We start from the raw sequence: 72,089 nt of genomic DNA on the forward strand, positions 1-72,089 counted from the left end.
AGCAACACTACCATGACTACTGAGGAATTGATAAAGGATATGGAGGACCTAAGACTCCAAGTATCAAAGTTAAAAGATGCTAAAGAGAAGTTGGCCAAGTTGGAAATAAGTTATGACAAATAAAAAATGACTGTGGCAGAAAAAACAAGGGAGGTAAAAGCATTAGAGAATAAAGTAAAGGCATTGGAAAAGGACCTCTCCTTAGACAAGCCTCTGGGAGAAATCAGGGGCATTTTGTGGTCCAACATTGGCCAATCCCTCACTGATATATGGAAATCAATACAGATAATTCATGAGCAGATTGATTTAGTGACAGCAGCTCAAGTAGAAATTCAAAAGGCCGAGGATTTATTGGGACACATGCTGGAACAGGCCAATAGGCTAATACACTTTTTGAACACCCACACCAAGGAAGAGCTGGCAGCACTAGATATAAGGGACAAGAAAAGCACCATCCTAACAGTTAAAAGAGTTCTGACCATGAGGAACTTCATACAAAATCTGGGGAGGAAGTGCCAAGACATGCAAGTGGAGATAAATGCTTTCACACATAAGTTTATAGCTTTGGAGGAAAAGGGTCTGCCCAGTTTATTAACCAGTGACTATAGACTGATGACACACGCAGACTATACTCACAGGTTGAATACATATGTGGATAATCAAGTCTCAGCATCATCAAGTTCTGTAGGAGAGAAGGCACTCCCATCTAGACAGAGCCCGTATGACAATTTAGAAAATCAGTTTTTTATTGAGCATGAAGTGAGACATCTTTTCACAGTCTAGCCTACTTTCTTCAGGTACACGGATGCTGATGAAACTCTAATAAAAATGCGTAGACACCAATTACCATATGACCAGTGGTGGTAAAGCATGTTAGAGATCCTGTAGGCATATCTCTGATTTCTTTGTATCTTTGGGAAATCAAATGTTCGTGTCACGCACCATAAAATGAAAAATAGGAAGGGACAACAATCAAGCTGGAGAGAAACAACGTATTAAAGATGGTCCAGATGCAGTCGAGAGAGTCGGCACAGTAGCACGCAATATCAGCAGAAATTTCCACCGGCCGACTCACTGAGCAAATAGTCAACGCACCTTACCAACTAAATGGCCAGCACTGCAGCATTTACTTCTGCATTCATTTCTCCCTGTTTTCAAGATCATTTACTCCTCCTGTAGAGTAGGTGGAAAAAGTTATTGCTAGATATTATCTCATTGAGATATTTTGTAAACATTTTTGATACAAATACCTCCCCAAGCTAAGTATTAGGGGTTGGTGATACATTTTTGGGACTGCGCTGTAACTCTGAGAACTCTTCTGGAATAAAAGTTGTTGGAATGCTTTGTTGCTGAACCTGTTGGATGTGGTATTGATGGTAGAGGACCATGTTACAAAATTCTAGAATTATCTTATGGATCAAAAAGTCTTTTTTAACTCATGTTTTACTATTTCTGTGTTTTATATATCATTTATATATCATATTCTAAATTATAGGGAGAAAGAATAACCCAGAACTTACTTTACTGTACTCTATGTTCAATTTCTATTATTATTTATGTTTTCTTCAAAATTAGCATAAGAAGGAATTCTTAATTGCTCCTGTTTCCCTGGTTCTTACATCTTGAATATAGCTAAGGAATTCTTAAACTGCTCCCTGGCAATATTCATTCACTTTCCCTCTGTCAACATGATGAAGGATTCTTGATTGCCCTTCACCCCCTGACTCCATTTCACCTGATTTCAGCTTACAGTTTGTTCCATGGTTAATTACCTTACTATGTAGTTCCTCCCTCTGTCAAAGAAACCATACCCAACAGTTTATCTTCATTGAATCCATTAACCCAATGGACTGAACTTCTCATATTTTGCACCCCTGTTCTATTGAATGTCACCATCCAAAAATCAAACAAACCTTTGTACTTCATAACTAGCCTAATATACCCCAAAACAAAGCTAAACTATAAAGAGAGAGCCCTCTCTGGCTACAGATTGTCTAGGATCTACATCTAAAAGATTGGTTAGTGGTTACCTCGGCTGTATTCCCTTTCCTTACAACTTCTAGGGAACAACCTGAGTGATAACAGAACCTGAGTGATCGCGTAGGGCTCGTCATCCTGAATCTGGTGCAACTCTTTTTGTGTGAAACAAACACCGTATACTCCCAGAAACATGTCTTGTTGTCTTTGTCAAACAGGAAAAAAAAAAAAAAAAAAACAACCCAGACAACAGTCCATATCTCTAAAGTGGTTCTGACTGGGCATGTTATGTGGTAGTTGACTGGTCAAAAGTTTCTCAAGTAAATCAAATCGTGCGAGGTGGCACTTTGGTATTGGTAGGAAATGGGGTGTCTTTACTGGTTGGTATAGTGGCCAACCACCGGCTGACATGTGGCCCAGTTGGAGGTTAGCACATGGCAGCCCAGGAGGCCACTAAAATTTGGTTCAACAACTGAACCGAAGGCCACAGGAATCGAAACCATCACCTCTCAACACACAACGCAGAACCTTACCACTCTACCTAACTGTTGGTTCTTAACCATATTGGGTAGGAAAACGTATTTAACATTGATATGGTTTATGCATGGGGGATGGGGACCATGGTTAACCCCCAACCCCGGTCTACGGACCATGGTTAAGGGCTAACCACGGCCCTAGACATTAATTGCCACTGATAACCAAAACATTAACTGCCCATGTGAACGAGAATGCAGGAGGTGGAGTGGGGGGCATGCTGGTGGGGGCAGGTCATTGGCCTTAGCCCCCAGGCATGTGGCCTCCCGCATGGCCAAAATTTTCGAAACTTAAGCGTTAGAGGACGTTTTAATGATCCAACAATTTAGATCACTTTTCTTCAAAACTGTTGCTCCATTAAAGCACTTGGTAGGCAAAACTGTAGGATGATGCCAGATTTTGGGGAAAATGTAGAGAAAATAGTGGGAAAACTAGGACAGGTCATAACTTCTCCAATTTTCGACCAAATTCAATGCAGAAAGAGGCTAGGTAATCGTTTTTGGATAGTCTGGACTCATTGGAGTAGGTTTCATAAGCATTCGAGCATTGTAAACACATTTGTTTACACATTTAAGCATAATAGAGAGGCACAAGCCATTGGAAGCTAGACCAAGGAGATGTAGCCCAGTAGGGGTGAACTCCTTCATCACGTTCCTATTGTTGTGTGTTTTTGGTAGTGTTCTGTACATTTTTATGTTATTGTTCAGTCTCTTATTTATGTTAAAATTGCTCCTAAAATTAATATAAAAAAACTCATTTTACACTTTCAAAACTCATGAATCCTTAAGCACATGAAAATCATTTTTTTTATAATCTGAGGAGGATCTTAGCACAAAAAACTAATATTCTTAATCATATAATTTTGGTATCAGAGCACTAGGTTTTCTTTATGTAAGAAGGATTTAACTGTTTTCAAGTTTATTTCATGCTTACAAGGTTAAAACTCAAAAGAGGAGAAGGGAAGCTGGTTGGAAGCCCTGAAGTTGGGTCAAGGGGGAAGGAGGGCAAGGTTGCCACAATCTCCAACACCAGTTCTTGCTCAAGTTGCAGTTGAAACTCTGGAGAGAATGTCTCATGAAGGAGAACCTCAAACATGACGAAAGGTGAGAAGGTCTTCAAAAAGGCTTTCCTTGATATGACAGAGATGGTGAAGGTCCTTTACGATGAGAGGAATACCAGGCTACAAGGTGAAAGTTCCAAACCTCCCAAAGGAGAAGGTTCTTCAGGAGGAGGTAATGGAAAGGGATGTAATGTAAATGGAGACAAACCTCCACCTTCTACACCATGTACTTCATCTTCTTCTTCACAAGCATCTTCACCCTCTTCCACTAACACAACCCTTACTCATACTCATCAACATACCTCAAAAGGAACTGGTAAGTCATCCTTTTTAAAACTTGATGTTAAATTTGAGCTGCCTATGTATAATGGTGAAATGAATGTAGAGAAGCTTGATAATTGGATTTGTCAATTGGAGGTCTATTGCAGAATTCCAAACCTTCAAGAGGATGACATAAAGATTCAGTTAGCTTCCTTGAGAATGGATGGTGCAACACTAGTATGGTGGGAATCAAAGACACAAGAGGAGATTAAAAAACATGGTAAGATCTCAATTTCTTGGTCTGATTTCATTGTTGTAATTAAAAGACAAATCTACCCTCTAGCTTATATGCATAAATCCATCATGAATTGGCAAAACTTTAGACAGCTTAAAGGTCAAATGTGCAAGATTACACCCAAGAACTTAGAAAAAGGTCATTAATGTTAAGTGTAGATTTGTAATCACAACACATGTTGTTGAAGTACATAGGGGTTTTACACAGTTACCTTAGGCATACTATATTAATGTTTAATGCCAATAATCTAGATGATGTGTGTGCGCAAGCCACTCATCTTGAGGCAAGAGGGGAAAACACTACAGAAGAGGGTAGTAAAAATCCATTTAAGAGTAAAGGAAAAGAAATTGGTGTCAAAGGGAAGGGAACGAAAAATTCATCTATCAAAAAAGAAGGAGAGAAATTAAGATGCAAACATTGTTCCAAAGAGGGTCATGATGAAGCTCATTATTGGAAGCTTCATCTCGAAATGAAACCAAAAAAAATCAACAAGAACCGAAAACAAAAGACAACTGCAACCACTCAACAGGATTTGGGATCCAATTCAGGTGATGAAACTAAAATTATAGCCATGGGTATAAAAGGAAAATAATCCATTACTAGCACTGGTTCTTCAAATTCAAAAAAAGAAACTCCAATTGAAAATAGGAGGATAAGACTTTCTCACATAAGGGTGATCTCAAAACATAGCAAGATTGATACACTTTTCGACAGTGGCTCTCAAGCCAATATTATCTCTGAAAACATTGTCAAAAATTTAAACTTGGAAACCATTCCACATCATGAACCATATCCACATGGATGGGTGTGTGACAATGCACAATTGTAGGTTACTAGAAAGTGTAAACTGAAATTCGCCATTACTACAAATTCCATAGATGAAGTGGAACTTGATGTTGTGCCATTAGATATATGTGGCATAGTTTTGGGAAGCCTGTACCTCTATGATAGAAAATCTATCTTCCATAGATATGTAAACAAATACCATTTGTTTAAAGATGGAGTAGAATATATTGTGAGAGCTCATAGCAAGAAACTAAATCTTTCACTTGTTAATGCAGGGTAGATGAAATGACGAGTGAATTCAAGCAAGAATTTTGTGCTTCTAATGATCAGACCCAAGAATGATGTTCATAATGAAGCTTTTAAAGATTGTGATTGAAAATTGAAATATGAATTGGTTGATGTAGTTAACCAATATGATGAGATGTTCGAATTCAATCTTTTGTGATCCATAAGTTATTAATTAATGAAGATTTTCGGAAAAAATCACATTTCCAATATTTGGTCGACGCGTTTCGAACTAGCCAATGTGGTTCATCTTTAGGACAAGATGTTTTAGGAACCAAAGAGATTACCTCCCAAGAGAGGAATCCAACATGAGATATAGTTGCAGCAAGATTGTCCTCTTCCTAGAATTGACATGTAAAGGATGTTAGTGATGGAAAGTGTAGAAATTAAGAAGCAAATTCAAGAGTTGTTGGATAAAGGGATCATCAGGCCATCTTCCTCGCCATGTGGTTCACCATTTTCTTGGTGCCAAAGAAGGATGGAACATGGTGCATGTGTGTGGACTTCCGTGCATTGAAAAAATTACAATAAAGAACTGTTACCCACTTCCTAGAATAGATGATTTACTTGATGAATTGAAATATTTAAAGTATTTTACTAAGTTGGACTTAAGGAATGGCTGCCATTAAACTAGAATAACTAAAGGAGACATTTGGAAGATAGCATTCAAAACAAAGCAAGGTTTGTTTGAATGGCTAGTTATGCCTTTTGGTTTGTGTAATTCTCCTGCTACATTCATGTGTGTGATGAATGATGTGTTGAGACCATTTCTTGATGATTTTGTTATAGTCTACTTAGATGACATCTTAATTTTCAGTAAATCTCGTGATGAACGTGTCATGCATGTAAGAAAAGTACTTGATGTCTTGAAGAAAGAACAATTGTATCTTAAGATGTCAAAGTGTGAGTTTGGAAAAACTTATTTAGTTTACTTGGGTCATATTGTTGGAGGAGGTGAGTTGAAAATAGATCCCTCCAAGATTGATGTCATTTTGAATTGGCTAAGGCCCAAGACAGTTATTGAGGTAAGAATTTTTCTGGGAGCAGCCCAATATGGAGGAAATTCATGGATAATTTTTCTTCTATATAAGCTCCTTTGCATGCATTGACAAGTGTGAAAAAGGTTTTTCAGTGGGGAGGTAAACAACAAAAGGCCTTTGATGAATTGAAGGAAAAGATCAGTTCAGCTCCAGTACTTGCACTTCCAGAATTGAGACTCTCATTTGAGATTCAGATTGATACTAGTGACTACATGATGGGTGAATTCCTCATGCAACATTGTAAGCCTATATGTTTTCATTAGGAAACTTTTAATGGTGTAGTGATTAACTATAATAAATATGACAACGAATTGTATGCATTGGTGCAAAGTGTGAAAAATTGAAACACTACTTGATGGGTAAGGAAACAATCATTCACTCTGATCATCATCCATTACAATACTTGCAATCTCAATCAAAGTTGCAACAAACAAGGCACTTATGATGGATGGGTTATCTTCAACAATTCCACTTGGTAATCAGGCATAAGAAAGGTATCTACAATAAAGTTGTTGATATGATTTCTAGGCCTATTGTTAGTGCAACTACTTTACTTAAGTATAATTCTGTTTTGCAAGAAAGTTATATTGAGCAATATGCATTAAATAATGACTTTCCAGATGTTTATGCAAGCTTGAGTCAAGGTAACCAGGTAGAGGAATTGGATTATCATTTGCATGATAAATTGTTGTACCATCTTGGAAAGCTTTGTATTCTACAAGGAGAAAGAGTTAACATCATAAGATAGGCACATACTTCTCTTATTGTTGGTCATTTCGGTGTAAGTAAGACAGTGGCACATCTACAAAGGTATTGTTATTGGCCTCATATGCTTGAAAGTGTGTCACATTTTATTAAAGGATGTTCGTTATGTGCAGTTAGTAAGCCCAACAATAGGAAGTTAAGATTTTACACACCACTTCGTGTTCTTTCATGACTGTGGGAGAGTGTTTCTATGGATATTTTAGGAGGTCGTCCATTGTCAAAAAGAGGTCATGGTTATTTGTGTGTGGTTGTGGATAGGTTCAGCAAAATGTGTATTTTGATGCCATGTAAAAAGAAATTTACAGCTGAACAGACTGCTCAGTTATTCTTTCAGAATATATGGATGCATTTTGGATAGCCCACATCCATTGTTAGTGATTCATGAACACCAAACTGAAAAAGAGTACATATTTTCATCCATAAATAGATTTTCAAACAAAGGTGGTGAACATAATAGTGATACATCTTCTTCATGGATATTGCAGCAATGATCCAAGTTCCTTCAGACACATGCAGAAGTCTAAGAGGGCTTAGAAATGGTCAAAAGAAAAGTGTTCATATTGCTCTTGAACCAAAAACAGATCGAAGTGCTCGTTGCCCTGATTCCAATGGTGTGAATGACACTCAAATACGAGCTTGTATGAGGGAGATACAGAAAGTCAAAGTTGTGGTCAAAGTTTGGTAGTGGGCCATGTTAAATGGTCCTACAAATTGCACCGGCGGTGGTCACTAAAATCCGTCCCCCAGAGCGAGCAAAATTGTTGCCTCTTTAAAATGCCCAGTGAATCTTAAAATAAACCAGATTAAAGTTTTTTATTAAAAGACAAAAAAAAATATAAAATAGGTGGCAGGCCATGAAACTTGCCAGCTCTGTCGGTCCACATTTTATTAAAATGGGGTGGTAGGTGGCCAAACCTTGCCACCCCGGGCCCAACCCAATGACACAACACATTAGTACAAAGCCCAAATGGGTTGGATGTTTCAATGGCAGAATGTATTAAGTAGGAGGTCGGCAGGTATCAAACCTACGTCAACCATGTGGGTCGGACCGCCACCATGCGGCGACCCCATCCCATATCCGAACACAAATCGAAACAAACGACAACTAAACCACATACATAAAAAAAAGTAACCATGACATACTAAGGAGGGGTGGGATTTGATCCCCGGACCTCTCCTCAACCTCTGCCTTCCTAGCTACCTATGCCACCAATGAGCGACGGGCTCAGTCCTTGGTGGCTCCACCTGAGAAACATTACTTAAACCCAACTTTCCACAGTGTGATAGGAGGCTGAGAGGATTTGAGAACCAACAAGTGTTTTGTAAACAAAACTGTGAGCCCATGGGGGAGCAGACAGGTGGAACCACAATGTTATGGAACCTTGATGCAGTTCCAAGAGGCGGAACCTTTAAACGTTTTTCGAGATGAGGAATATTCTCTTGATGTTGAAGATTCCTTGAGAGGTAATTTTTCTTAGTCTCAGAATGTAATCAAGTTAGTCATTTTTATCATATTTTCATTGAGAACGCAATGGCAAGTTTGGATTCTCCTTTTGAGCAATGGATTTGAAGATTCCTAGCATAGGAGAATATTTGAGAATCTTGACGAAATCTTCTAGATTCCTTGGAGGCTAAAATTTCCTAGACCCAGAATGTAGCCAAATTTATACTCATTCTTCTCATGATTTCGCAAGGATCTCAATGACGAGATCAGTTTTCTTATTTGAGTTGCAAATCTCCAATCAACCCAGAGGATGAAATCTTTGGAGAATCACGGGGGAATCTAAAAGATTCCTACATGCCTATATTTTTCTGATGTCAAAATTCGTCAAACGGACAGTCGATTTTGCACTTCTCGACCACAAAAATTTAGTGGTGTAGTTAGGTTTTGCAGCTGAAACATCTATGTTTCAGCCATTTTCCATATTAGAGAAACGATGTCAGATTTCAAAGCATGGAAAGTTGATTCTATGCCATTCGACGCCACAATTTCGATGGTGCATTCAGATCCAGCAGCTAAGTATTCTAGTATTCAACCAACATCATATTTTAGGTATATGAAGTGTTGTTTTCATGTACTTCTTTGATCATTTGTTGTGAGATGTATTATGTTGTTTTGATTCCTGCTTGATGTATGATGCAGAATCTTTATGTCTATTTCATGTGAGATATATTCATCATGGATTGTTATGTATGTTTTGATTGAGATCCCTTTGTTGCAATGATGGTGGGATACTCATTGTCAGCATGGGTGTTTTGGTTGAGATCCCTTTGATGCCATGATGGCAGGATACTCATTGTCACTATGTGTAAGATTATGTCATACTGATAGGAGGTCTATTGTGAGTGATAGTTCTTGTAGCGTAACGTCTTGTGGAGATACTTTTCCACTCATGTAGAGGGAACATGTTCTTGTATAACAAAAAACATAGTCCATGCACATCTTCACCATTTCCAGCACTGAATGAAGCGGCCAACACAATCTTGACACTGGGCCTGGAGACGTAGTCCACCCTGGATGATCTTCATTATCAATGTCTCATGTCTATGATTTTCTAATTGTCATTATGTCTCCATTTTCTTAAGCATGCATATATGCTCATTTATGCTCTGTTAAAAGGAAATTCGAACCACATCATGAGAGTAAAATATACTGGTTAAATCTGAAATTTGAATCAACTCGGATCAAATTTGGTATTAGAGTGGTCTTTGCATGGATGTGAATTGCGAGTGTGAACAATGGAACCTGCAATAATGGAGGATGACAAAGAGATGTGCGAGGCCATGCTCAGAGTGTCCAAAAAGATGGACATAACATATGAAGCTCTAGAAGAAGAGACAGACAAAAAGAAGTGATTGGAGCTTTAGTTGTGAGTCATAGAAGAGGCCCTGGAAGAACTAAAGCAGAGAAATGAGAGTCTTCAAGCAGATAATGCTGAATTGAAGATGCTTCTACGAGAAGAGAAATAGAGGTTGCTACAATAGCCAAAATAAGGATGAGGCCTTGGAAAAGCTGCAGCGTGACCCCTTGAGGTAAAAAGTAATTCTATGACTTCATATACGTTCAGTGATTATGATTTCACTACTTTTGAAAATCATACCACAAGAATTGGCTCCAAATTGTTGAAGAGAATGGGGTATCAATGAAAAGGCTTGGGCATTAATGGCCAAGGCATTGTCAACCCCATCAAAGTAGAGGAATCACCCTGTCAGGTAGGACTTGGGTATGTCGAGAAGGAATTTAGGGAATGCGCCACAACAGCCAGTGAACCATCAACAAAAGATGATGAGAATCCCTCATCAGTTCTTCCCAACTCGAAAATTGAGGTAAATAGTTGCAATTTTTCTTCAGTTTCATCTTGACATGACACTATTTCTGTTGGAAATGTCGAGGTGTCGATTCCAGGAATTGGCATGAGACTTCTTACCAAGATGGGGTACAAAGGAGGAGGACTTGGCATTAATGGCCAAGGCATTACTCAGCCATTGGAGGTTGTGCGGAGACCTCGATTCACAGGACTGGGATACACCGAAGGAGAGAGCTCAAAGGTGTCATATGCTTCCATGATATTGTTGAAAGTGCCAAGGAAAGAGAATGACATGAACTCATCACTGTCATCCTATGACAATGTACATTGCAGAGAAAGAGCTGAGGGGAGCTCTCATCCCCATAATTTCACTAGAGACAACTGAGAGAGGTATAACAAGTCTCAATATTCAAATGTTCATTTCGATTACAATCATGCTTTTAATGATGGACATAAGTCATGGCATCAAAAATCATGTACTTTTGTGGTTTACATAACCATATATTTGTCTAGTGCTGGAAGAGAATGGCAACACAAAAGAGGATGAGGCATGAAAGGCCTTCTCCACCACAGAGGAAGAAACATGTTAGGCAGATCTGGATGAAGAAGACTTACTGCAGTCATTGCAACAAAGGTGGTCACCGAAGAGCCACGTGTTGGAAGCTCCATCCAGAGTAGTACCCTACAGACAAAGCGCTCATGCAGAAACGAGTCAGTGAAAATGTTCAACCTGTAAACCTGCCACATTCATCGTGGTTCACTTTGTTGAGTAAGAAATGGTTTCTCTAGATTGGGTAGTTTATAATGGCCTCATATTGTAAATCATTTGTTGCAATTTACATTGTAAAAGTGATGATGTGTTTTCCATCACTTGTTTAAATGAAAGTGATATTTTGGCCTTGTTTTGATAGTTGGGGATTTGTTTCCATTTTGATGTAATATTAACCACAGAGTATGTGTTATAAACTCGTGGAAAGTATGGGATGCTTGGGGCATTAGTTGGTCATATAAATTAAGCATGTAATTTGCATAATTTTACTACAATTTTGTAGAGGGTGTAGGTGCCAGCTCATCGCTTATGGTTCCGAAGGACAAAGGTGAAGAAGAAGGGTGACCTATCAAGACACTTGTAGTGCATACAGGGTACAAAGAAGTTGCAGATTATTTTCATGTTTTGGAGGAACAATAGCTCCTCAGTGGGGAGGATTTATCCAGGTGGTTCTAGACACATGTATAAGTCCAAAGGGCTTAGAAATGGTCAAAATTCAAAGTGGCCATATTTCTCTTGAACCAATACTAGATCGAAGTGCTCGTTGCCTTGATTCCAATGGTGTGAAGGACACTAAAATCTGAGCTCATATGAAGGAGATAGATCCAGTCAAAGTTGCGGTCAAAGTTGGGCAGTGGGTCGGGTTTAATGGTCCTACAAATTTCACTGGCAACGCTCACTAGAATCTGGCCCTAGAGCAAGAGAAATTGTTGCCTCTTTAAAATGCTTAGTGACTCTTAAAGTCAGCCAAATTAAAAATGTATTGTTTTTTATTAAAATAAAAAAATATAAAATAGGTGGTGGGCCATGACCCCTGCCATCTTTGTCGGTCCACATTATATTAAAATGGGGTGGAAGGGGGCCAAACCCTGCCACCCCTAGCCCAACCCAACGCCACAACACATCAGTACAAATCCCAAATGGGTTGGCCATTTCAAAGGTGGAATGAATTAAATAGAAGGTCAGTGGGTATTGAACCCACGCCGATCATGTGGGTCGGCCCGCCACCATGTGGCGGTCCCATCCCATATCCAAACACAAATCAAAACAAACAACAACCAAACCGCATACATAAAAGAAGTAACCGCACCATATTAAGGAGGGGAAGGATTTGATCCCCCGACCTCTACTCAACCTTTGCCTTCCTAGCCACCTCCGCCATCAATGAGCCACAAGCTCAGTCCTTGGTGGCTCTACTCGACAAACTCTACTTAAACCCAACTTTCTGTAGTGTGACGGGAGGTCGAGCGGGTTTGAGAACCAAAGAGTGTTTTGTAAGTGGAATCGTGAACCTGGGAGGGAGCAGATAGGCAGAATCATGATGTTATGGAACCTTGACGTAGTTCCAAGAGGTGGAACCTTGACATGTTTTTCGAGACAAGGAACATTCTCTTGATGTTGAAGATTCCTTAGGAGGTAATTTTTCACAGTGTTAGAATGTAATAAAGTTTATAGTAATTTTTCTCAGATTTTCATTAGGAATGCAATGGCGAGGTCAAATTCTCCTTTTGAGCAGTGGATTTGTAGATTCCCAACAAAGGAGAATCTTCAAGAATCTTGAGGGAATCTCCTAGATTCCTTGGAGGCTAAAATTACCCAGACCCAAAATGCAACCAACTTTATACTCATTATTCTCAGAATTTCACAAGGATCTCAATGGCGATATCAGTTTTCTGATTTGAGTTGCATATCTCCAGTCAACCCAGAAGAGGGAATCTTTGGAGAATCACAAGGGAATCTAAAAGATTCCTACAGGCCTAGATTTTGGGGGTTTAAAATTCAACAAATGGATGGTTGATTTTACACCTCTCGACGACACAAATTCAGTGGAGTAGTCAATTTTTGTATCTTAGAATTCTATTTTTCAGCCATTTTCCAGATTGGAGTGATGGTGTGAGATTTCAAAGCATGGATAGTCGATTCTATGTCATTCGATGCCACGATTTTGATGGTGCATTCAGATCCAACAGCTGAGTATTCTATTCTTCAACCAGCATTAGAGTTGAGGTATATGAAGTTTTTTTGTCATGTACTTCTTTGATCGTTTGTTGTGAGATGTACTATGTTGTTTCAATTCCTGCTTGATGTATGATGCCATATCTTTGTGTCTATTTCATGTGAGATGTATTCATCATGGATTTTTATGTATGTTCTGATTGATATCACTTTGTTGCCATGATGGTGGGATACTCATTGTTACCATGTGTAAGATTATGTCATGCTGATAGGAGGTCTATTGTGAGTGATAGTTCTTGTAGTGGAATGTCTCGTGGAGAGACTTTACCACTCATGTAGAGGGAACATGTCCTTGTATGACAGAAAACATAGTACATGTACATCTTCACCATTTCCAGCACTAAATGAAGCAGCCAACACCATCTTGACACCGGTCTTGGAGACGTAGTCCACCCTGAACGAACTACGTTATCAACATCTCATGTCTATGATTTGCTAATTGCCATATGTTTCCATTTTCTTAAGCATGCATATATATTCGTTTATGCTCCGTTAAAAGGCAATTATAACCACATCGCGGGAGTAAAAGATCTTGGTTAAATCCAAAAGTTGAGTCAACTTGGATCAAACAAGCATCCCAAGTTGTGTGATGAACATTTGCACTATATTCAACATGCTTACAACTGGGCCAAGAATTCTTCAACTCAAACATCACCATTTGAGGCATGTTTGGGATACTTGCCTAAATATCCTTTGAATTTCATTTTTGGAAAACATGTTGCTATTTATGGTCATAACAACATAGACAAAGCAAGAAAGTTCATTGAACAAATCCAATTGGTACCCCAAAAAGTTCAAGAACAACTTGGAAAGAGCCAAGGCAAGTACAAATCAAGGCATGAAAAGCATCGTGTAGATCACAAGTTCCAAGTCGGTGATGAATTTTGGCTTCACATTAGCAAAGAGAGGCTCCAACGAGAAGGTAAGAAGCTAAAACCAATTAGATATGGTCCATTCATAATTTTGGAAAAGATCAAGGAGAGAATGTTCAAATTCCATTTATTGAAGACTTTTCTCCAGAATTACTTAATGAGCTTCAACAAGACACTATACTTGATAGAAGAACAAGGACATCGAAAAGGGGAAGTGTCTATTATCTTCGAGTGGGGCTCAAGGGAACAAATCCTTCAAAATCCAAATGGATAGAGATTGGAAAGGTGAGGGAATTGTACCCTCACTTGCTGGACAACTGAAAGTGATCTTTTGGGGTCTAAAAGGCTTCTAGTGGGGAGGAATGATCAGGTGCTCAAAATTATGCTCAAAAATAAAAGTCATCAGAATGGTGTGGAAGCTAAATGACCGCATAGTGTTAGTCATCCTGAATCTAGCACAACTTGTTTCACGTGAAACAGACACTGTATGCTCCAAGAAACACATTTTGTTCACTTTGTCAAATATGCAATTTAAAAAAAATGGACAGCCCAGTCAGCCATCCGTACTGCTGATGTGGCATTGAATGAGCAGGCTATGTGGTAGTTGACTGGTCAATATGTTCTCAAGAAAATCAAATCATTCCAAGTGGCACTTTGGTATTGGTTGGAAATGGGGTGCTTTTATTGGTTGGTACAGTGGCCAACTGATGAGCCCCAATTTTTGGTATAATTTGGGCTCATTTGGCCTACTTGCTTTGCTCAAACCATTCACTTTTTACTGCTTATGCATGCATTTCTTAGTTTATTCGTGTTGTTTGTAGGAAGAAGGGTAGACATTTTATCTACGTGACTAATGCATGATGCTTTCAGGTTTTTGGCATTAAAAGGGAGAAAAAGACAACGAAAAAGGAGACAAGGAGACAATGAGGTGGCATTGCTGGTTTTTAGGAGAGGATGTCCACGGTCTTGGGGACCTTCCTCGTGATTCCCACCAAGAACTCCGAGCTCCAATCCATCTCCCCACCGAGCTTAGAAGCAGCCAGCTGTTCTACAGGAACAGCAGTTATAACTGTTCTACAGGAACAGTAGTTATGACTGTCCTACAGGATCAGCAGTTAAACTTTAGTTGGACAACCGAGCTCCTAAAATCAAGGACATCTGTTGGATGATCGTTTTTGCATAAATACTGAGGCCGTAGCCTTGCAGAGAAGCTTTTTGAACCTTGGCATTACTCTTGTAATTGGAAAGTACGAGCTAGAGCTCAGTTTTTTGTTCCTTTTTGTAAGCCAATTTGGCATGACCTCAGATTATGAATAAAGAAGGCAGATTTTGATCTAGTTTGAGTTTTCTCAAGGAGCTATAGCTCTCAGGTTAGGGCCCAACCTGAGAGCAATAGATCTCCTCAGTGTTGTAATGTGTTTGCATTCCGTTCCAGCACTTTGAGTTTGTTTATTTTCACATGCAATTCGAATTCACAGTTTGGTAATTTAGTCGTTTTCATGAGCATAGATAGGACTAGTTTATGGTGATTTGCTTTCAGTTGCTTAAGTTTGATAGGAGGATAGATATAATCTCTTGGAGCTCCAAGGAAAAAAGGTTGAGGAAGTCTCCACTGCCATCTCTGTTTGGAGATTGGAGTGCAGCCTATACCAACCACAAAAATACGCAGTTCTTCACTTTATACATGCTGCAACATAGTCTCGTTTATGATAGATCTTTCCATGCACTTCACTCTTGCACCATACACCTTCATCACCGCTTCATGCACATTCCTCTACACGCTTTATATTGCTGTTCATTGAGTTCATAGCACAGGTAGCATAGGTTAATGAATTTTCATCTTGGTGACAGACATAAGCCATTTGTTTTATTTACACTGCTCTTCATCGTTCTATTACCTTCTTCTTCGTCTTGATCACGCATACAACCACATCCTTGACCTCTGCTCTGCTCTGTTATCTCCCAAACTCCTCCACTCCTCACGTAACTTCATTCTTTAGACATTTCATTGTTATAACCTTCCATCCATCAACCCACTTCATACACTCGTTCTCCATCCTACTTCTCCACTCCTGAGCCATCACCAGCTTTATTCCTACCTTGCACATCTCCCCCTACCATTCCATCACTCCACCATCACTTCAAACACCCACGGTAGGTCATCCTGTAGCAATTTGTAGACTTCCTGTAGAAACCCCTGCGTTTCCTGTAGAATCCCCTGCAGACATCCTGTAGGAGGCCACTCACTCGGTTGCTGAGCCTCTGAACGTGAGGAACCTCTGTGGACTGATGCTAAGGATCTCTGGGGACCTCTCCTAGCCTCCCCAACCTTTCCCAAGCTTTCCTTCCTTCTGCATCACATCTGCACAACCAAACCCTAATAAGCACAAAATCACAATCACTCCATCCACTTAAAGAAAAAATACAAAAACATGTCTTTTAAGATGCAAGTAGATTAGATTCATGCATTTTCACTTATTAGAAGTAATGGCATCATTGGTAGAAGTTTCCTTCACATTCTTTGCATCATAGAGGTTAGACTAGTTAAATTAGGGTTTCCTAGGGTTTCCATGTTTTGATTTGCTTTCAGTTCATTTTTGCCAAGTAGATTAGTCTTCTTTGAGCTAGCTTTCGTCCATCATTTAACAAGCTTCTTCTGAGAGCCTATAGAAGTTGGCTTGAGCCCTAGCGGACTTGTGCCAGCTGACCAAGTGACAGCTGCGACAAGAGCTAGTACTTGTGCATACAGCACCGTCGCTTCCAAGTTTGTACGAACTACCGGGTTGATAAAATTAAGAGACAGGAAGCCCCAGGAGTTGTAGCATTATTGCTACAATACAGGAGCTCACCATCTTTTTGGCGCCGTTGCCGGGGAAGCGTCAGAGTATTAGAAATTGTTGCTTTTCTTCTACTTTCTTACTCTTACCTTCTCCTAAGTAGTTTACTTCATTTCCATTCTGCAAAAGTAGCATAGCATTTCCTGCTTTCATAGATTAGCATTTCCTGCTTTCATAGATTAGCATTTCCTTTCTGCAAGCGTAGACTAGCATTTCCATTCCTGCAATTTCATTTGAGCAAAGTAGATTAGTCCTTTCCTGCTTTCAGTTAATTTTGCATCTTTCATAGATAGTTGTAGATCAATCTGTCTCAGTTTTGCAGGTACCAAAAGAAAAGCAAATCAAAAGCAATCAAAGAGAAAAAAGAAAGTCTTTTCCATTTCATGCCTCGTAGGAACCGAGATAGATCACGCAAATTCCTACCAAACACCCCCACCGCATCACTGAGTCACCCTTCTCTCCTCTTTGGTGACAGTGACCCAGAAGAACCTATAGGTGAACATCCTGAGATATCTAAAGATCCTATAGTAGAAGAAGAGTTAGAGACTACTCCATTTGAAGCTATGGCTGATAATAGAAGAGAAGATGAGAGAATAGAAGGTGCCTTCCCCATCCGAGAGACCAATGGAGAGATGAAAATGAAAAACATTAGCCCCTCCGCCTTACCTCACTTCCATGGGTTGACCACTGAAGATCCAGATACCTTCCTGTTTGAGTTTGCTGTCCTTTGTAGAACCTATGACTATACCGAAGATGAGCAAAAGTTGAAACTTTTCCCTTCCACTCTCAAGGATGCAGCACTACGCTGGTTCATGGGTTTACCTGGGAATAGTATCACTACTTGGGCTCAGATGCAGCAAGCTTTCAACACCAAGTACCGGGATTACTGTAGGTCCAAGGAAACAAAGGGGGAAATCTTTCGGATGTCCATGGGAAATGATGAGTCCTTAGAGGATTATGAGGAGAGGTTCCAACTAAGCTATAAGCGGGCCAGGTGCACACTTGACCCTGAATCCCTCAAGTTGGTCCTACTCCGAGGAGTCCCTGAAGACCTCTTAGATACCCTTCACATGTTAGCTGGGGGGGACATTTACCAACTGCCTTATGAGGACATCAAGACTGTGTTTAGAAACCACTCCAGGGCAGCTCGGAAACGAGGTAGAGGAAACCACCTCTCAACTAGTGTCCCTTTCTCCAAACATGAGCTTGCAAACCAATTAGAAGATCTTAAGAGTGAGGTGAGACAAACCATTGCCATGCAGCTTGATACATTCAGGATTCAGCAAAAGAAAGAAGAGGCTGAGAGAGCCTTGGCTGTCTTCTGTCCTAGGTGCACAAGGAGGCACCCTAAGAACGAATGTCCATTGCATTCGGTTGAAGTGTGTTTCGTTTGTGAGGAGGACCATCCCACAAATCAGTGTCCAACCTTACCTGGGTTTAAAGCCATGTACCAAGGGACCGAAGCTCCCACAGAGCCTCTCTATTACCTCAACCAAAGGAGGCCACAAGGATCTAGACCTTATCAGCAGGGGATGCAAGGGGCATCTCAAGCTTATTACAACCCCAACCAGTCAACTCCTATGCCTTCCTGGGGTCCCCCTGCTCATCCTCCATGGTCCATGCCTCCTCCATGGTCTTATCCACCTCAGTACCCCACTCAACCTACTTCTCATCCATATCACTCACATACCCAGCCACAGCCTCAATGGAATGCACCTCAGTCGGGGTGGAGGCCCCAATACAACACTCCTCCTGCCATTTTGCCTCCACCACCAGTTCAACCTCAACCATTACCTCCTGCTCCTCCAAGGCAACCTCAAATGCCTGCTCAACCGAACCCGAACCCCAACAATAGACAGGCCCAGCAGGTATACACTGGGGAAACCTCATGCCCTACCTATGCTGTGGAGATCCAGGAGATCAACCTTCGATCTGGAAAGACTCTACCAGATCGCCAACCTCCTCCCCCAGAGGATGAGGAAGATAAACAGGAAAGTGAACCAAAGGCTATTCCACCCTTTCCTGAGAGACTAACAGCCACCACACAACCTAACCCAGAAGAAGATGAGCTTTTGGGTGAGCTCACGCAGTTGTGTGTAAAAATCCCACTTCTCCAAGCCATCAAGGATGTGCCAATATATAACAAGATGGTTAAGGAGAAGTGTTTCAAACACCCAGGCAGACAGAAGAAAGATGCCTCAACTATCAATGTCATAGGACAACTGTCTGACCTTATGCTAGGACAAGTCATCTGCCCAAAGTACCTAGATCCTGGAAGTCCTGTAGTAGATGTTCACATCAATGGCACCATTATCCCCCACACCTTGATTGATCTGGGGGCGGCCATCAATGTGATGACCAAGGATACCATGCTTAAACTCAATCTTCAGGGTTCCTTGAGGAAGACCTCGACAGTACTGCAATTAGCAGATCGCTCCACCGTGACTCCCGAAGGGATTGTGGAGGATGTCATGGTCTCCATTGATTCTTGGGAATACCCTGCAGACTTCCTGGTTCTGCAACCAAAGGCAAAGCTTACTGGATATCCTCTCATTTTGGGAAGGCCTTGGTTAGCTACTGCAGATGCTTACATAAGTTGTCGGGCAGGAAACATGACCATCAAAAATGGTCCCATGTCCAAGCAGCTAGTCCTATACCCTCCTGCCCAACCTTCTTTAGAGCATGATTTACCACTCTGGTTGGAAGAAGGAGAAGAAGACGAGGTGTACTCAGCACCTCTGTGCACCTTAGATACCACTAGAAAAGACCCCCCAACCGAGGATGACTTGATCGAGACCTTGATCCAGAATCCACCTTCCAGTGCACTACCCTTGGAGGAATTGGTGGAGGATGCCCAAGCTAGCACCTTAGTGGATCTCTGTACAACCAACCCTGTTACTCCCAGAGTCAAGAATGTGGAGTTCGGCCCTGAGAAAGCATTGAAGATCAGCTCCTCCCTATCTCCTTCCCAGGAAAAGGAGCTGTGTAGTCTGTTGGCCAACCACCTAGATGCTTTTGCTTGGAGCTACAAGGAAATGAAAGGAGTCCATCCTTCGGTCTGTACCCATCATATATACATCAAAGAGGATTGTAAACCGGTTAGGCAACCTCAGAGGAGAATGAATCCAGCCCTTAAAGACATTGTCAAGGAAGAATTGCAGAAATTGTTGGATGCCGGATTCATCTACCCCATCTCAGATAGTGAATGGGTGTCCCCTCTAGTGTTGGTTCCCAAGAAAAATGGGAAATGGAGAATTTGTGTGGACTACCGAGAACTGAACAAAGCTACCAAGAAGGACCATTTCCCTCTACCTTTCATAGATCAAGTGTTGGATGGACTGGCAGGAAAGAAGTTCTTCTCTTTCCTGGATGGGTTTAGCGGGTACAATCAAATCCAAATCAGCTCGGAAGACCAAGATAAGACCACCTTCACTTGTCCTTGGGGTACCTTTGCCTATCGAGTCCTTCCCTTTGGGCTATGCAATGCTCCTGCTACCTTTCAGAGAGCTGTCTTGAGCATCTTCTCGGAGCTGGTCCATGATGCAGTGGAAATATACATGGATGACTTTACTCCTTATGGGGCCAACTTCCAGGAAGCATTGTCCAACCTGGGGAAAGTCCTAACCAAATGCACCGAGATGAACTTGTCCCTTAGTCCTGAAAAATGTGAATTCCTAATGACTGAGGGGACCGTGCTAGGCCATACCATTTCTTCCCAAGGATTGCAGGTGGATCCTAACAAAATTTCTCTCATCAAGAGGGTTCCACCTCCTCAAAAGGTAAGGGATGTCCGGAGTTTCTTGGGATTAGCAGGATACTACCGGAGATTCATTAAAGATTTCAGCAAGCTAGCCTCGCCATTGTTTGGTCTGTTGGCAAAAGATGTGGAGTTTAAATGGACTGACGATTGTCAGAGGGCTTTAAATGAATTGAAGGACAAGTTGGTGTCAGCCCCAATCCTGAGACGTCCAAACTGGGCCCTACCTTTCCACATCCACACTGATGCCTCGAACAAAGCCATAGGTGCAGCTTTAGGACAAGTTGAGCAGAAACTTCCATATGCCATTTACTTTGTTAGCAAAAACTTGTCCAAAGATGAGCTGAATTACACTGTAACCGAGAAAGAATTCTTGGCTGTGGTCCATGCATTGAACAAGTTCCGACATTATATTACTGGTTACCAGACCTTTGTACATACTGACCATGCTGCTATTAGATATTTGATGAATAAACCAGATGTGAATGCTCGTATTATTAGATGGTTACTTTTATTGCAGCAGTTTGATCTAACCATTGTTGATAAACCAGGTAGAGAAAATGTTGTTGCTGACTTTTTATCTAGATTGGATTTGTCTGTAGATGAGGATGGAACAGTGGACGATCAGATGCCTGATGAACATCTGTTTGCTATTTCAGTACTCTCTCCATGGTTTGCTGATATAGCAAACTATCTTGTTTCAGCACAGTTCCCTCCACACCTATCTTCCAGAGAGAAGAGCAGAATCATCAGAAAAAGTGCCTCATTCACTTGGATCGGGGGCAATCTGTTCAAGCTTGGCCCCGATCAGATCTTAAGGCGTTGTTTAAGGGAGGAGGAAGTCTTTGATATCCTCCTCACTTGTCATGATGGGCCTTGTGGAGGGCATTTTGCAGCAAAGAGAACTGCCTTCAAGATCCTGCAGGCAGGCTACTATTGGCCCACACTTCATCAAGATGTCAGAAGATATGTCAGTCAGTGTGACCAATGCCAAAGAATGGGGAAACCGACCCAAAGGGATGAGATGCCTCTCCAACCTCAAGTGACTCTTGAGCCATTTGAGAAGTGGGGCATGGACTTTGTGGGCCCAATCAACCCCTCTTCGAGGCAAAGGACTTACATCATTGTGTGTACTGACTATTTGACAAAGTGGGCAGAGACCAAAGCAATCAAAGCAGCAACAGAAGAAAAGGTGGCCGAGTTCCTAAGAGAGAACATCTTCTATAAGTTTGGCTATCCAAGAGAGCTGGTCACCGATCAAGGGAGCCAGTTCACCTCCAACCTGGTTGAAGATCTCCTAGCTCATCACAAGATCAAGCACAGGACTTCCACCCCTTATCACCGTCAAGCAAATGGGCAGGTGGAATTCACCAACAGAGCATTAGAAGGGATCTTGACTAAAGTGGTGGTGAGCAGCAGCAGAAAGGACTGGGCAGATCGCCTGGTAGAAGCCACATGGGCCTACAACACCACTTGGAAGACCACCACCGGTTTCACACCATATGAGCTGGTCTATGGGAAGAAAGCTTTGCTATCCATTGAGTTTGAATACAACACCTTGAGGATGGCAGCTCAGCTGGACCTAGATCTCAGCCATGCACAACAAGAGAGGCTGCTGCAGCTGAATGGCCTGGACGAGCACCGCATGCAGGCCCTCCTTCACTCAGAAGTGGTTCAACTTCAGGGGAAGGTGTGGCATGACCAACATCTCCATGACAAGCAATTTCAGCCGGGAGATTGGGCTTTGTTGTATGATTCCAGATACAAAGATTTCAAGGGGAAGCTGAGAACCAGATGGCTAGGACCATATACAGTGGAGAAATGCCATGACAATGGATCTGTCCTCATTCGAACCATTGATGAGGAAGCCATTCCCATGCTTGTCAATGGGCATCGATTGAAGATCTACAGGAGACCTCTCTCAAGACAAGAGTTTATCAAAACTATGGAGAAATCTGTATTGGTCATAGAGAAGGGTTCTGCCTCTGCCTCTGGCACACCCTGAAAGAATATCTGAAAAAAAAAAAAAAAAAAAAAAAAAAAAAAATAGAAATAAAGATCCTTGGGTGAAAACCTCATTGAGGCGCTCCTATTGCTTTTCAAAAAAAAAAAAAAAAAAAAAAAAAAAAAAAAAGGTTGAAAAAGATCCTTGAGTGAAAACCTCTCTGAGGCGCTCAGGGCAGATGGCACGGGTGAAAACCTCCTTGAGGCGCCCCTGTTATCTTTCAAAAAAAAAAAACAAAAAAAAAAAAAAAGAAAAAAGAGAAAAAAAAGAAAACACAATAAGCAAAATATGGTAAAAATTGCAGGTTGCAGATGCTCTATGGAGAAGAGGAAGCCCTTCAACTCACAGCCAAGGGTCCTTATCATGCTGTCAAGGAACCTCATCAGTACCTCCTCCAAGAGCACCCATGTTTTTCAAGGTATGTGCAATTTTATCATGGTTTGAATCTTCTACAGGAAGCTGCTGTCTTTCTACAGGAAGGCACAGTCTTTCTACAGGAGGGCGCAGTCTTTCTACAGGAAGGCGCGGATTTTCTACAGGGAAGTGCAGACTTTCTACAGGAAGGCTGAACTTTCTACAGGAAGCTCTGTGTCTACAGGAAACTTCCTGTAGGAGTTTTGGACGGCCAGAATTCATCTTAAAAAGAGATTTCGCGACCATGGATTGGTTTGGATGCATGCAAGCCTCTGTTGGCATCCTTGCACATTGTTGTCACCATGCCCCACCACCCGTGTCGACACGCGGCCAAGTCCCTGCACAAACAAAGAAAATCGATGAGTTCTCGCGGGAAAGCCATTTCCAAAGTTAACAAATGATGGAATCTCATACCACATGCATCAAGAGCTCCGGGATTGTGATCGAGAAGCCAGAACCGCCATCGTGCAGCATGCACCCAAGGAGAAAGGACTGTTACGAGACCCCTCGCGGGGATCCTGTAACAGTTCAACCTGCTCGAGTGGATACCATTCACAGCACCGCCATCCGAAATGAAACGCGGGCGCATGCAAGCAAAACCACCCACTCCAGTGTTGGCAGCCTGTAACCACAAGCTTCCGGGTCTGTGTAAGTCGCACGCAGCAGGTAGATCTGCTCACCATCGTCCGAGAACTGGAAAAATCGTGTGCAGCCGCGCAGGTAAGTGTCTCCACCCTTCCTTCCATCAAATCGCATGAATCTAACTTTGAAATTGTTTGCAAAGCGTAAAATTGAATGGTTGAGCGGCCGTATGGCCAGTCGACTGGCCACGTCGGCTAGTTAAAGTGTAATTGGATGTTTGGGTGGCGGCCACGACAAAGAGAATGAACGGCATGCACGTGGGAACACTCTCGTCAGAAGCATGAGTTTAACAGGAAAGGCGGCGGCAAATCTGTGGGAATGAATGCAGCAGCAAGTGAATACGCAGGCGGAGGATGGATGACGTCGCCCAACGGTCCGGCGGGGACAGCTCATCCCCCGCGCCACGGATTGCGCCGATTCAAAATCCAATCGGCTAAATCATGCGCATGCATTTATCATCCAACACTTCAACTCGGATAGCTATTCTGATCTCCTCTGCACTTTGATACGCCGAGTTGTTGGCTACCAGAACGCTGGTCAAGCACACCGCGAGCGCGGCCAACTACAGTCCTCCCCAAGAATTGCGCGCAACTTCTACAGGAACGCAGTTCTACAGGAACGCAGTTCTACAGGAGCGCAGTTCTACAGGAACGCAGTCTACAGGAACGTAGTCATCTACAGGAAAGCGGGTGCCTCGCGAAAAAGGTGGCCAATTAAGGAGGTAACCCTGAACTCTTAATGTAACTGGTTATTAGAAGTGGCAAGACCATCGTCCACGGTCGGATTATAAAGATATTGGTGGAATTGTTGTTTGTTGTGCCGTTGCTACCGTTCTACAGGATGTTGGTATAAGTAGTCTGTGTTGAAATTTTGTATGTGCATGCTCTGTCTTCATAGACCAAATCTCTTTTGCATCTGCCACCTTTAGTTAAAACGACCGTGTTCATCATGCCAGGTGGGTTTATAAGACGAGAGCCCACTGATTCAACTAACTTAAGGAGAAACCCGGCAGTGGTAGAGCTCTTCACCAGAGCACAATGGATGCCTTTTTGTGATAAGCTGCAGGGCTACGATGATGAAGTAGCCGAGGAATTCTTGCAGGCTTTGAAGCCTAAATCCCAGACACTGGCCACAGTAAACTTCAGAGGTCTAAGCCTCAAACTCACCCGAGAACATATCAGTCGGATCACAGAACTTCCTATGGGTCTGCCGTGGGATAAAGAAGAGAGAAAGCTGAGTCAGCAAGCAAAGAAGGAATTCTTTCCACCTGAGGAAGAATTCTCGGAGGATAAAAACGGGGTGAGAAGAACGAGTCTATCACCACCTTGGAATGAAGTCAGCTTGCAAATCATGAAATATATTACTTGTGAAGGCCGGTTCAGCATCGTGTATGCATATCACTTTCGGCTACTCACTGAGTTGAGGCACCGAATTGACCTTCCTGTAGAGAAAAAACTGAGCATCCCTTATTATCTCCTGCAGTCCCTAATGGAGTGTGCTACAAAGCTAAGAGAGGGCATACCTGATCAGATAGCCCACCATGGGTTAATAAGGCTACTTGTGGAAGATGCATTGCACTCATATAAGGTCCCCCTCTCATGGGAATCCTTCCGCAATTTGACCAAAGATGGGGATATTAAAATGTTGATCGAAGAAACAGGTTCCTCTAGCAGTGAGGAACACGAAGCAGTGGCTGAAGAACAAAGGAAGAAGCATGAGGAAAAGAAGGACCAAGAAAAAGGTGGCACACCTATCCTGTCAGCAAGGGAAAAGAGGATGAAGAGCAGAATGGACAAAGCAGAGGTGGCCCACGTCAGCCCAAGTACCTCAACAGCACCTGCACCCAAAGCAAAAAGCAAAACTCAAGCAGGCAAGCAAGCGGAAGTGGAGACACCTGTGTCTACAGGAAAGCAAAAACAGGCTTCTACAGGAAGCCCGAAAACACAAACTCAGGCTTCTACAGGAAGCCCAAAAATCATTGAAAAACAGGCTTCTACAGGAAGCCCGAAAACAAAGACAAAGGCTTCTGCAGGAAGCCCGAAGATCAGTGAGAAACAGGCATCTACAGGAAGCCCAAAGGCAAAGACCAAGGCTTCTATAGGAAGCCCGAAAGTGCAAACACAGGCTTCTACAGGAAGCCCAAAGACAGAGACAAGGGCTTCTACAGGAAGCCCGAAATTGGAAAAAGGGGTTTCTACAAGAGGCCCGAAAGTCATTGAGGAACAGCCTCCTACAGAGAGTCTGAAGGCAGAGAGAGGGCCTTCTTCAGGAAGCCCAACGGCGGGAAAGAAAGAATCTTCTACCGAAGGCCCGGAAATGGGCAAAGCAGGGTCTTCCACAGGAAGCCCAAAATCTGAAAAGGAGGGGCCCTCTACAAGGAGCTCTGAGAGAGCAAAACGCAAGAAAGAGAAGGCTGGCATTCTCGAAAAGGAGGCAGCAGCGGCACTGGCTGCCCTCAGTACACCTCCAAAACCGAAGGAGAAAAGGGAGAGGGAGACCCCTCTACCATCTGAAGCCAGGAGAAGCAAGAGGATGACCACGGGCAAGCCACAGCCTCCACCCAGCAGCCAAACCACTTCAGGGGACGTCCCTACTTCACCCAGTGCAAGAACCCCCTCTAAAACATCAGCCACCCCCGAAAAGGGGAGCCCAAAAATAACTTCCTGGACACGAAAAATAGGCCAGTCGCCTTCCGAAGCCCGGCTCAAGGAAATAGGAAAGGGGAAGGAAGCATCACCTTCGTCACCACCAGGGGCAGCAAAGGCAGGGCCGCCAAAAACAGGAAAGGAAGAAGCGCCACCCTCGGCAGAAAAGGCAGAACCACCAAAATCAGGGGAGGAAAAGCATGCTCCGGGCTCTAGTTCTCGGCCAAAGACGAGGAGCCAGGGCAAAGTTGCTCAAGGATGAGCAAATAGTTTAGCTGGGGGGTGATGATGAGCCCCAATTTTTGGTATAATTTGGGCTCATTTGGCCTACTTGCTTTGCTCAAACCATTCACTTTTTACTGCTTATGCATGCATTTCTTAGTTTATTCGTGTTGTTTGTAGGAAGAAGGGTAGACATTTTATCTACGTGACTAATGCATGATGCTTTCAGGTTTTTGGCATTAAAAGGGAGAAAAAGACAACGAAAAAGTAGACAAGGAGACAATGAGGTGGCACTGCTGGTTTTTAGGAGAGGATGTCCACGGTCTTGGGGACCTTCCTCGTGATTCCCACCAAGAACTCCGAGCTCCAATCCATCTCCCCACCGAGCTTAGAAGCAGCCAGCTGTTCTACAGGAACAACAGTTATAACTGTTCTACAGGAACAGTAGTTATGACTGTCCTACAGGATCAGCAGTTAAACTTTAGTTGGACAGCCGAGCTCCTAAAATCAAGGACATCTGTTGGATGATCGTTTTTGCATAAATACTGAGGCCGTAGCCTTGCAGAGAAGCTTTTTGAACCTTGGCATTACTCTTGTAATTGGAAAGTACGAGCTAGAGCTCAGTTTTTTGTTCCTTTTTGTAAGCCAATTTTGCATGACATCAGATTATGAATAAAGAAGGCAGATTTTGATCTAGTTCTGAGTTTTCTCAAGGAGCTATAGCTCTCAGGTTAGGGCCCAACCTGAGAGCAATAGATCTCCTCAGTGTTGTAATGTGTTTGCATTCCGTTCCAGCACTTTGAGTTTGTTTATTTTCACATGCAATTCGAATTCACAGTTTGGTAATTTAGTCGTTTTCATGAGCATAGATAGGACTAGTTTATGGTGATTTGCTTTCAGTTGCTTAAGTTTGATAGGAGGATAGATATAATCTCTTGGAGCTCCAAGGAAAAAAGGTTGAGGAAGTCTCCACTGCCATCTCTGTTTGGAGATTGGAGTGCAGCCTATACCAACCACAAAAATACGCAGTTCTTCACTTTATACATGCTGCAACATAGTCTCGTTTATGATAGATCTTTCCATGCACTTCACTCTTGCACCATACACCTTCATCACCGCTTCATGCACATTCCTCTACACGCTTTATATTGCTGTTCATTGAGTTCATAGCACAGGTAGCATAGGTTAATGAATTTTCATCTTGGTGACAGACATAAGCCATTTGTTTTATTTACACTGCTCTTCATCGTTCTATTACCTTCTTCTTCGTCTTGATCACGCATACAACCACATCCTTGACCTCTGCTCCGCTCTGTTATCTCTCAAACTCCTCCACTCCTCACGTAACATCATTCTTAAGACATTTCATTGTTATAACCTTCCATCCATCAACCCACTTCATACACTCGTTCTCCATCCTACTTCTCCACTCCTGACCATCACCAGCTTTATTCCTACCTTGCACATCTCCCCCTACCATTCCATCACTCCACCATCACTTCAAACACCCACGGTAGGTCATCCTGTAGCAATTTGTAGACTTCCTGTAGAAACCCCTGCGTTTCCTATAGAATCCCCTGCAGACATCCTGTAGGAGGCCACTCACTCGGTTGCTGAGCCTATGAACGTGAGGAACCTCTGTGGACTGATGCTAAGGATCTCTGGGGACCTCTCCTAGCCTCCCCAACCTTTCCCAAGCTTTCCTTCCTTCCGCATCACATCTGCACAACCAAACCCTAATAAGCACAAAATCACAATCACTCCATCCACTTAAAGAAAAAATACAAAAACATGTCTTTTAAGATGCAAGTAGATTAGATTCATGCATTTTCACTTATTAGAAGTAATGGCATCATTGGTAGAAGTTTCCTTCACATTCTTTGCATCATAGAGGTTAGACTAGTTAAATTAGGGTTTCCTAGGGTTTCCATGTTTTGATTTGCTTTCAGTTCATTTTTGCCAATTAGATTAGTCTTCTTTGAGCTAGCTTTTGTCCATCATTTAACAAGCTTCTTCTGAGAGCCTATAGAAGTTGGCTTGAGCCCTAGCGGACTTGTGCCAGCTGACCAAGTGACAGCTGCGACAAGAGCTAGTACTTGTGCATACAACACCGTCGCTTCCAAGTTTGTACGAACTACCGGGTTGATAAAATTAAGAGACAGGAAGCCCCAGGAGTTGTAGCATTATTGCTACAATACTAGAGCTCACCACCAACCACGGGCTGACACGTGACCCAGTCAGAGGCCACCACGTGGCAACCCAGGAAGCCACTAAAATTTGGTTCATTAACCAAGCTGAAGGCCATAGGAATTGAAACTGGAACCTCTCAACACACAACACAGAATCTTACCACTTCGCCTAACTATTGGTTCTTAACCATATTGGGGAGGCAAACATATTTAACATTGATATGGTTTACGCATGGGGGATGGGGACCATGGTTTGATGAACCTAGGTATTGTAGCAAGAATGTTACAACTCCCAGGTCTACCAGATTTACTTATCAACCCAGGGTTTGTACAAACTTGGAGGTGACTGTGCTATATACACAAGTAGAAGGTACTGCCTGTTGTCACTACTCATCTGGAAAGGGACCCTAGGGGTTCTAAGCTAGACTTCATTAGGGTCAAAAGAAGCTTGATATTGATGGAAGGAAGGAAAATCTATTCTAAAGGAGAGCTACTCTACTGCAGCAATGAAGAAAGCAACATGCAAGCCTAACTCACACCAAACCCTAGCTAACCAATTACACAACTATGCTAAGCAGAATTAGAGATTAACACTAACCTACTGTTGCTATCTAAGTTGCAGAAGAAAAAAGCATCAAAACTAGGCTAAGGGGTTAGAAATGGAACTAGACTAAGCCTGTGTCGAAGTGGGAGAATGATCAGAGGCCAAAATGGCAAAAGGAGGATGTGTGGTAGCAAAAGAGCATGAAGACCATTAGATCAGGCGAGTGAAGGCAAATAGATGGCTGAGATCAGATTGCATGAAGGTACGTAGGCGAATGGGAAAATATGGTGGCCTAACAGGATGGACGGCTAGGATTATATTACGTGACAAGAGAAAACGTCCAGAAATGGTATCGAGTGAAGCGACAACTGTCAGATATGACAGGGAGATCGACGATGGAGGTTGGAGTGCGAAAATAAATATGAAAAAAGTGACAAGCGGGTTTGGAGGGCAGTAAGCGAGATATCGCGCCCCCTCAAAGCCATAAATGGTTTTGAGGAATTTCACATGATTATCCTCCCCAGCCGACACGTAGCACGGGGAAACCACATATATCGCGTGCCCTCAGCCCAATAACGGTCAGGTGGAATTCCATGCAATATGGCATGAGGACCGTTGGATCTGGCAAGGCAGATCTATGCCGGAGATGTGACCAAATAGGTTGGTGAGTAGGCATGCAACAACCATCGGATCTAGCAAGGTAGGTCGATAGTGGGGATTTAAAAAGGGAAAATTCAAATGCAACAAGTGGATTTGAGCCATGATTGGATGATTTGGCTTGCGAAAGATGGTCGATGGTTAAAAACCATTTGAACGTGAATGAATTGCTTCTGCTGAGCCTTTGATGCTGCAGGAGAATGAATAGGGAATGTGAGAGGGCGATTGACAGGGAGCGAGTAAACAAGCTGAGGACCATTAAAGGGGCAGAGCACCTATGAAATGACTCGGTGACTGTGTTAAATAACAAACCCTCTGTAAAAAACAAAACCCTGTGTTTTTGGGGTTGCTGTAGGGTTTCTTCCTCACATCATGGTCACAGAGGGAGGAGGTGAGGCTGAGACACCTGTGAGAAACCTTGTGGATATTTTTCCTTGCAAACCTACTGATTAGATAAAATCATGAATGAAACAAACTAAAAAACAACTGCTTTTCCCTGCATTACTGCACTAAAACTGCAACTACTCAGCAAATGAACAGTAAATGTGAAACCAGTTCAGTAAATGAACAAGAAAGCCATGAATTTTTGTTAAGCCACTAGAATGAACATGCATATACTTAACCAAATGAGAAATCAAACATGCATCTATGCTACCCTTGTAATGGAGATGAACTGCTAAAACAAATGAACAGAAAGCATGAAGCTAAGCTACTTAATAATACAAAAAAAAGAGGAGCTTTGGCTACTAGGGTTGGGCCCTAACCCACGAGCTTCAACCCTCTCAGTTAACTTAGTGCTGGCTCAAATCAAAACTCATCTTCATTATCAAAGAACAATGTATTGCATCAAACTGTTACAATTCTGTAATTGACTATTGGTGACCGATTGCCTATCTGATCAACTAACTGGCAAACTAGCTAAAATTATACAACTGAAGTCTCAATGACTTCCCTCAAAATCAAGGAGGTACAACTCCCAACTTAATGGAAACTTTTCCTTTCACACTCACTAGCTCGGTTGCCTTCAGGTATGGAGGCTGCTTGTACTTCCACTTGCTTGGCTGTCTTGTTGTACACCTGATTTGGCTGTGTGTACTTTCAGTTGATGGAGTGATATTCGAATGGATGGGCAGTAAATGAGGAGGATTTACCTCCTGTAATTCCTCTTTCTTGTCCCATCCAAGTTTTTACCAATGTATTTTACCATAGTTCCTTTCTTTTACCCTTTTATCCTGCATTTCCTTTGCCTTTATCCTTTATTCCTGCGTTACATGCACATTAGACCACAAAGCAAAATATCCAGCTCTAACTCAATTCATAAGAAAAATATAATCTAAAGTATGCAATAAGTTGTGAGAATAGTTGGTTTGACTAAGTTAGGAGGTGGATTAAGGCCAATTAAGGCCCATATAATTACTTAATGATGGGACTCATCATGGTCAACCCCTGTCCCCGGTCCACGTACCATGGTTAGGGGCTAACCATGGTCCCAGACATTAATCGTCACGGATAACTAAAACATTAACATTGCATTTGATGGTGTTCCAAGAGGCTTTGTTCCTACATACCTTGCATAAGCACCCGAGCCCATTAGGATGTTTGTGCCCTCCGGGGGCTGCAGAAACTGGATATTTCTCACGAAGGTCAGAATTTGGTGCTTCAATTGCTGTTAAGGATGCGTAAGCAGGCTCGACTGTTAAGGATGCGTAAGCAGGCTCGACCATAGCCCCCCCACCCAATAAGTAAATTGAACCTTTAGGTACTCGACCATAAGGACCTTTAGGTGCTCAACTGTTAAGAATGCAAGAGGTGGAGTGGGGGGCCTGACCAGCGAGGGTGGGCCATTGGCCTTAGCCCCTCGGCACGTGTGCCCCCCCCCACATGACCATAATTTTCGGAACTTAAGCATTAGAGGATTTTTTAGTGATCCGACAATTTCACGTGGTTTTTGGCAAAAATATTGCTCCATTAGAGCGCCTAGCGGGTGAAATTGTAGGATGATGTCGGATTTTGGGGAAAATATAGAGCGAATAGTGGGAAAACTAAGATAGGTCATAAATTCTCCGGTTTTCGACAAAATTGGATGTAGAAAGAGGCTAGGTAGAAATTTTTGGACATTCTTGACTCTTTGGAATAGGTTTTAGAAGCATTTGAGCATTGTAAACACATCCTTTTACACATTTGAGCATAATAGAGAGGCCCAAGCCATTGGAAGCTGGACCAAGGAGACGTAGCCCAAGAGGGGTGAACTTCTTCATCATGTCCCTGTTGTGATGTAGTTTTGGTGATGTTTTGTACATTTTTATGTTGTTGTTTAGTCTCTTATTTATGTTACAATTTCTCTTAAATTTTACATAATAAAAAAAAACAAGTAAAGTCATTTTACACTTGCAAAACTCATGAATCCTTATGCATATGAAAAGATTTTTTTTTCTAATCTGAGGAGGATCTTACCACAACAAACTAATATTCTTAATTAGATCATCTAGTATGAGGATAACGTGCCTCCCGAGCCATTTAGTCAAAGGTTGTGGAATGGTGGATTGAAAGATGTGAGTTGAGCCATGATAAATTTTCGGGAAAAGAAGCAAAAAGGAGTGTGAATTAAAGGAGCGTGAAATTCCTTCTAGTTTAATTATCATTACTATGAGATTGATTTTGGTTAAACAGTATTTTATAAAGTCTTTGTAGGAAATAAAGAGCACAACCAATTCTAACAAAGATCACTTTAATGTGATGTGGTCGAGAAGGTCAAGTGCAAGTGACATCCATCCTGAAGGAGAACATATATGTGTGCAAGTGAAATTGATGATCCATATCATGGAGTGTGGGCCTACGTAAAAACCTTTGATGACTTATTTTCTGATTTAATACAAATTTTGTAGGAGTTATGATCACTGGAAAGGCCATCTTTTCAATACTCAATTTCACCATTCAATATATTATTGCCTAAACATTATTGAATATGCAATCACAACGTGAAGAGCACCAACCCAAGGAAAGCTGGCAAGTCATCCTCTGATGTCATTGATAATGACAAAGATAAATGAGTACGAATTCCCTATATTAACCTTATTGAAATACTTAATTCATAAATTCATTCAAATATGAAAATTCAATATACATTGATTTTTTCATGTGAGTTTAATTGAAAAGAGGCCCATTATACCAAAATACAACACATATGAGTTCCAAAAGAAGAAATTGCATAAACATTCAAGGGAAATTGAAAGATACATACCTCCTCATCTTCAATGGTGATGATGTGTGGAGTAAATTCATGGCCCGAAATCCTTGTGAGAGACACAATTATAGGCAATAGATGAACAAAAACCCATTGTCAAGGAAGGGCGTCGAGAATAATTCATAGATTAGTAACCTATTTTAAAATCACCCACAATCTAAGACATGTTTGTATAATTAGACATCTAATTTGAAAAACAGAATAAGTAAAATTAAAATGTTGGAAGAATGAATATGGAACTCATTGTAAGCATAAGTGTTTAATAGGCCACTTATACATAGCCTACTTAGCATAAACAACCATTGTTGGCAAAGGGAAAAAAAAAGAGTAGAAGGTTGCTGGAAAAGGGGGAATTTTTTAATGTTTTTGTGATCATGGGTAATGGGTAAAGGGGATTGAGATATATGTAGGGGATTTCTTGTTATTTTTTGTTAGAGGCCAATAGTTTAGGATCTCACTATTTGTCTTCATCTAGGTTTCTAATGGTGAAAATGGAAAAATTAGCAGATAAAATGAAATGGTTGTTTTATATAGTTGGGTACAGATGAATTAAGGTCAAGGGATCAATGGAATTGAAGTAAATTTGGGAATTTAATGTGCACCAACTGGTATGATAGTGAGTGTGAAGAGATGTCAGAAGGAAGATCAGTGAGAAGTTGGAACTTGTTTGTCTCAATGGAATTAAAGAAAAGTAGTTACTATATTTTCATAAAATAATATAACAATTTGTTAATTATCAGATATTGGGAAATTGCATCCAACGTTGTGCATATATTGTCTTCACTGCGCTATCATTTCTTCACTCCTCATCTTAGTTTCTATTATCCCTCTTGCCATATTTCTTCATTTTGTGAAGAATAAAAGCCCATAATCCATAGCCATTGTGTGTATGTCATCCTTGCCCAAGTGCTTCTGTTGATGAGCATTGTGGCTTTGTGATCTCTAAGCAGTAATAGCAGATAATGTTGTATGTTTTGGTGTAGGTTGTTGGAGAAGTAAGAAATGCTCTCACTTGGTTCTCCAGAATGCTATGCATATTTATAATGCATAAGTTGTGTATTGCTTTATTCTATTTGTAGGTTGTTTTGGGTGTTGATCCTATTTTTCTAAAGCTACATTGTCCATTGTTGTCAGTTTTTTTGGTTGGAAGTCTCTCAGATTTGATTTTATTAAGGGGAATTTTAATGAATACGATTTTGATTTGTCAAGGCATATAGATATATATGGTTAACTATTTTAATCTTAATCATGATAGATAGTAGTGGAGCTTGGATTTCTCAGCTTTCCCACATTCATATATTGTCATTTGGGTTTTTTTTGTTGTTGTAGTGAATTGCATTAGTCCTCTAAAATATTCGTCTTGAGTACATCTTCTCATATGCTTGATTTGAGACACGACATTTTGGCTTCATATATTTGTACTTGATTCACATTGAGATTGATTCCCAAATTTCACATATTTTGTTGCATAATTATTTCAATGGTTGTCTCTTCCTTGTCCATTGCATGTTATCATATCAGAAATAACTAACTTTAGGGTTCTCACAAAGGGGCCTTATCTAACGTGGCTCCATCTAGTTTTTTTCAATTGAGTTTCTCCATGGCTTCATATCTATATGTTTTGTGTTTTCAACTCTACATTGGAGCTTCAACAATTGCTCATGACTGTGGTGCATCGTTGAGCAAGAGTATCACGTCTTATAAGACTCGGAGATCTAGAAATCTTCCTAGCAATCAGAGAGTCACCTGGAGGGTTGATTCTAGTTTGCGTGATGGATCAGTCAATGGGTTAGATCTAGTAGGAGGGGATACTATGACACTTGTGACAATTTTAAATTTGGCCTCCCAATGGAATTCATAGTCACCATGCTCTCATGGAGTGTTATTACATACGGTAAGAAATTGTCTATTAGTGGTGAGTTTGGTCATTCGATGGAGGCTATTCGATGGGGGACTGATTATTTTCTCAAGGCACAAATAGATCTTGATGTGCTATATGGAGAGGCAGGTGATGGCAACTCAATCCATTATTATTGGTAAAGACAACAGGACATGACCACACCTTGATAGACATATAGAATTGATGCAAACAATCTTGGCTTAGATATTGCAGGAGAAATAACAGTTGCAATGGCTACTGCTTCAATTTTTTTCAGGAACTTTGATCCCACCTACTCCAATGAGCTTCTCAACCATGCCAGGTATATTTTTACATTTTCTGACAAGTACAGAGGCAAATATCACAACAACTTTACTGTTGCAAAGACGTATTATTCCTCAAAGAGTGGATATGCGCATGAGCCTCTTTGGATAGTGACATGGCTTTATGAGGCTACTAGAGATCTATCTTACATGAACTATGTGATTGAACATGCCACTTCTCTTAGTGGAATGGGATAGAAAATCAATGAATTTAGCTCGGATGTCAAGTATGTGAGAGTTTAGGTCCTGACCTCAAAGTCCCTCATGCAAGGCAGAGGTGGGTAGAGTAATGTTATTCTATAGAACTATCAGGAAAAAGAAAAGTTTTTCATGTGTGCATGCTTGTAGAAAGGTAGTAGGATTGTACAGAAAAATCTAAGTGCCCTCCTATTTTGGCATAAATGGAACAACATCCAGTTTGTCTCCTCATAATTTAATCTTATTACCTCATTGTTTCTTGCAAGAAACTTCAGTGCTCAAGTGAAGTGTTTCAACTCTCAAAGCTTTTGTCCTTTTCTCAATCTTAGATAGATTACATCTTCAAAGACAATCCAAGAGCCATAAGTTATATAGTTTGCTATGGTAGCAACTAACCTCATACAGTACACCACAGAGCTTCATCTATCATATCTTACAAAGTAAAACTGTCCTTCATGGTCTGCAAGGGGGCTATGCCACTTGGTTTAGGAGCAAGAGAAGTGATCCCAATGTTTTGCATGGTGCTCTTGTTGGAGGGCATGATCAGAATGACAATTTTGTAGATGAGAGAGGAAAATATGAACAGACAAAACCATCTACCTACAAAAATGGACCTATTGTGGGTGTCATGTCTAGGCTTCATGCTGGTGGCATCTTAAACGATATTCTTCTAGTTTTTGTTCAGACACATGTAAGTAAACTCAAACCATCTCCTACTCCATTCCATGCCTCTCCTCCAATGGAACCTAAAGATTACTCTCCAGTTGTTGTATCACAATCAGTGATATCGTCATCGAGTTCTTGGGGTCAAACTTACTATAGATATTCTACATTGATAGCAAACAAATCCAAGAAAACAATGAATAAAATCAAGCTCTCAATTCAACGATTGTATGGACTTAATTTGGGTCTATCTAAAATAGGGGGCTCTTCTTACAATTTATGGAAATTCCTTGTTCCTGGTCAAGGATTTGATTTTTTCTACATTCAATGTAGCTCCTCAAGCTAGCATCTTCATTCAAAACTATGACATGAATTGATCTAATCTACAATCTGTGTTAGCCAAAGATTAAGTATTTATATTTCCTATTAGAGGTGTGTTGTAATACCCTATAGCAAAAAAATACCTGATTAAAGATGTGTTTTTTTGTGTCCCTTCATTTCATACACAAATCAAGACCCTTCCACCACCAACCTCCTAATTGGCCTTTGGGTGCATTTATTTCCATCAAACCTTGGAGAGAGACATCTAACCCCTATTAAACCTGGTTTGTACAGTCCTCCATTCACCCATCCATACCCCTTCCAAAACAAGTCAACTAATTTTCCTTTTCAGTGCATTTCTTTCCATCATACCTTTGAGAGAGTGTTAACCCCCATTTTTGTACAGTGTTGTTGTAGCGGTTACAACCACCCTCTAAAATTTTTCCTTAGCTTCGTTTTGGAGCCTCCCTACTAGCCTTTCATAGCAACATGTCTTGCCTTGTCAAGTACACAAGCTTCAGTAATTTTCTTACAGAATGATAGCTTGTCCGTGAGAGCTTGTTGCATCCCCCTCATAGGTTGTTTCTCCAAACTTGGTCCAGTTGTAGGCTAAGCAGCTCCCTCAAGAAATTACGTAATTCTGAAGGGGAACCAGCCTTCCCTCCAAAAATTGTACAATTATGTCTAGCAACTTGCTGGGCTCCATAATTACGCAAATCTTCCTATCATTGTTCACTGGAAAATTTGAAAAATTCCTCCCAGCATGGTTGTTGAGTCTAGAAATTGTGCAATCCTAGGCAGTAGTCAGCTACTCTACCCATAAATTGCGCAAATATTTTGGGGAACCAACCCATCTCCCTCCTAAAAATGCACATTTTTCCTCCCAGTTGAGCAGATTATTGCATGTGCAGTTGAGTTGACCAGTTCCCTCTGGGACTGAGAAAAACTGATTTGCACGCATGGAATGATTTTCCCAAGGTAGAATGCAAAGGCATGCCTTGGTTTAGGGATCTATTTTTAGCAGTTTGAGGTTACGTGCAAGGATTATTTCAGAAACCTCCCACCAAGTGTCGCTTTTCCTAGATTTGTGGCATGCGCATCACAACCTCGGTTTTGTCAAAACTCATCAAACAGATGTTGTAGAGCTCATTCCTCACATCTACCTTGCAGATCTGACATCCCACATTGTATCTAGGAGTTGTCAGCACATTCAGCTCAATTTTTTTGGGGTAAGCCCGCTTTCCATGTCTTTCTTTTCATTTCTGTCACTTTTTGTGTTTCTCTTCATGTGAGTGTTGTCTGCCTGATTTCAGTGAGTGTTGGCTGTCATTTTGATGTATGTTAGCTTGTAGAATCATCATTTTAGTTTTCATTCGCATATCACTGTTGTCACATGCATGACACAGTTTTTCACGGACGATCGTCGTTGCAGTGGCTCGCTTCACACACATGGATGCTTTCCCTGTTTTCTAAATCCTTTGCCTATTGTTTACATGAATGATCATTCACTCTAGTTTTCACTCATCTCATCATGCATTCACACTTCTCATGTTTTCAATCACCTGTCGACCGGATTGGGCTACCTTAGCCTGGACCATGCCTTGCCCGGATAGCACTGTGCATTTTCGAAAGCAAAGGCTCTACCTTTCCTCCAGAAATTGTGTAATTCTAGTGAGGCACTGACCTCTAGGCTTGCATTGCAAAATTCTTGGATGCAATGTCTTGTTGGCCCCAGAAATTGTGCAATGAAGTTTTCTGGTTGCATGTCACTACCGATTGAAATTGCGCATTGCATAGTTTTAGTCCTCAGTGGGCCAAGATGGACTGTGCATTGCACTATTCTAGCAGTCAATCAGCCTCCTAATAGCCTGGACTGTGCCTTGCGCAATTTTGGTGGTTGGTCTCCCGACCTCTCGACATAAATTGCACAACCTTCATGATTAGTCACACATGTATGTTGCAAATTAGTTTTCAAGTTTGTTTTGGTTTTCTACTGACAGATTGCTTTACATGAATGTTGCGATGTCTCTAGGTATCACAGGTGTTCATCTGTGTTAGGTCCCTATACTACTAGTTTAACCCATTATTTTTGTTAGTAAAACCCCCTTATTATATTATTGTGCCCATGTAGTCCCCATATTGTTATTATTGTGCCCCATAGAAGCCCACTATTGTTATTATTGTGCCCTTACATTATTATTGTTATGTCGACTCTGATTATATTATGACCCCTTAGACTCCTATATATAGAAAGGAGGTCTTGTCATTTGTATCATCCAAGAATTGTTTGTTTGTGTAATGTAGAGGTTTCCCCCTTGAAGAGGCTTATTTCTAAGGCATTGATCTATCTTTTCCATCTTTTTGTGAGCTGGTTTCATAACAATTGGTATTAGAGCTTTGGATTCTAGGGTTTTGCTGCTCCAAATAGGCCATCGTGGAATTTTCGCTATCTTTTTTTCTGTGATGTTTCAGAAGCTAAAATAAAAACCCATTTGAGAAGAAATCATTTTGAACTTTGGGTCCTAATTGAAAAGCTTGTATCACTACATTTTTGGAGATATGATCTAAGGAAGTTAGGGTTTTTGTAGAGTACCGAATTACATTCCAAACAGGTGACCTGGGGAAAATCGTCATAACTTTTGTTTTGAGCATCAGATTGAAATTTCGTAAGAAGTTTCAAAAAGAGGATGGCATGTAATTTTTTGTATATAGTTTTAGGTACTATGGTCGAAACAGTCACACATGGAACTTCGTACAAGTTCACTCTACTGAACTAGTCTATAATCGGGTCACCATGGGAGATTTGGCATAACTCTTGCTTCGAGAATCCAATCTTGATCAGACTTGTGGGGTTAGAAAGAGCACTCAATGGGATACTTCAAGACGTAATTTTAGATATTCGAGATCCACTATTATAGATATACAACAGATTCAATATCAAGTGCTTACAAGGTGAAAAAAAAAGTTGTGTAGTTTTTTTTTTTTAATTTTGCATAAGATTGGTTTGAAAAATTAGTTTGAAGGAATTCAAAGGGAATAGTGAAGAACTATTAGCATTAATTAATTCCCCAAATAAAGAAAATGGAAACACGTAGTAAGCAACCTAAAATCTCTAGCATGACTCATGAAGAAGAGGAAGAAATGGAACATGATATATCAAAATTACAAGACCAAGTACAACAAATTTCACTCTCACAAAAGCTAACTAAAGCCAAGATGAATGGTGTGGAAGCTAATATGAATGGCGTGCAAGTTAATATGGATGTCGTGGAATCTAATATCGATAGCATGGAAGCTAAGATGAATGGCATGGATGCTAAGATGGAAGAATTGAAGATAAATTTGAATAAGTTGCTACAAGAAATGGTTACAAATGGTGAAAGCGTAGTAAAGGAAACTCATGATGAGAACAAAATAAATGCTAATCATGATTTCATAGACTTTAATGTTGGATTGAAGACCCACCATGTTCCAAAAATCGATATGAGGAAGTTTGATGGAAAGGATCCTGGAACATGGATACTATAGATGGAACAATTTTTCGATCTCCATAATGTGCAAAACACACAAAAGGTACCTACTGCAACTTTATATTTGGAACCAAATCAGTTTGTATGGTATCGATAGATTTTCTCTCGTAAACAAATTGTCACTTGGAAATTTTTACGGAAGAAATGATAGCACATTATGAGGATACAAAAAGCAACACCTTTTTTAACCAATTGATAAACCTCAAGCAAAACGGTTCAATGATGGAGCACATTGAGTACCTCCAAAAATTGAACGTAAGGGTAAAAGATATTCCAGAGGAGCATAGTATTGATGTGTTCATAGGGACTTTGTTGCACTAAAAATTGTCACCTTGACATTCTGCTATCTGTGTGAGTTCATTACCACTCATACTTTCCCCCTCTGCAAGTCTAAAGCATTAGTTCCTCATATCAAGCCTTGAAAATAAGAGAAAGCTCTCAAAGGTCTTTAAAACTCTGGTTCCACACTTTCTCTTTGTCTTACCTGTGGTCCCGCACATAATGGTCATGTCTCCTGCGCACTTGACCACACTCTCTCTGTGTTAAAGGTGTGGACCCCTATAAAAGTTAAAAAGGCGTGAGTACATTTTGAAAAACTCACTTTTAGTAATTTCTAGAAGCTTCTGGAAGGAATCTTGAGGTGGCAAGTTCGCTCTTTTAAGGTTCATGTATCCCATACCTTAAGGATCTAACCCCTTGATGTGAGGAGATTATCCCTTTGAAGGAGGATTCTATCCCTTCATAGGTGGACCTATAACCTCCTCCTCTGCACTACAAAGAGAAGCATTGGGCTGGTTACTTGGGAGGTTAGAAGCTGAATATTTTTGAGGTGGAATGCTGCTGGAACTTATTCTTCTTTAGTTGAGTTTTTATGAGGAGAGATTACATACCTCTAATATCTCAATTGGAAGAGTGCAAGGCTTGTCAAAGTAAAGGAAATTCCTGCTTTGAACCCCAGGAAGAGCTTGTTCAACATCAAGGATAAAAAGGTTGTAAGGTTCTTCTACTTCAAAGTTAATACAAATATATTTGTTTTTCTCAATAAGCTGTTAATTGATGGTTTATTTTATGGATTCCTTGATCACCATAATAGACATGATTTATAATATTTTCTATGTAGGTGCTATTTAATGTTTTCTTGTTTGTGATTGCAGGTCCTCAAAGGTAACTCTTTCGAAAAACTAGGCGATGACTACTACAAAAAAGCATTGGATCTAAGGCAAGATCTTAACACCTTTGTAGTATTTACTTATAAATCGCATATATCTAGAGAAAGATAGGTTTGTTTGTCCGTTTGTTGCTAGACTATCTTCTGATACTAGGGAGATCGGCCTTGTCTGCAAGATCGATTTATCTAGCCAACAAATTGGTGACTTCGCTGGGGAAGGGTATTTTATTTTTGGTTTTCCTTTTTTTTGACTTGAGAAAATTGTTTTGTTTTTTAGTTTTTGATTGATGTATACTAGCTTGGGTAGTTTTTAAAATCTGGAAGTATTTTTGTTTTTTTGTTTTTGAAGTTTTCAGGGGACCGCACTTTCTCTTTACAGACAGTGCGGGCATCTCTGCACTTTTCCTTTAGTAGATAGTGTGGGACCGCACTCTTACTTCTGGAGCCTGCGGACCCTGTTAGATTTTTTTGAAAAATCTAAAATATTTTCTTCTAGTTAGGTTTAGCTTTGATTTAGGATTGTTAGTGTCTACCCAGACCTGTATTTTTCTTGTCAAAAATCTCTTGTGAGTGAGTTTCGATAGTATTTTTGTTTTGGATGATTTTCTAGAAGTTTTGCATGCTTGGAGTGGTTTTCACTTTGTCTCTGTAGTGACTCAAAGATCAGAAGCTTGAGAAACCTTAGATCACCCTGGTCTCTTTTTTTCTTCTTGATGAGTCTGACTTGGTTGTGAAATCTATCCTTTGTGAGATATAGATTTAGTTTTCTCGTTGCAAATCTTTGAACAAACTTTGTTATAAGTTCTGAATTTCATTTTTACAAAAGAAAACATATTTGGATGTTTTTTGATTTATTTGTTATTTTAAACAAATTAATCCTTAGTTTACTGAAAAACTAAGTAAAACGTCCTCAAAAAGAATTGAAGCTTTTATTCAATTAGATTTTTAAAGTTTTTAGATCTCAAAATTAGTTTTTGTAGTTTTGAGTGTTTTTCTAGAACTTGTAGATCTCTTTTAAAGTAAATTGTTTTTTGTAGTTTTGAGTCTTGAAGGGAAAGGGATTTATTGTGAGCATTAATTATTTGTCTCGTTTTTAGTTCTTATTGAAAAGAGAAAAAAAAAATTCTTTCCATTTCCATGTTGAAAGAAAGAATTGTTTCTTAAAGAATTGCATTCTCAAACTCTTTCTTTTAGCTAGAATTTCATTGAAAGAAAAATGAATTGCTTATCATTTTAGGTGCATTTTTTAGTGTTTTTGGAGTCGAGTCTTAACACCATCAAAGTTTCAATTCCATACCTATTGACTTGAAGAACAACCCATAAAAGCAACACTTAATTAAAATTGATCTAGTAATCTTTTCTATTTCTAGGGCTCTTATCACCAATATAGCGTAGGCTAGTATCTTGGAGTAGGGAGTAATTAACTCTCCAAGATAGTTAAAACAAACAAGTAGATACATCTTGCGGTAGGAAATAAATCCAATTGTAATTGATACATTCTGGGAAGCTTCTCTTAAAGGAGTCAATGACGAGATCATGTCCGAACCTTTGAGACAATCAATTCTGTTTCATTGGGAAAGATAGAAGATTTGTGTGTATTATAAACGATAAACCTCGAATTAACCATTGTCAAGGAGCCTGGGGTCACTTGTTGGTAAACCTTGGATTGACCATGTCGGGGAGCCTTCGAGGGGATTGAGCTTTGTTACTCTGCCCTTGCACGTAGATCGGATCGTAGACTGTTCCCCCAGTTGTATTTTTTACTGTTGGTAACCTTAGTGTCCATAAACTTAAGATTATTTCCTAAGGTGATGGTGAAGGAAGGATCTCACTGTACCTGTAGCAGACGTTGACTAGACTCACTTGAACTCTCTGGGGGGTTCTCTTCACTCGAGATGGTTTTGTGAAGAAACTTGTTCCAGTCTGTTTCATTAAGCAGGTTGTCAGGGTAACTGTTCCAACCGCCCTTTCTGTATTAAACTTCTACTAAGTTGGATTTCATCACCAACTAGTGTTTTTAGTACGGGAAGTTACTGTTTGTGTGTGGTTTGATCTCTTAGATTTTTAGGCGTGTGATTCAGTTCTTTGTTTCTTTAGGGACTTTAGGTGTTTTTATTGAAATTTTCTTTGTTTGTATGTGATTAATTAATATTTAATTGTGGCCGAATTACCGAGACAATCTCGTAGACTTCAAGGGAAACCTCCTGAGTATACACCAAGCCAGCTTGAAGGGCTATGAGCTCTTGTATCACCTAGTGACAGTAGATTCGGATCACCAAAAGCCGAAGAATCATCTTTAATTGTTCATCCTGATTATCAAATACAAACAACAGAGTATATTCAAGAGCCAATTTCATTTTCCAAAATTATTGGTAGTATTTCTCCTTCCAGTGAATTAGCTAAAGAACCTAAAATTTATGAGCCTGACACTGAACCTGCTGTTACTCCAACTTCATGATTTTCTTCTCCAACTTCTAGTGGTCCTGGTTCACCTAGGGTAAGAAATATCATTACTCAAAATCTTCCTTCTGGCCTCATTTCTATTGAAGAACTTGTTAGTCCAGATGAAAACATAACTCTTCCCAAAAACCAACAGATTTTAAATCTTAGGGAGCATGAATAAATATTCTACAGTCCTTTTAGGAGTGACGCTTGTTATTTATCATTGACAATTTTTTTAGAAAACCCAAGTTTTAGTTTTTCACCACCTCGAATTCCTTTTCATCCTATGCCAAGAGGTTATTATCCTTCATCGATCATGTAAAGACAGACACCTATGTTTTCCCAATCATCAGAAACATTTTTATCCGGTGGTCCTTCTGTTCCTTCGGGCTACCAGTAACTCTCTGGTACTTTTTCAGGAGCAACTCCTCAACCGATTGAATAAGTGTTATCATTTGGTAGTAATGGAACTCAAACCTTGAACGCAGAACAAATCCTTATGATGTTTGGTAGTACTCCAAATCCTCAACCTCAAGGTAGTCAGTTACCACCTTGGGGGCAACCCCAAGGTAGTCAGTTACCACCTGGAGGGCTACCTCAAGGTTTTCAACCTTCAGGACAGTACATACCCCAAGGTCAACCCCAGACTTAGTACATACCTCAAGGTCAACCCCAGTTTTAGTACGTGCCTCAGGGTTATCAACCTCAAGGTCAGTATGCAACTCAAGGTTTCCAACCGCCTTCTGGTCAATCATTTTTACAAGGAGCTGGAAATGTACCGTTTAATTATCAGCCCTACGTTCAACCAGGTTATGGGCCTCCATATGCACAACCTTTTATGGGTCCATACTCCAGAATGAACATGGTGTGGGATCTGTGTCAAACTCAATAGACTTTGCAACCTAATGTGCAGTTACTTAATCAAGCTAGAAAGCCTTTGGTTTCTGGTCTAACCCAGCAACCTGTCCAACCTACTGTTCAAATCCCTGCACCTGGTTCAATTCAGCAGCTTGGGCCTAGCTCACCTAGTACTCCGTCTCAAACTGCTGCAACTTCTGTTCAACCTACAAAACCTGTTTCTAGAGTATCTGTAGCTCCAATTTCTACTACCCATGCATCAATGCAAAGTCCTCAAGTCTTTGTGCCACAGTCAAGACCTACAGTTCAGACTTTGGTCCAAATGCCTGCAGGACAAGCTAGTACAAGTACGATTGCCACAAGTCAACCACAATTCATCTATCAACTATACCAGGGATAGTATCAATTTGGTCCTACTGTACAAAATCTAGTTTATCAGTATCAACCATATCATGGCTATACTTATCAATAGCCTCAACAACCCCAGTTCGGTCTAGTTAATCCTAGTTTTCTAGGAGGTTATAACATTCCTAATGCAAATTTGATTCCAGGTTATCTTGGATATCCTCGTCCTGGAACTAGTCTCATTACTCAAGGTTTTCGCTACCCTAACCATCAGTTACAATTTATTGCAACTTTGCATTTATCTTATTTGTCGCGCCTTACAAATGATCTGATTTACTATCTTTCGTATTGGCCGCCAATGCCTAGTAAGTTTCCTAGTGATATCCCGAAATTCAAGGGTAAGTCAGGAGAGGATCCGTCAAATCACGTTATGACTTATCACCTCTGGTGTGCATCTAATTCAATCATTGATGATTCAATTTAATTGCGTCTTTTTCACTGAGCTCTTATTGGTCTTGCCAGCAAATGGTACATTGAGTTACCATGAGCCTCTTTTAATAATTTCAATCAGTTAGCCATTACTTTCTTAACTCATTTTTAGTTGCTTGTCAGATACGATAATGGCAAGGAATTGTTGACTTCACTGAAACAATCCACATCCACATATATTTATGATCATATTCATGAATGGCAGCGTAGAAGGCGTTTAGTGAAAGTTTTCATTCTGGATGAAATTTTAGCGGAATGGTCCATTAAATCATTGCTACCCAAAATCACTGAAGATGTAGCTAAGGGAGGAGTTGTTACTGAAGAGCAAGTCATTGCCCAGGCTCAGTACCTTGACCTCGTCTATACGCAGTCAGGTACTTTACATGAAAAATCTCCTAATCTTCCAAAACACGATCAAATATCTACAGCTCCTTCAGGGTCTCATGCCGCTGACGGTATGATTGGTTAAGTTAGTACTAAAAGCAAGAAGAAATATTCAAAGAATACTTCTCCTACAATAACTTTACCTGATTCCCCGACAGGAGAATCTTCCGCTGAAATTTCTGCTGACATCCATGTCGTAGAATCATCTATGACCAAATCAAAATCCAGTAGTAAAAAGAAGGGGAAGAAGAAAAACAAACAAAATTCAAAAGATAAAACAGATAAAAATGAATCTACTGACGAAAAACAAAAACCTCGCTATCCTTGTTTCATTTTCGACGAGGATCATTTTACCAAAGAATGCCCATGTCGAGCAGAGATTTCGAAATTCACTAAAGGTTCTCAAACACCTGCTGTCTTGAAGGATCCTTTTCCTACTCAAGATAGTAAGATGATTGGTTCTTCCTCAAATGCCTCAGAAGAACCCATTGTGATAATGTCTCATGTCAGGATTGTGACACGATCGCAAGATTATGGTAGTAAAAATTCTGTTGGTGGTAAAGAAGCAAAATCTTCTAATTCAAACACATCAACTACACCTCCTCCTCGTTCCGGTCCACTACAGATCGAGAAAACCAAACCTAACTTAGTAATCAAACTGCCTGCTAAAGGTGTACTTTGGAAATTAGCTTTCAATCCACATGTGATAGCTGCTCAGAATTACAACATTGTTGAAGACTTAGCTATTTCCCCTTCAGCAATGTCAGCTTTGGAAGTGCTGCAATCGTGCCCAAAATAGTGTAAATTACTATTGTCTACTATAGGAGCTGTCAATATTCAAGATTCAAACCTAATAATCTTCGATTTAGAGAATAGTACACCCCGCCTACCTCATCAAATGGCTTTCTAGATTCCAGTTTTAGTCAAAAACAGACCTTGCTTTTAGACTGTGATTGATGAAGGGGCTTCTATGTGTATTATGTCGATCCAGTGTTGGAAATCGCTTGGTTCTCCCACACTCAATCAGTCTTCGACAATTCTAAAGTCTTTTGATGGCCGAGGGTTCCATCCTTTTGGTATTTTGTAGGATTTACCTATAGGGGTTGAAGGTAAAACCGTAAATCTAGATGTGGAAGTGGTTGATGGCCCTCTAGATTACAACCTTCTCCTAGGTCACAGTTGGTCTTATGCTATGACTGCTATTGTTTCATCAGTTTTTCGGCTTATCAAGTTTCCTCATAACGGAAAGATTGTTACAATAGACCAACTAACTTATTTCTCATTCGAACCAGCCTCCACAGATAGTATTTAGCACATTGGTAAAACAACTATCCCTTACAAGGATGTTGGCGTAGGTTTGATTAAAGATTCTGGTTTACTAGGAACTTTTTCCTTCACTCCTCCTAACGTATCGCCTTCTATTGCAACTATTCATATGATTTCATTGAATACTATTACTTTTGATGATCCTTGGATCGTAGCTTCTAATTCTGAGGTGGATTCATTTGATGGTGCAATACCTTTGACTCCCTTTGAAATTGCATATCAAGTTGTACAATCTTTTTCTAATTCCTGTTCAACCGGAATTGATCCAATTGGCTCCAGTTCACCCACTCGTCTTCACACTATAATTATTGTCAGTCCTTTTGCAAAGTGGGTATTGACTTTATTACATGTAGCCCTCACTCAGTTGGGGGTCATGCGTATATTATCCTAGCGGTAGATTATTTTACTAAGTGGGCCGCCGCGATGCCTACATTTTTGGCAGACGGCAAGACTGTTGTAACTTTTGTATTCAATCATATAATTTCTAGATTCAGTGTTCCTCAAGCTATTATTACTGATCATGGAAGTCACTTTCAAAATATCATGATGCCTGAACTGACAGATCAACTTGGCCTGTGCCACGATAGTTCAACTCTGTATTACTCGTAGGCTAATGGTCTAGCTGAAGCTATCAATAAAGTTTTAGTCACTATGATCAAATGAATCATTGGTATTCATAAGTCAAATTGGCATACCATGCTATTTTTAGCACTTTGGGCATATCGTACCTCAGTGAAAACATCGACTGTTTTCACTCCTTTTCAACTGGTCTATGGTTTGGAAGCAGTGTTACCTATTGAATGCGAAATTCCGTCATTACAATTGGCCATAGAATTACTACCAGGTACTTCTGAAGAAGAGAAATTTTTTTGTACTTAGCTCACCTAGATGAGAATCGATGCACTGCTGCAATGGTAAATGAGACTCATGCAAAAAGAATAAAAGCTCAGTACGATAGAAGAGTTACACCTCATAATTTTTGAGAAGGAGACCTAGTTTTACTATATGATCAAGCGAACGATAAGCTAGGGGCTAGAAAATTTGTGCCTATGTGGCATGGTCCTTTCATTGTTAAGCGAAAGCTGGCAAAAGGGGCTTATGAATTGATAGATTTTGATGGTGTCTCTTTGGGTAAACCCAGAAATGGACTTTATCTGAAGAGATATTATTCTAAAATTCTTTGTGGAGATTTTTTGTTAGATTAGATTCTTTACAGCTGGTGTGTTTTAGATTAGAAAAGTGTGCCTAGTTTAGAGAGTGCTCTTATCATTATTCCTTCTTATCTTTATTTTACTCTTGATATTGCAAATGTCGACGTCTCTTCAAACATACATTGGTTTTGCTGATGGTGCTTGTCGTAATACACTGAAAATTTCTTCCGCAGCTTGGGTTATCTATTCACCCTCTGATGAGTTAGTGTCTATGCATGGGGTAAGCCTCGGTCAAATAACAAATAACATTGCAAAGTATAGTGTAGTGATTGAGTTATTATCTGAATCCATCTCATTTGGGATTTGGAGTTTGATTGTTAGGTTCGATTCTGAACTTGTTGTATTACAACTTAACAGGGTTTATGCCATTAGAAACCCAGTGTTATTAAGGTTATTTTTTAGAGTTCGTCTCTTGGAACGTGAATTTGATCACATTGAATATCAGCATATTCCAGGACATTTAAATACATTAGCAGATGCAGTTGCTTCTAGTATGATAAATAGACATTTGCAATAATCAAAACAGTAAATTTAATAACATTCAATAACATGTTACATGAGATAGCCAGTAATAATGATATATCATAGCATACAAGTGTTCTTCAAAATATACATCGTCTTTGATCATAGGTTGAAAAACACCTTATGATCGGAAAAAATGATAATACAAAAAGACAAAAATCTCGTGATTCTACGAAATCGATCATCCTATCCCTGGCAATGATCATGATAAGAAACTACTACTTGGGCCACCCTACATAGGAACCTCCTAAAAGGTCCTCGAACCCCAATCACATATCTCTGTAACCTAAGTGGAATATCATCTATGTCAGTCTTTGGAATATCTAGTGGCAAATGCTCTAAATGATGCTCCAAGTCAGTTAGGATCTCTGCTGATTGGTCCTGTGGGGATGGTGCTATTACAGCTGGTGCTACTGCAGCTGGGTGTCTCCTCTCATAAGGCTAGAGAGCAGCTGGTTGTCGTGGACCCACATCTGCATTTAAACTTTTGATTGTGAGATTTGGACGATTTAAAATATATAAAAAATTAAAACTTAGAAAGTGTTGAAAATGGTTTTTACCTGAATCATCCCATTGCTCTCCTGGTGGAAGAATCATGTCTGGGTCACCACGTAATCCATCCCAGCATATGGAAAGTCCTGAATCATAAAAAGTTGGTTGTTCAACCAACGAAAATATTCAGGCAGAAATCGAACAACCTCTGTTCCCTCTTCAGGGTGACGGGCCATCAAAACAACCCAACGAACCATCCTAGGCTGTTGAGGAAGACCAGTATCAATAGGAATATGCTACGGGGCTAACATGGGGATCCTCTCTAGAGCAAAGCTGACTATGATAAATCCATATCCAAAGTTATTCAATTGTCCATTCTTTTCTCTCGTCAGTTGGCCCTTCACATTTGCCAACATAGCCTCGCACCAGTTGAATATGGTGCCTTGAAAACAGTCTACAGCCATCTGCATCTGGGATCTAGTAGCCATGTGCAATGCTGCACTCCCGCATATTCTGGTAATAGTGAACGTAATAACTTTAAGCTCAGGACGGCTGATAGTTTTAATATCAATCCGTTTATCCTTTGATTGATCATCACAAAACTATAATTGGAGACTAGCGACAAACTAGCCACCTGGCCTAGTCCCGAAAAGAGATAATTGTTCACCCCTCTTGGACAAACCAGTCAAAAATTATATGTCCTCCAGCTCGATTTTGAGCCGGTGGCCACCAATCACGAAGCACTGGTCCTGTGTGTTCCATCTATCTACCAGCCATTGCAAGAGGTCTACTTGGGCCCTCATGCCTTGTATGCCCCAAAACTTAAGAAATCTGCATGCTCTCAATGCCTGAAATGTGGGCATATGATTTATTGTGGCAAAATCTACATCCTCGTGCTCGCGTTCTTGCCAAATAAGCATTTTGAATGTCCTACAATGCATAAAAAGACATATTAGAACAAGCTAGTTCGAAAAATTTTGGGCAAAAATGGAGAAATTTAACTTCTAAAATTCATTGCGTGAGGTATGCACCCGTTGCTTACAAATAATGCGTAGGTCTGCACGGCATATGAGCAATAGGTGCGGATGCACGACTTTTTCCTTTATAGAAAAAAGTTGGGGTCTGCAGGGACCGCGTGTTGCACCTGCGGACCCCCATGAGCGATTTTCTAAACCTATTTTTCCTTTAAAAATCAAATTTAAAGTCTAAAAAAAAAATGTAAACAGATGAAATGCAAGTTAAGGAGGATGCGGATTATTTGAAGCTGACGGTTTTCGATTCCGACCGACGGATTTTCTAGAATCTTCACAGGAACTTTCTTACCCAAAAGCTCTCACTTCTCACTCTGAACTCAAATGGTAAAAATGAAGTTAGAAAAACCTTTTTTATAAGTTTTTTCAAATAAATGAATTTTTAATTTATTTATTTTTCACTTTAAAAAGGTAATTTTTAAAGTCATTTTTATTTATATTAAACAAGTATGTGTAATGTTTTGAGTTTTTGTGCAGAATATTGGATTTTTCAGGAAAATTGATCATTTTTCAAAAAAGAGCATACTTTTATCACTTTTTCGGACTCTTTCAAAAATTTACGAAAAAGCGAAACATTGGAGTCTTCTTTAAGCTCTTTTCAGACTCTTGAAAATTGAAAAGATTGTCGAGCACTTGATTGTTTGAACTCGTTAAAATAAATGAATAATCGTCCCTTCAATATAAGTTTACCCCTTTTACGGACTTAAATGGACTATTGATGAAAAAGGTATACGTTGACTAATTACGGTCAATAGAGTCCTCTTTAAACCCTTTTCAGACTCATTAAATATGAAAAGATTGTTGAGCGCTTGTCTTTTTCAGCTCGTTAAAGTATTGGAAATGTCATCCCTCTTGTATTATTTTATCCTTTTTCAGACCTGAGGGATTAATTTACGAAAAAGTACCCCCATGGAGTTTTCTTAAGTTTTTCTTTTGACTCCCTAAAATTGAAAAACACCAAGTTTTTGCTATACTGGACTTGTTAAAATTTAACAGTAAAGGACCTGTTCAATTTTAAACAGGAACGAACCACTCCTTCTTAGGGTTCAAATTTTAAACTAAGTTGGACTCATCCGAAGGATGAGCTTATAAACAACAAAATGTTATCCTCCTCAACCTTGTCAAAAATAAAGAGGTACTTGCCAGAAATGGTGGGGGAAAAGAGAGAAAAATGAACCCGTTTGTTACACTTTGTTTTGTAAAAAGCCGTCAACCACTCTTGAGCACGACACTTTTTGTTCACCTGGGTTGGAAAAATCCTTTGCCTAACAGTTACTCAAACCACATTGAAAGTCTTCAGCCGGTTTCTGGGTATTAGCTTTGGGTCAATTGTCACCAAGCCATCTGTAGTGTCGTTATGTGTTCAAGAGAGCAGTTCAAACAAACCATTCATCTGCAAGATGTTTGTCATCCATTTTGACCATCCCTGAGTCAGTCCTTGCCAATATATTTCTTCAAAACTTGATCTATGATTTCATGTTGTGGGCTTGCCTACGACGGATCGCTTTCCATCGACTTCAACTCATTATCTAGGGAGTTGATCTAGAAATCGTCAGTACCTTGAAAACTGCATGCCCTAATGGCAGTTTTCTCGCCTTCAACGATAGGTTGCATCATTGACCTTCGATCGAAATGATTCTATGACATGTTCGACTTTAGCTCATTTATTCACATTTCATGGATTGTACTGGGTACTTTGAGAGCCATTGACATTACTAGTGGTTTCTCTCACACTTGTTAATAGTCCTCATCATTGACTGGTAATCAAGTGGTTTCTACCATGTTCGACTCCGACACATTCATTCACATTGATAGAATCGTACTAGTTCGGGAAGTGGAAATCAAAACCTTGGATCTAGTTTCTACCATCCAAGCTGTGAGGAATTTTGTTATTCATTATATAGTGGACTATTCATAAACAGATGGTTACATCCATACTGTGTCTACATATGTCTATACTCTTGATGTATTACAAAATCATTCCCGTATGAGAACAATTTAGTCAGTTTTCTAGTCAGTTTTGATCTGAGTATGGAATGCCTACCTCAGCGATGATATGTCTACATATATATATTTTTTTCATTGAATGTTTTTATAGGTTCCAACTGGGGTGTCCACAAGATGATCCTTGAAATGATAAAGTACTTCACTCTTCATAAATGATAGACTCTATCTTCATCTATTATAGACTGCGCACTTTAGGGGGTAATCTGTTGCAATAAAAATTGTCACCTTGACATTCTACTATTTGTGTGAGTTCATTACCACTCATATTTCCCCCTCTGCAAGTCTAAAGCATCAATTCCTCATATCAAGCCTTCAAAATAAGAGAAAGCTCTCAAAAGTCTTTCAAAACTCTAGTTCCGCACTTTCTCTTTATCTTACCTACGGTCCCGCACCTAATGGTCATGTCTCCTGCGCACTTGACCGCACTGTCTCTGTGTTAAAGGTGCGGACCCCTGTAAAAGTTAAAAGGCATGACTATATTCTGAAAAACTCGCTTTCAGTCATTTCTAGAAGCTTTTGGAAGGAATCTTGAGGGGGCAAGTTCACTCTTTTAAGGTTCATGTATCCCATACCTTAAGGAGCTAACCCCTTGATGTGACGAGCTTATCCCTTTGAAGGAGGATTCTATCCCTTCATAGGTGGACCTCTAACTTCCTCCTCTGAACTATAAAAAGAAGCATTGGGCTAGTTACTTGGGAGGTTAGAAGCTAAATATTTTTGAGGTGAAATGCTGTTGGAACTTAGTATTCTTTAGTTGAGTTTTTATGAGGAGAGATTACATACCTCTAAGATCTCATTTGGAAGAGTACAAGGCTTGTCAAAGTAAAGGAAATTCCTATTTCAGACCCCAAGAAGAGCTTGTTCAACATCAAGGCTGAAAAGGTTGTAATGTTCTTCTACTCCAAAGTTAATACAAATATATTTGTTTTTCTCAATAAGCTGTTAATTGATAGTTTATTTTATGGATTCCTTGATCACCATAATAGACATGATTTATAATATTTTCTATGTAGGTGCTATTTAATGTTTGCTTTTTATGATTGAAGCTCCTCAAAGGTAACTATTTCGAACAACTAGGGGATGACTACTATGAACAAGCATTGGATCTAAGGTAGGATCTTAACACCTTTGTAGTATTTACTTATAAATCGCATATGTGTTATAGCTCCAAATCTCACTCTTATGGTTTGTGATGTTGCACTCATGGCCTAGGGCAACCCCTCCTTCCAGACCTGGTCCTAAAATTTAAAAAACAGTGTTTTATTCCCTATACGCGACATTGCCCTGAGTTAAACGCGTGTACACGCGGGTCTGTGTATACCCAAACCGCGTGTATGTATTAAAACACTTAAAAAATAAATAATTCCTCATTTTCGGGCGGAGATCGCGGGTTTTACTTGCTAATCACCTGTTAGTGCCCGTGGCCCAACTGTTCCCAACCAACTCCTAACTAAAAAACTACTTTGGAGATGGTATAAAAAGACATCAAAGGGAAGGCCTAAGAGAGAGAGAAAAGAAGAGCAAGATTATTATGTTGAGATTTTCCCCATAGACCAGGTCTGAAGTCCTTGGTGCTTTCTGCACTCCCCCCATTTTGCATAGGAAACCCTTGTTTCCATGTGTATTGGTGATCATTCATCCTTTATGTCATCATTGAGTAAGACTTGGAAGGAGCTCTTGTTGGAGGCTTGAGGCTGGAACGAATCCGGGAGGAAGCTTTGCTTGGAGCCTGCTGAAGGTGTTTCAGGTGATATCTTTCCGTTATATGTACTTTATTTTCCTTTATATAAAAGAAACACGTCTTGGTTCCCGAAACAATCTTTCTTTATGCTTATGAGATTCTTGTCTTGAATTCTTATGCAAGTAGTTACTTAAAGATTTTTATAACTAACTTTATAGCATGAAGATGGTTTTCATATAAGTATTTGTCCATGTACTGTTGTGTTCTTTGATTTGTTTGTTTTACAGGTCAAAGAAGAAGAAGGGAACTCCAAGAAGGGTTTGGACCCTAAAGGCCTTCTCGAACGTAGGACCTTAGGTACGTACCCTAAACATTAGAATTTGCTTAAAGTGAAGATAATGGCTGTGTGTGTGTTTCTTTGAATAAGCAATTTTCAGTCTGGTAGAGTCTTAACCCAAAGGACCCTAGGGGTATTTTCCCTTCAACCAGAATTGGCGACTCCGCTGGGGAACAACATTCTTGTTGTTCCTAGTTTGGGTAGCCTTCAAGCCAATCAAGGCTCAGCCTCTCTGTTCGCTGGTCCTGACTGTCTGATCTGTTCTTGAACTCTAACCTTTTCCAGTTTTTTCAGTCTGTGTTTTTTTATTTTTCTTGAAAGTCTTCATATACGCTGTTTTGCTGGATTATAGAAGCGTATATATGCAAGTTGTACTAAGTGAACCCGCGTATACGCAGGTTTCCTCAGTTACAGTAGCGTGTACACGCACTCTGCACATCACTGCAGGCGCGTATACTATATAATTTTCAGGATTTATAAATTTTCTTTTTGCTGAATGTTTGTCTGGTGGTTTGGGTCAGTTTCAAGCAGTCATTTCCCAGTAACAGTCCTCTGTTTAACAGGGGGCATCTTGTTCTGAACTCTCTCTGGTTATAAGGAGTATTAGTCTGGTTTTCGTTGATTGCAAGCGTCATTGATTTTTGACACACAAGATTTCTGGTTAAGAATCTTGACTGCTCTGTTTTGGCAGAGTAGGAAGATTGGATTTCAAGCTTTGTGTTCATTTTTGTTTTGATGACCCTTTTGTTTGCTTAACGAAACCATTTTTGTGACCATTTTCTCCTTCGTTTCGGGAAAGTTGTTTGATACCATTTTCTTGAAACTTGTCTTTTGATCTTTTGGACTTTCATTGCTGCTTTTGATTGTCAAAAAAGCGATTTCAAACACATTTATTTTTGTTGAGTTTTCATCATTTGAAAGGTGTCAATTCACAAAAGTGTTTGGTTGCCTATTTATCAATCATTGGTGTCAGTATTTTTGAGAGCTTTCCTTTGAAAAAGAATTTTCGGTTTGATTGAAAGAAAATCTTTTGAAAGTTTTGAGTTTCGCTTTCTTAAACTTGCCTTTCATTTGATTTCCTTTTTTGCGAAGTGAAAGTGCTTTGTTTTTTATCTTAGAACTTGTTTTTATTGTTTGGACGAAATGATTGGTAACACATCATCTTCTATCTAAGCATTTTAGTGGCAAGACAAAATTGGGTAAAGCAGCAACTTTCCTTCTTTGTTTTTAGAGTAGTCTTTAAATCTTGCATCCACATATAGTTCTTGCATTAGGATAAATTTGCATCTCTTTTTAGGCATATATAGTTTTGTTAGTTTTTGTGAGTGTGGAGTCTGAAAAGAAAAGAAAAATTTGTTTATATTAGAAGTACCTCTGAACCTCATAGAAATTGCTCTTCATCGAAAACAAAAAGTGCATGTGCATGTAGCTAAGTTTTATTAATTTCTTTTGCGTCCATAAAAACACCACAAGTTTCATCTCCATTACCCTGTGACTTAAAGAACAGCTAATAAAATCAAGCGCTAAATTAAAATCCACTAGAACTTTTTTGTTTTAGTCAGTTACACCAACAAGTTTAGGATTTTAGGGCCTTGGATTAGGCGAGTGGAGAGTTAACTCTCCAAGGCCACATAAAACGTCAAACATAAGAGTCTGATTAACGAGAGAAAATCCAATAGCGTTAGGAAGACCAGGAAAGCTCAAGATCTAGGAGTTAAGCACGAGGGTCTGTGAAGACAGGGAAGAGAGATACCCCCTCTCCTACTTGTCCGAACTTACCTCACGACTGTTCCGCCTGGCTTCTGCGACGAGTTGGTATCCATAGTTGCCTCTCCTAGGGATCTGCATAGGTGGCTGCGGAGGGGAATCCCGTGGCACCTGAGGTCGACGTTGCATCACTCTCGACAGTACTACTGGAGGGAACCCTTGCGAAGCTTGGGGGCTTGCACCGGCGCAGGCTGTTGTTAGGAGGTCAGCGTAACTTCCTCTGATACCTTCGCTGATAGGACTGGGCCCTCATCATCCCAGACTATCTTCGGAAGGCCCTTTGATTCACTTTCTCGTATTTTGGTGTCCGGTCCTAATCACCGGAGTGGAAATACGTGGAAGTTGTTTGACTGGTTGTATCTTTAGGGACTTTATAGTGTGTGCTCTGTGCTCCTAGTTGGCCTAGCTTTTAATTTTTTGAGTCTTTAGTTAGATCATCACAAAAATTCAAAGTGGCTGACCGATCTCCAAGACGGTCTCGAAGACTTCGTGGTCTCTCGCCACCTAGTTTAGAGCCTTCTCCTAGAAGGCGTAGAGGCAATACTACCAGTGGGGTCCGTCCCACGCCGGTTGACGCATCGGGGATTGATCCTCCTCTCGGGGACATTAGCGGCCAAGCAAGACCTGGCACTTCTGAGCAAGAGAGGGATACTCCAGTCCTTTCTCGAGTTCGCTTTCAAGCAGAGAATAACGTAGAGGTAGAAGAACTTTCAGAATCATTAGTGGTTCCAAATTCTCCTCTACCATTTAGTCATCTAGACGTATTGCAATACGTTGGGACTCCGTCACATAGACCAGCAAGTCCAGGTTACGCTACGCGCTTACCATTCATGACCACTACTGGAAGCATGGCTTCTACGAGTGCTGCGACTATGCAAACCCCTACATCGGTGCAAGGGGGAGGAACCATTTCCATCCCCTCCACTTCCTTGTTTGGATCTTTTACGAGCACATCTCTACTTGGGTCTACCTCCATTCCGTCCACGAGTGGACATGCCCAAACCAATGCTTTTAGTACTGGACTCTTCTCTTTTGGCACCCAATCACAGAGTATTCCATCGGTTCCTTTTAGTGCCGCTACGTCCATGATGGGCGGGTCGGCTTCATTCCAGGGTTTTCCTTTCGGAAGTGGTCATATACCACATTCCAACCCGACGGTAGGAGCCATGCCTTTTTCTTCTATAGGACAAAGCAGCAATCCTTTCCAAGGTTGAAATAACCCTGGGGTTAGTAGTGCAGGAACTGGGAATCCATTTATCGGCCAACAAGGGAATAGGCCGTACACCACGGTTAGTTCGTTTCAAAGTATTCCTCCCCTTGCTTCGGCTTGGAACCCATATCAGGGGTTATCAACTCCTTACCATTCTTTAGGAGGAAACTTTGCAGGCTATGGAGGTTATACGGCAGGAGTTGGTCAAACTCCGAATTTTGCTGGACCACAAGGCTTGCCTTTTGGTTCAGCCGGTTCTACTGGTCACTTCGGGCAGCCTGGTGCCTCCCAAATCCCAGGACAATCTTTTCAGAACTTTGGGAGTTCTGCCCAGTCTGGGTGGAATCCCCTAGGTCCTCCTAGGCTTCCGTTTCTGGCAACGTTAAACTTGCCAGATCTCACAAAGTTAACAAACGACCCAATCAGGTATAATCCGGCCTGGCCTCCGGTCCCAACCAAACTCCCTTCGGACATTCCAAAATTCGAAGGGAAGAGTGGTGAGGACCCGGGCGACCACGTGACCACATTCCATCTGTGGTGCTCATCCAACTCCCTCATCGAGGATTCGATTAGGTTGAGACTCTTTCAGCGCACCTTGACTGGTAATGCGGCCAAGTGGTATATAGAGTTGCCAGGGGGCAGCTTTACATCGTTCGCCGACTTAGCCAATATTTTCTTAAATCACTTCCAGTTGCCTGTCCGCTATGACGCCGGAACCGAACTTCTGGCCACCTTTCGTCAGGATAAGGCAACCCATATTTCTGATCACATTCAGGAATGGAGACGGAGAAAGAGGCTCATTAAAGCCGAAATCCCTCCGGAGTACCATCTAGAGTGGTTTTTGAAGTCTTTGCAACCCGAGATCTCCAAGGATCTCTCCATCTCTGGGGTCTATTCTGAGGAGCAAGCCATTTTCAGGGCCCAGCAGTTAGAACTAATTTACTCTCAGTCTGGGATCCTCCAAAAGTACTTGCCAGATGCTCCTGGATCTAAGGTTGATTTAGCTAAGTCGAAGCCAAGTTCGCACGCGGACGATATCGTTGGGTCAGTAGACACATCTACAGTGAACTTGTTGAATCAATTGCAGCAGTTGTCTTTGCAAACTGCTTCTAACAACCAAGTCACATTGTCTAATCCTCCCGCTTCCCAAACTTCTTCAGTTAACGCCGTCCAATCTGATAACCCCTAAGGAAATCAAAATTCCAATGGGAAAAGGAAAGGACGTGGTAAGAAGAAGAACTCGGATGGGAAGCCCGATGCAAATAAATATGGTAACAACGCTAGTGGTGGTGGAAATGAGTCGAGAAAGAAAGTCAAGTTTCCTTGCAAGTTATGCAGTGGAGACCATCTAACTCATCTCTGCCCTAGGATTGAAGACGCTCAGCGCTTGTTAGGACAGCAAGGGACTTCTAGTTCGCAAGCTGTGTTAACTAACCCTTTCCCCCAAGGGCAGCAACTTCTTGCTGGCGCAAGTTCAAACCCTGGTACCTCCTCAGGGGGCAACCAGGAAGGGGACAAGTCATCGAATGTTTTCATGATGGGTGCTCACGCTAATGTGGCCACACGGTCACGCGATTATGGTGAAGGTGAAAATTCTAAGGGTAAATTAGTTCCCGAAACTAACAACCCACTTCATATTGAGCGACCTTCTGTTGAGACTATACCTCGGGTACCGAAAGGTTCCGCAAAATGCGCGACTATCAACCCTAATATTAGGGCAGCCCAGAATTACTCCATTGTTGAGGATCTGGCCCAGAGTCCATGTGCTATGTCCGCGTTAGAGGTTCTCCAGTCATGTCCTGCTCAACGAAGTGCCTTGCTATCGGCAATGGGGGCAGTAGATCCAAGTAACTCTTTAGCTCTCACTTTTGATATGAATAATGTCAGAAAGAGACTTCCTCATCACATGGCTTTCCAGATAAAGTCTACCTACCAGAAAACGAATATTTTTCGGACGGTTGTAGATGAGGGAGCTTCCACATGTGTCATGTATATGTCATGCTGGAAGGCCATTGGATCACCGTCGGTTGTTCCTTCACCTACCCTATTGACAGCATTTGATGGTCACTCTCATAGGCCATACGGGATTATCCCGGCCTTTCCTATATGTGTTGGAGGGAAGGTCGTTAATATTGAAGTAGAGGTCATAGACGCTAACCTAGACTATAATCTCCTATTAGGAAGGAACTGGGTATACGAGATGGATGCCGTGGTTTCGACTCTGTTTCGTGTCATTTGCTTTCCTCATGAGGGGAAAATCGTTAAGGTTGACCAATTGGACTATTGTTTAGTTGATCCTCAAGCAAACTCTGACTCTACTATTCCTTTAGTGGGTAACCCCCGTCCGCCTACCGAGAGTCTAGGAGTCGGGATGTACTCTTCATTGATGGGTACGTTTAATCTTACCCCTCCTACAGCTGGTATAGATACAATTTCATCCTCCAGGGATCCTTTACGGAGGGAGTTTGTCCAAACTCCTTATTCTTCGAATCCTGGAACCTTAGCTTCATCTGCGACCACATCAGGTGACGACGGGGTGGGTGGAATAGAATCTCTTATATCTACAGTGGAACCTAGATGCGAATCTATCGATAACTCTGTAGATAACCATTCTACTATTTCCTTTGGGAAAGAAATAGATGGTGATGTGGCTCATTTTCGGACCCTTGATTCCACCTTTGCATCGGATTGCTCGGATATTGTGTTTCCATCGGATGAAGTGGTATTCGAAGCAATGACGGCCGTATATCGACCTTTGGAAGATTTACATCATCGGTTACACTTTCATTCCCCTGTACATCAGGTAGAATCTCGGTCCTCCAGTTCGACTAGTGATGTTTGTACGGTCCCTTTGGCTCCAACACATTCGTTTGCCGAAGAGAGTATATTGATTGGTTCGATCGTCGTACCTATAAACATCCCTAGGAGTCAGTTGGCGGAGCCCCCTGACGGGCTCTACCTAAAGAAGTATTTTGCTTAGTTTTACTAGGCAATGGCTTCTTTGTATATTTGTACATATATTATCGAGCGTTTTCTGAGATCAGCACTTTTGGTCTACTTTGGCAGGTGTTGATGGATGATTTGGTTTATTTTGGGTTCGCCGATGGTGCTAGTCAGCACACTCGGAATCTTGCTTCCGCAGCTTGGGTACTTTATTACCCAACTGGTCAGTTGATGATATCGAGAGGCGTGTGTATCGGTCCTGCTTCAAACAACATGGCCGAGTATACAGCTGTTATCAATTTATTATCCGAGGCAATCTCTTATGGGATCGACTCGTTGGTAGTATATCTTGATTCTCAATTGATAGTGTCTCAGTTAAATAACATTTATCGGGTTAGAGATCCATTATTATATCGCCAATATTTAAGGGTGAGGTTGTTGCAAAGATCATTTATTTACATTAATTATTTGCACATTTCAAGATCTCAAAATTGGTTAGCTGATTCTATCGCTAATCAAGCATTAGACTGGCATATCAATCATTCATCATCATAAAATCATGCATCAAAAAGTCAAACTGTATATATATATATATATATATATATATATATATCATAAAACGCCTCGAGTGTACATATGTGTGTCCAAAAATATACAAAATTGGGACTCAAATGCCCATAATCATGTCAGGAATATCTAGCGCCTCGGCTCAGGATGAGCATCTAAGTATGTCACTATAGCGTGGGCCACGCGCCGAAAGATGCGAACCCAGTCACGTGGCATGCCAACCACATGACGCTGCATATCCAGAGGAAGGTCCTCTATCTCGGCCATCGGTACTTGGCAGCTCAGTCTCGCCAAGTGTCGTTGGACGTTGTTCAGGGTCCATTCCGTATCCGCAGCCGCCTCTTCGGCTCCTCGGCCACGCCGTCCATGCCGCTGGAATCCATCTGGTCGTACAGGCCCAATGTCTGGAACATGATCATCATATTAGTCATTTGAATCTCATCAAAAAATAATTTTAAAAATTCATCATTATATTTGAAAAATCCAAAAAAAATCATAAAATCATAAAAAATTCTTACCAATCTCGCCCCATGCTGCATTTGGTGGTAACACTAGATCAGGATCTCCTCGGAAATCTAGCCCAGCATAGGGGTAGTCATCCACGGCGATGATCTGCTGCTCCCACCAAGCAAAGAAATCATCGTCAAATGCATTCCTTGGGACTTCCCCACCCCCCAGACGTTTCATCAAGTCAGCCCACCGGCCCATGCGTGGATCACGTGGACTACTGATGGCCACTGCTACCCTGGGGCGGAGTGCGGGAACCTTCTCGAAGAAGAAAGTGCACAAGATGGTTCCGAACCCAAAATTCTTGGTCTGTCCCCTCCTGATAGAAGTGAGTTGTTCCTTCATGTTGGCAAGGAGAGGAGTACACCAGTCAAACACTGTAGTGAGACAGTCCACTGCCACGCTCATATTTACCCGTGACGCCTGATGTAGTGAGGATGATCCGTTCACTCGAGCTATAGTGAACAAGATTATCCTGAGTGACAAACTCGCCACATGTGGGATAGAGATCTGGCTCCTGACCTTTCGGTGACCCGGGCAATAAATCTGTACATAGTCATCTACACTGAGGTTATTCCGTGTCCTGCCCCGGGAATGTACTACCTCTCCCCTTCGGGAAAGGCCCGTGATAAAATATATGTCTTCCACTTCTACCCTGAGTGGCATTTGATCAATCACAAATGCTTCCTCATCGACATCCCAATAATCAATGAGTCTCTCGAGCAAACGCGTGTTGGCTTTCATATTTGGCAATTTGAAGAATTTTAGCAACCCGCATCCCCGTAGGGCATCTAATGCCTCATCATTGTTCATAACTTCATTATCCACGGCTGAGTGCTCTCTTTCACGCCATGTGAGAGTCATCCTGGAAGAAAAAATCATTTTCATCCGTTAGTTTTGTGTATAAAATTAGTTTGCTGCGCACACGCGGGTTCCTTTGTATACAGTCGCGTGTAGGGCCGTCGTATACGCGATTTCTATATAGCCAACCCGCGTGTACGCCGCAAAGGAATTTTTTGCAAAAATCCAACGGTAAAACATCAATTAAATTTCCAAAAAACTATCACAATTAATTGCAAGACAAGTTTAGTGCTTACCTGGAAGTTTTCGGCAAGTTTGAACGGTTGGAAAAGTCACAGGGAAGTTTGCTCCTTTTGCTCCACAATTTTTGCTCTCCAAGTCAAACGGTGAAAATGGTGAGTCCAAAATTTCTTTTTATAAGTTTTGAAAATGCAAAATTTTTTCAAAATTTTATTTTGTTTGGTCTCATGTCACTTTTAACTTGGGAGCTTGGAATGTCGAGATTGGGTTGTTTTTCAGGACATTTTGGACATTTTTTTCGACGGTTCGAGACGGTTCCATGACTGCTGACCCGTCATGGCAGGTATCGTGTTTTCACTGGCATATAGGTTAGGGACACCATTTTTCCGTTGCATTATGCATACTAGCCTCCATCTAACCGATCCATCTGCTGTAGGGTCCACCCCTTCATGTTATGGTTAGTAAGCCATTTTCACTCGCCGATTCTTTAAATCATGACACGATGGTAGAGCCATACTTTTACATGGCCTTCGTCGTTAGCACCTCACTGACATTTGTTGCCCATGCTGCTTCATTTTGAGTAGGCTCGGGAGTCCTCTGTAGTCCCGCCATGACTTATGCGTTGAAGACTCATTCCTCTTTGCTTCTTCGCTTCGTTCTGGCCTTATACCCTAGAGGCTCCTATGTGTGTTGAGTTGTACTTTTGCATTGCATGTTGACCATTTGCACCTTTTGGCCTAGAGCCGGCTTCACTTGGACTCGTGTTTAAGCCAACTTTTGACCATGACGTCTGCAAAATCAACCTTGCATACCTTTGACTTCTGCGACTTGACACACCTTGACCCGTGGAAGGAACATACCTTTGAGTGTCATTGACCAGTTTTCACCTCCCTGCATTGAGCATAGGAACGTTCCTTTCCCAGGAACTAGATCATCTGTTTCACCGACACTCGTTCTTTCCACTGTACCATAGCATTCTTTTATTCTTTTTCCGGCTTATCAGAAAAAGACAAAAAAATTAAATATTCCAAAAAAGAGCGGGAACAGGGACATTATTTCCATTTATTGTTGGCAGCTAGAGTCAGTCGTGTCGCCCTTGAACAAAGCACTCAAAACAAAGTCTCCTCCGCATGGGTGGGATTTAGTTTGACTTAGGTATGCCATAACCTTGTTATCGAGTCAGTTCTCCCCCGATTGGTTATCTCTTCCAATCATATGGAGGGTTCGTTCGTGCCTCCTGCATGACGAACTTATACAGATTCATTATATGCTGCCACATAGTCACATTGAGTCGTGCTTTTGTTCAAGGGAAGTTAGCCTAAGTCGGCCTTTCTGCGGTGTCTCTTGACTCATTTTCAATCGGCCATCCCTGGTTGTCAGTATCATGTCTATCATCACATCAGTTATATTGGTCCTTTACTCGTGCCAGTTTGAGAAGGTCCCCATTGACTTCTTGCTGGCGGGTCTTGTCCTTATCGACGACGACACCTTGCTCTGAGGATAGGCCTAGAGCCGCACCCTGGCCCTATTTTCATTATTGATAGGTCACCTTGTGCTCAGCATCGATCAGTATCATGGGTCTTTGACTGAGTGGTTTCCCTTGTGTTCGACATCAACATACATTATCACACATTGGGATTCGTGCAGTACCTTGGTTTCCATTTGACCCTATTGGTGGATACCTCGCCTCTGTGTCAGCTTTCATTATTGGTTGGTTCAGAGGGTTTCTGTCGTGCGCTAGCCACATCTTGTGTACGCCAGAAACGTACTTCGGTTGGGTTACTACATCTTTTTCGTCCGATTCCTTCCACATTATTGGCCTACGGGTTACACTCGCGCTAGATTGATGGAGGATGCCTTAATGCCTTCCTTCTAGCAGATCTTTCCCTATCGACTCTGACTCATTGCTTTGGGGCAAAGATCTAGAGTCCATTTGGCAGTACCTTGGGGTTTGCAGTCATTAGTGGCAGATCCTTCGCTATCGACAGTGGGAAACCATCATTGTCTCCTGATCGATAGATTCTTGCAGGTGTTCGACTTCAGCTCATCTATTCACACTTGTTAGATTGTACTGGGTACCTTGACGCTCATTATCATTATCGGTGAGTAGTCTCGCGTTTGTTAACGGTATACATCAATGACCGGTAATCAAACGATTTCTCACATGGTCAACTTCAGATCATTTATTCCCATGGTTTAGAAATGTACCACGGTGGTCGGTGAAGACCTCAGGTTGTATCAACATTCATTGGTTCACTTGACAGTTGCTCCTGTTACTGCTAGTTGATACCACTCCACCTTATATGTTGCAGTCAGTCATGGCGACATTCTATATGCTGGCACCTGAGTTTGCAGTGTAGTACCATCCTATTCCATCATGTTCAGTTGGTACCTTTTGGGATCAGTCTTTGATATCAGTGATCCGTTGCATCTTTCAGCATCATTGATAGTCTTATATGTGATATTCAGACATGTACTTACTCATTATGATCAGATGATCCATTATGTATCTTCCAGTCATTTATACTTGTATACTTAGTGGATCCGCTTGTACTTGATATGCGGACATGCTTTACTTTTCCTGAGCATGGGTATGCCCACCTCAGACAGTGTTTCTTTCTGATCTCCTTTCGGTGGCTTGGCAGGCTGAATTCTGGTGCAGTCCTCCTCGGTTTTTCGACAGAGTTCCTTTCCATGTACTTACATAATATATTTCGGCCATCATGTTCCCCTTCTGACCTCATATATTAGGGGGAATCTGTTATAGCTCCAAATCTCACTCTTATGGTTTGTGATGCTGCACTCATGGCCTAGGGCAACCCCTCCTTCCAGACCTGGTCCTAAAATTTAAAAAACAGTGTTTTATTCGCTATACGCGACATTGCCCTGAGTTAAACGCATGTACACGCGGGTCTGTGTATACCCAACCCGCGTGTATGTATTAAAACACTTAAAAAATAAATAATTCCTCATTTTCGGGCGGAGATCGCGGGTTTTACCTGCTGATCACCTGTTAGTGCCCGTGGCCCAACTGTTCCCAACCAACTCCTAACTAAAAAAACTACTTTGGAGATGGTATAAAAAGACATCAAAGGGAAGGCCTAAGAGAGAGAGAAAAGAAGAGCAAGATTATTATGCTGAGATTTTCCCCATAGACCAGGTCTGAAGTCCTTGGTGCTTTCTGCACTCCCCCCATTTTGCATAGGAAACCCTTGTTTCCATGTGTATTGGTGATCATTCATCCTTTATGTCATCATTGAGTAAGACTTGGAAGGAGCTCTTGTTGGAGGCTTGAGGCTGGAACGAATCCGGGAGGAAGCTTTGCTTGGAGCCTGCTGAAGGTGTTTCAGGTGATATCTTTCCGTTATATGTACTTTATTTGCCTTTATATAAAAGAAACACGTCTTGGTTCCCGAAACAATCTTTCTTTATGCTTATGAGATTCTTGTCTTGAATTCTTATGCAAGTAGTTACTTAAAGATTTTTATAACTAACTTTATAGCATGAAGATGGTTTTCATATAAGTATTTGTCCATGTACTGTTGTGTTCTTTGATTTGTTTGTTTTACAGGTCAAAGAAGAAGAAGGGAACTCCAAGAAGGGTTTGGACCCTAAAGGCCTTCTCGAACGTAGGACCTTAGGTACGTACCCTAAACATTAGAATTTGCTTAAAGTGAAGATAATGGCTGTGTGTGTGTTTCTTTGAATAAGCAATTTTCAGTCTGGTAGAGTCTTAACCCAAAGGACCCTAGGGGTATTTTCCCTTCAACCAATATGTCTAGAGAAAGATGGGTTCATTTGTTCATTTTTTGCTAGACTATCTTCTGATACTAGGGAGATCGGCCTTGTCCACAAGATCGATTTATTCGGCCAACAGACTTTAAAGGATAATATCCAACATGAGGTTCACCTTTGGGAACCTGATTCATTGGAGAAGGCATTCAGGTTAGCAAGAAAAATGGAAATGAAAATTATGGCAACCAGGAGGCCTACCACTCACAACTATAAAGATGGAAGTGCTGTTTCCCCTAGCCTTCCACAACCTACAAGGTTTACACCACAACAATTGGAAGAAATGACAGAAAAAGGGCTTTGTTACATTTGTGATAGCAAATACACTAAAGGTCATAAGTGTGCTGAGAAGAAATTATTCTACATAGATTGTGAAGAGGATGGAGAAAAGGAACAAGAAATGTCAAAAGAAGAGGATATACTCCAGGAAAAAACCCTAGATAAAGAAGAAATGAATCTGACCATATCTTGTAATGCATTGGCTAGAATTACCACTCCTTAAACTATCAAGATAGAAGGACATACCAAGAAGAAAAAGGTAATAGTGTTTATTGATTTGGGAAGTAACCATAATTTATTCATTGTAAGATAGTCAAGGAATTGAATTGATTCCTATATCCAGCACCAGAGTGTCAAGTGATGGATGCAAGTGGAGGAACCATAAATTTCTTTGGAAAGTGTCACAATATCAATCTATCCATGGGAGAATATGTATTGAATAGCCCAATGCTTTCCATTCCAATGGGTGGTGCTGATGTTGTACTAGGAGTCCAACGGCTACAATCCTTGGGTACAATAGCTTTTAATTTTCAAGAAATTTTCATGAAATTTTGTGCAGAAGGAAAGGAAGTTGAAGTAAGGGGTATTGCAGGGAAACCAGGAAAGATAATCAGCTCTAACGGTATGACAGAGCTTCTAAAGAAGGAATAATGAGGCGTAATTGCACAATTATGTTCGCTAGAGGTTCCCACATCGAAATCATCTATTTCTCTAGATATCCAAAAAGTCTTGGACAATCATTCCAAGGTATTTGAGACTCCTAAATGCCTCCCACCTATTCATGATCATGATCATGCTATTCATTTGATTCTAGAAAGTGTTCCTCCAAGCATCAGGTCGTACAGATATCCCTATGCCCAAACGAGTGAAATTGAACGTATGGTTGCAGAAATGCTAGAAGCTGGTATAATTCAACCTAGTCAAAGTTCTTTCTCTGCTCCAGTAGTATTGGTTCACAAGAAGGATGGATCATGGCGCATGTGTCCAGATTATATGGAGCTCAACAAGCACTATTAAAATTAAATTTCCTATTCCTATCATTGATGAATAGTTGGATGAATTGCATGGATCAATTTACTTCACCTAGTTGGATCTTCGTTCAGTATATCTTCAAATCAGAATGAAGACTAAAGACATTTCAAAAACAACATTTAGAACTCATGAAGGTCATTACGAATTTTTGGTCATGCCTTTTGGCCTTACCAATGCACCTTCTACATTTCAAGGTTTGATGAATTCCGTTTTCAAACCCTTCCTTAGAAAATTTTTGTTAGTATTTTTTGATGATATACTAATCTACAACAAGTCTTGGATGGATCATGTTCAACATATTGACAGGGTGCTCAAACTATTGGAGGAGAAACAATTATATGCAAAATGCTCCAAATGTTTCTTTGGAGTACAAGAGATGGAATATCTGGGTCATATTGTATCTCATGAAGGTGTTAAGGTAGACCATAAAAAAATTAAAGCCATTAAGGAATGGAAAATCCCCACATTTGTAAAGCATCTACGAGGATTTCTCTAGTTGATAGGGTATTCTCGCACGTTTGTTAAGAATTATGGGAGAATAGCAACACCTCTAACAACATTATTGAAGGAAAATGCATTTTCATGGACTCCAGAAGCAACAAAGGCCTTTGAACATCTTAAAGAGGCAATGTGCCAAGCACTGGTCTTAGCTACACCAGACTTCACATAAACCTTTATTGTGGAATGTGATGCTTCAGGAAATGGAATAGGTTTTGTTTTAATGCAAGATGAAAGACCCATTGCTTTCGAAAGTCGTCTAATCAAAGGAAAGTATTTACACAAAGATATTTATGAGAAGGAAATGTTGGCAATACTACATGAACTTAAGAAATGGTGACCCTACCTAATGGGAAGACACTTGAAGGTAAAAAAGGATCATGATAATCTTATATACATTTTAGAACAAATATTATCCTCTGAAGTGTAGCAAAAATTGGTCACAAATATTTTGGGTTATGACTTTGAAATCATCTACGAAAAAGGGAAGAAAAATGTTGTTGTAGATGCACTCTCAAGAAAGGATGAGGATGTGGAAGCATTGTTTTGTGCTATTTATATTATCCAACCAGATTGGATAAACGAAGTAACGGATGAATGGAAGAAGGATGAAGAAGTGTGGCCACTCATTCAAAAGTTGCAAAAGATCCCAGGTCAAATAATATTGTCATAACTTGATGATGAAGGAAAAATCATATTGGAGCCTGGAGAAATCATAGAAACAAGAACCCGACAACTACGAAATAAATCAATTTCAAAGTATCTCATCAAGTGGAAGAACTTACATGCTGAAGGTTCCACATGGGAGGACAATAATTTTATACAGAAGCATCAAGAACTACTCAAGTGTTTAGGACAACACCTTTTGAAGGAGAGGGGCATGTTAGGTCCCTATACTACTAGTGTAACCCCTTATTTTTATTAGTACAACCCCCTTATTATATTGTTGTGCCCATGTATTCCCCATATTGTTATTATTGTGCCCTTACATTATTATTGTTATGTCGGCTATGATTATATTATCACCCCTCAGACTCCTATATATAGAAAGGAGGTCTTGTCATTTGTATCATCCAAGAATTGTTCATTTGTGTAATGTAAAGGAGGTTTACCCCTCAAAGAGGCTTATTTCTAAGGTATTGATCTATCTTTTCTATCTTTTTGTGAGTTAGTTTCATAATAATCTACCTCTCAGCAGCACAAGTACAATGGTTTTCTAGGAGAGCAAAGTCAAAGACACTGTTCAGAGCACACTTGGGGCTGAAGTCGATTAAGTCTCTATGAACTTGCCTACCCATGAAGACATCAAGTTGTTAGTAGACAAGGACATAAAGATATGATGGCAGCAACATCACATCAAGTAACACCATCAACAATAGTTGAAGCCAACATACCAGATGTAATGAATGCAAGAACAAGGTTGTTGACAACATAGAGGCGGAACAAAGTTGCAAGCTCAAGTAGATACACTTGTGATGAAAGCAACTTTGGAGGCCCATGATATGAGGTGATGACATGACATGAAGATCACGCGAAGGGAGAGAATGAAACAGAGAAGGAGTTACATGTGTTGAAGCAGCAGCTCAAGGAAGAACATGAGTTGCATAGATGAGAGAATTAGTTGTAGTAGGAATAGTAGGGGGGTGCAACATGCACTAACGGATGAAATTGCGCATGTACAAGTTATATATCCATTCCAGCACCTGGTCAGAGTAGACAAGGTGAGAAGTATTGTTGATCGCATGCAAGGCAATGGATCAGCATACATTTCATTGGGCACACACATGCAATCCCACCCATTCGACATACTCACCAAGACGAAGACAAGAAGCAAGTCTGACTGGAGTTGAACATGTACTTCGACAAGTTGATGCACATTTCCACTAGCACATGCTTGGATAGTAGCATAGACACTATGCATCAACATGTTGCTAGTCTGGTCTCACCAAGATGACCACATGCATGCTATCAGACGAGTTGGATAGAGGAGCCATATCAGTGCACCCGAATGCAACAAAGGAAAGAGTTCACTTTAGAAAGATGTCACCATTGAGTGCATGGACACTAGCATGGACAACCAAGATTGGCATCAGCTCACCACCTTCGACCATCACAAGCATGTCAAAGAGTTGGTATCACCACAATAGTCCGAGTGTCAATGATGTCTTGCATGACTTGCTCAAGAAATTTTTGTCTCACATGGGAACATGTGCATTGTAATGTAACATCTTGTCAAGTGGAAGTTCAAGTGTTTATAGTTGAATGTAGTAGTGATAGAGTAGTTGAAGAGTCATGAGGATAGATGAATGGTCTCAAAGGGGAATGTCAAGGGTCACCCCACCCTTTGCTATAAATAGTACCTCATAACTCATTTTGTAGGCTTTTTGTCACCCAAGCTTTGATATGAGTATCTTAGAGAAATCTTGGACAATATTGTAAAGCGCCTTGGCTTCTCCACTGTGCAGAGCTAGTATATCTCTTTGGAGGAGGAGGCGGTTGTGGCTATAACGTTCTGCTATTGGAACTAGTGGTTGAACATGGATGTATTGTATGATTGAAACTTACACTTCTTAATATAATAGAGCCATCACATTTCATGCATATGTTGTATTGTATTCTAGCTATCTTGTTTACTCTAATTGACATATGTATTTGTTTTCTTATGCATGCATGTATGGACTATTCTATATAAGTATTTATGATAATTTCTGAAATTTTTTGTTGGTTTAACCATCACTTTGGATTGCTCGCTAACTTTCCTTCCATGTTGTGATGCATCTTCACTCGTGTGTTCCCTTCCAAGCCATGTACTATTACAAGTTTCCAAGGGCGCACTCACCTCATCCTCACTGTGTTAGAACCTCTCATGCACCTTCCTTGACTTATTGCAGCTATCAAGGACATCTTACTTGCCTCTATTCGAAATCGCAGTCAAGGCATTACCATATGATCCACTGTTGGGACTCCTACACCAAACAGTCTGAGGTCTAATTGGGACTTCTTACGGGGGAGATCCCCTGACATGTTGGTGGGTCCAGCATCATCAATAAGTGTGTTGCACAAACATATTGTACTATAATTCCCAAGCCATGGTGTTGATTAATAAAAATTATGTCAGTGTACTCAAGGTTGGCAAGGAGAATGAAGTGAAGATACAAAAATGTGTTATTGCTCATCCTTCAACTCCTTGGTTTTCCATTATTATTCTTCAGTTATGTTGATGTGATAGAATGTGGTAGTTCAATTTTCATTATTAGCTGTCTGCAATATATATACAATTTGAGAGAATAGTATCTCCTGAGTTTAGCATCTCTCATATACATATTATTGTCTAAGATTTAAAGAGGTAAACAAATTTGGGAGTCCTACCATAAGGTCAAGTATCTCTAGTTAAAGTTTTAAGTCAACATATGTAATGCGATGAAGGTATTTTGATAAGAATATATAATAAAATACGGTGAAATTTTGCATCCATTTCTACCCCTACAAACTATCCAATTCTAAATAGAGGGAATTCAATAATGTGCTCAATACAGATTGGCATTAAGATCCAACTTTTCATACCTAATAAGAATATGTTATATCACACAAAAATGCAAATCCAAATTTTAAATGGAGTTTATATTTAGTTCCTTATTGTGCATTTGCAGCTTCCAATAATGGAATGTGTTGAATATCATGCCTATGACACATATTGGTTGAGATAACTAAAACAAGGAAGATGAATCCATGGATTTGTGTATAATGACCTATTTCAAACAGTATTGGAAGCTTGCGGGATAAAGGAAGATCAGATTAAGAAACTTAGAGAAAAACACGCTTCCTTGTAGTGGTGTTGGATTGACTGCTTCTTGCACAGTAACTTCTGGATCTATAACTAGCTAAGGGAGATTCATCCCTAGATCCATGGATTCTATGTGGATGTTGTGGTTCATTCGCATGCTTTCAATTCTGGAATAATTTAGTTGCACTTTTAATCCATATTTATTGGTTGTCTTTGTTAGTTGTTAGAAATTGTCATCAGAAAATTAGAAATACTAGGTGTTGAAGTATAGGGTATATCCTTGAGCCTAGTCATCTAGCTCGTGTTTGCATTCAAATTTGGTAACAAGGAATTCAAAA

General features: G+C 40.7%; 1 pseudogene; it reads left to right on the plus strand.

Annotated features, from left to right (window-relative positions):
• Positions 1 to 34,724: 34,724 nt before the first annotated feature.
• Positions 34,725 to 36,564, plus strand: LOC149231917 (endoglucanase 19 pseudogene; annotated as a pseudogene).
• Positions 36,565 to 72,089: the final 35,525 nt, after the last annotated feature.

The sequence above is a fragment of the Pinus tabuliformis genome, chromosome J (assembly GCF_031772625.1).
Source record: "Pinus tabuliformis cultivar Carrire ecotype Pingquan chromosome J, CPIR1, whole genome shotgun sequence".
Lineage (NCBI taxonomy): Eukaryota > Viridiplantae > Streptophyta > Pinopsida > Pinales > Pinaceae > Pinus > Pinus tabuliformis.